Genomic DNA, 72,089 nt, shown 5'->3' on the forward strand with positions numbered 1-72,089 from the left:
CCAGTTCCCTCATCAGGCCATACCACTGCTGGATGGGGAAACCCCACTGCTTAAAGCCCTCACAAAACAGACACAATGTACAAGTGCTGTTCACAAAATAGGACTAAATATAAAAACCTTATCTAAGGACATACACAGGTGACAGCCAATATTTATTTATATTGCACGACTGCCCTCTTAGTCCTTTGTACAGTACAGTTTAATAAAGCTTGATCTGAAACAACTCATTTTGCATGTTAATATTATTGTAATACATGGTTGTAATATGTGGCTCCAAAGGCTCTGAGAACAACAGCTACTGCACTCAGTCAGATGTTCACAGACACACCAGCTCACACAGATGTGGGAATATTAGAAATCATTTTTACTGTAATCACTGCATCTCTGCAACACTGCACTAGTGATTTGCAGATCTGTGCTGCTGATATGAACAGGAATTTAGCTTTTTTTAATCTAAAAATGATCTGCTGCTTTGCTGTCAGAGGGCACAGAGTTGATTTGGTGGTTGTCCAGAGAATTAATTTCCATTAAAATAACACAACTCAGTGGCCGCAGCGCTTTTGAATACTAAGTAAGAAAAAGACAGTGCAGATGCTGCTTTACACACAGATATAATACATTAAGAGATTAATAAAGTCTCTCATCATTTGGCAATAAATAGACAAAATGCTTGTGAACTTACTGCACTTCAGTTTTCCCCTCAAACCGCCTCATTGGACTTCCTCCTCGTTCAGGTACCTGAAGAAGCAGAGAAAGTCCCATGTGTTCACTCATCTGTCCCTTGACAGACATTTCCTAAACAAGCACTCTCCAAAACACTGCTGGTTGCTATGGCAGTGCTACTGGCCTGAGTAAATAAGAGAGAGGGAATAGTGAACTTATAGGAAGAGAGTGTCGAGCGTGGTAGGGGGTTACAGTGTGTGTGTGTGTGTGTCTTTGCCACAGGACGGGCCTCATGGGAGAGTCGCCTGGCAGAATCATTACAGTCTGTGTAAACACACACTGACATTTTGACTTTGCCACCCACAAACATGCACACACTCACACACAGATATATACTGTATGTAAACACATGCATATGTGTACACAATTTTTCCACCACAAATGGTGGCGTCACTGCTCCGCAGATTCCACACTGGCCACTGTAGGTGAGTCACATGTGCTCTTAATTTTAATTGCATATTTCCTCATGTTTGTTTACATAATGGCTACTTGTACTTCGGAAATAAACCGCATCTACTGCCTCTCACGCCTAATCATGTTTAGTCTGACACCCATCAAACACACAGGTACAGTAAAGCCTGTTTAGTCTGGTTCATTATTTCCCCTTTAATTTCCTCGAAAGCCGACATCGTATAAAATAAAAGTTATGGAAGTTTTTCAGTGTCACAATTCAAATAGACCAAAGATCCATGGCAATATGAAATGCTACTGATTTAAACTTTTACATAAACCATCTAATCAAATAAACTGAGGATTGAACTGACACTTTTTATGTTGAATTTTCAAATGCATTTTTAAATAGTACATTTAATTGCCAAATGCAAAATGAATTTCCATTTGAATAAAGAGACCAAAAGACCCAAGGCAATATAAAATGCAATAAATTTAGCTTTTATTTAAACTTTTAATTAAAGAAATGGAGAATTGAATTGCCTCTATTGGCAATGAATTGCCAGTTACCATGACCAAATCGCATATTGTATTGCCAGTTAACAAATGAATTGCCATTTGAATTATGACACTGAAAATCTTCCATAGTAAGACACACACGGCAGGCACACATGGTTACTCCGAGGGTAAAGCAGTGCAGCAACGTGCACACAGAGACAAACACTTCTATACCTGTGAGGTCCCTCATTGAGATAACTGTACATAAAACTCAAATGGTACTCACAAAGATAGACATTAAAGATCATGCACACACACGCTTTCTCACACACAGAGCACCACTGAAGCGGCTAAACACCAATTAGGCACCGATGAGAGACATGAATGGAAGAATGTAGGACTAAGCGAAAGTTTAGTCCTTACTTGTCCAAAGTCCACTGCAGCTCTCATTTTTCAATCTCAGACTTGGACAACATACTGTAACCTGCAGACCCTCCTGCTACCACTCAACCCCACTGGTTGCATATCGCATAGTCCAGCAGTAAATCTTACTGGGGGTTCATGATGTATCCCTGTTTAAGTTGGCATTGCTATATGTACTTATATTTATGTGTGTAAGTACAGTATTGTGTGTTTGTGTGGCGCACACACTACTTTATGTTCACTCACTGGCTTTGTTACAGAAAATACTGTATATATAACAGGGATTAATGGAACTCAGAACTGTGAAAACAAAAATGTCTCTAGTGTTTTCAGGATTCAGTTAATTTGTGATGTTGCAGTATAAATGAATTTTGCCAGATACTAAGGTTTCAGCAAAAATAATCTTGGGTTGAAAGTGGCCTACTTTTCAAACCTTTCGGCCTGTTAATCTGCTCAGCCTCTCCAGTTCCAGCCATATTTAAACTTGTATGACTATTACATAATTCATAAATGTCAGCTTAATCAAAGTACAGGAAAGGGAGGTTAACTAGTTTCTCGGTCACCACCAGGTAGCTTAAAAACATTCCATAAAGCACAGCTCAGTGCACGTTACAGACACATAAATGTCTGAAACACCTATCGGACCATTTCATTTGCATGGCAGAACTACCCATTGCATCATCAAAAAGCAATGGTACTCAGATCTAAATTACACACATGCACAGTACGCAGTGTGCCCCTGCACTGCCCTCACTTCTGCTCCAGTGGGGTCTCTTGAACAGGCACTTGCCAACTCCCTCCACTACATACCCAATCATCTGGGGTCTAAAGACCACATCTGGAACTAACCAAGACCTTCATGGCTAAAGTGAGCCAGAGTGCAACCCGTTATTGTCAACACATGCTACAGCTAAAGCACCTGGGCTCGTACAGGCACAGCATATGGTACAGAGTGATATTTCAATCTGAGAATGGTAACAATTGAATTGTCTATCTGCAGTTAATACTGTAAATTGATCAAATCTGAGGTATATTAGAACCCTCCCACTCCCTGTCTGTTCATTTAGGATGTGTCACTGTTGTGTAGACAGAAGAATGGCAAGACTGTCTCTCTAAACCTTGGAAAAAAAGAAGGTGTTTCTGTGTGTGTGGTCATATGTCAGTGTGTGAAACGTCTATTTGTACATTTGCATGCAGATGGGAATGCAGTAAAATTGGCCGGTGTATTATCTGTGTGTGTTGGGAGGTTCTTGGATTTAAGTGTTTATGAATATTTTTTATCTCCAAGCCTACATGAGCATTAGCAAAATGAGTAAGGTTTGCGTCAGCACCACATCAATCTCCATCCCTCCCTGTCCCTGGCTGACAACACGTGTCTATGTCCCACTAAACATCCTATTTCATGTTACTTGTTCCAAATGCCACATCTTTAAGAAACACATTTTCATAAGCAGACAAGAACACACACATTCTGTACAACACAGTAGACCCACACAAAGACACAAACAGAACATGATCATGTACTATATATCCACCCAGACATGAATAAACACACATGCACAATACAGTGAACAAAAGAATAATAGGCTCAATGAAGTTGCACCACGGCAAATAAAGAAACTTCACAGCGGACAGACATGTTAGTCCGTCTGCTATGTTATATAAAACAAAGCCTCAGAGGGGCATATGTGAAGCAACAGGGCACACAGCAGCAGCCAAACTCAGAGTGCTCATGTGATGGAGTGGTCAGGAGTCTGCTGCGTGATTTGCAGGTGCGATTAAGCAAACAGCTCCTTATCAGCAGCTGTGATGCATGTGCAGTACAGTATTAGGAAGTCGGGCCTTTCCTCCGGAACTTTAGATCCACAATTATGTGAGAGACTAGGGACACTGAAGCTACACTCACAAAAATTACATTGCTGATTTTTCTATCATCTGATGTTTCCCAGGATGCTTAACCGCATGTCCGCCTGGGAGAAATAAATTAACTGACCCTGGGCCTGTTGAACCAGGGCCAAAGAAATAAACATGCATCAGGGAGAATCGACTTGGCACAGCTGTCGAACGTGTCTTTGCGACGCACACCAGAACCAGAGGAGAAAACTGCAGGAAATTATGGATATTGAATTAGCGGAATAGCAGTCTCTGCACTCACACAAATGGACACATACACATACAGTACTTCACACAAAGTACAGATTTAGTGAGGTTAGCCCTCACAGGTAATTCTGTTTGATAGCTTTACCAAGCCACCACTTCCATTTCTCTTAGACTATCCATTTAAACACTTGGAATATAATATTGAATTTTCTGTCTGATCAGGCCAAATTGACTATTTGGCCAAACTAAAGGAACAAGGTAACAAGGACACACCACAGATCCCTATGACCCAGCAGGGTGGAGTGGTCCTCAGAAGTGATGCATGATGCATGAACTTTTGAGGAGTGATGGGAGTGAAAAGGCTCAGTGTTTGCAAATAAATTTAAAATTCAGACATTTAGATCAACTCTTCTTTTGGCACCTTAAATCCATGTTTTTAAACTGGCACCAACCTCTAACACATACACACATATACATATTCAATTCCCTCAATTTTGCTTGAGGTCATTGGGTCAAGACAAGTTTAAAAGTTATTTTTAAGTGTTGTCAAAGCAAATATTTGCTTCTTGTCCTAAAAACTTTACCTACCTCATCCACACAGGGGGAAAAAAAGCACATAAAAAATTCTTTTATTGTACATATGGCCCATTAACAGATTTTTTAACTTACAGCCAAATAATTTGTCTCTGAAAAAGAAAGAAAACTGGCAGTAAAATTGTTAAATAAATGAAAAATGAGCAATTCCATTGTGATGTTTTGCCTGGTAGTGATCCTTATTGCTGATTTGCAGCCAACATCTCAAACAGACTATTCTAACACGACTGTAATTTTATTAGAATCAAAATGGGCCGAGACGTGTTTTAAAGAGTCAAATCAATCAGTGTGCTTCAGTTCAGACTTTTCTTTTTGAACTTTGATTCAACTTCAACAGGCTATTCTGAAAAGAACCTGATTTAGCTGTGTACTGTTGGAAGACACACAAACAACCCCTATAATAGAAATCAATATTAGTAGTGGGCGATGTAGAATAAAATATGATATTTTACAATCTCACATCAGCCCACAGTCTTTTGAACTGAGCAAACTGGATCAGTGATCACAAACAAAAAGCCTCAAAATTAAGAAATACTAAACTAAACTAATTAAGTAGCTAACAATAGAATATGAGTGGGTTATTTCCTTCACAGTAGTATCTGTAATCTATTTTTTATTATTCGACCAAACCCGTCCTTGTCAACAGTTTGGCTTGGTCCTGTGTCTTTTGGCTCAGCCTTCCACCATACTTATTGTATTTGTGCGCTAATGTGACATGCACAATATGTCATAGACAATGTAATAATATACACTGTCTCACCCCAAACATAAAATGCAATGCAATTATTTAAATGTTCAACACTGAAAGCAACACACTTACCTTTAGTTAAAAAATGTGTGCAATAGTTAAAGCTAATGCGTTGTTTCACTTTTGTCCTAGACTATTAAACTACATTATCTCTGTGTTAACTTGGCTGTGTAACACAGATTTATTGACTTTTTCCAATGCATTTTTCTGATTTATATCACAAACATTTCACACAGGTTTTCCCCCCCAAACACACACAAAGACACAATTCACACATACAGCTCATGTAAATGTTTTTGTTGAGTTCCAACCACAAGACCCCAAGTTCAGTGTCGTTAGCTAGAAAATCGAGCCTCCTTTTGTTTAGAGGAAAGAAAATAATAGCTTGTTGGAAAGGGTTACCCTGCTTTACTTTCATACGGGTGGATTTCTGGGGATTTAGAATAAAGCCACTTGAGGATCATGTCATTGTTCAAAGCAGCATGGACACACAAGGAATGGAAATTCACATAGCTTAGGTAGAGCTTGCAGTTCAACATGTTTGGGAATGAGGACGGAGGGATTAAAGTGCACAGTCTGTAGACGTTCATATGTGCATACTGTATGATGCAAATACATGATTTTCTATGTACTTGTGGGCATATTTGTAATCGGATGCTTGTTGGAAAATGCATAAACTTGAGACAGTATTCCTGGTTAAATATACTGGATCTAGATGATCCTCTGATATGAAGGGAAACTTGAGGGTGATCTACTGAGTGGAAGGCTGGATATGATGAGGTGGAAAGTGGGGTTTAAGGTATTAGCATGACCCCACCTCCCAGTAAGAGCGAAAAAGGTGCTCAGACTGTTCAGAGCAAATTAGTATGCATGACAAAGAATAGTAGTGAATACTAGTGACTTACTGCAAAAGCCAACTGAACAACCAGCTCTAAAAGAAGATCCACCACAGTGTGCACAGTTTGAGTGTAAATGTATGTACATACTGGAACATAATTCCTGTGGGGACGCAGACAGATGCACACAAGTGTTTAAATTACAGAGAGAAATCTGTAATAAGGACTGAGTCATTTGGAGCTAATTATGGGCAACCAAGTGAAAAAGACGGAGTAAATCAACGCTAAGTCATTTTAGTAAAGAAAACTCAATTGCAGTGTGTAAACTCAATTCACCATAAAGGTAATTAATGTTGGTTTAAATGGAAGCACTCGGCTGATTGTGAGTCATAAAACATTGCTGAGGTTTCCACTACACTCTTACTGTCTCTCGTCTTGATGCTCTCTCATAAATCTTGCTTCTTTCCCCCAACATCAAGTATGGAGTGCACTGGTGCCATCTTCAGTCTTCTCAGGCATCCTACACCAAGTGTCCTCCTGTATATTATCTACTTCTACGTAGTAATTCTAAATAACCATCCTAATGTTAACATGTGTAAAATTAACAAAAAGTATGAGTAAATATTAAAAAAATATTATACTTTATTAAATGCACTGCAATTGTGTTCATTTAGAAATGTCCTCAGCTTTGCCGAACATAATAGCAAAAAGGTTTTCTGATGAACAATTAACCTTTTAAATTGATCATGTGTCAAGGGGCTGCATTAAATGTATTTAAGCGAGCTACACAATGCATTGGCTTTGAGCATACTGTTGAAAGCTGCATTGTATTTACTTTTCCTCTAGATGGCCATATCTACCTACCAACCAAAGACCAGGGGGTAAAAGACAGGAGAACATTATTTGCAGTGCAGCAGGATAGAGTAAAAAGGATTGGAGGTCAGCAAAAGTTTACAGGCTCCAAAAACAGCATCCTATATATGGATGTGTCATGTCGCTGTGGGATGCTAAACACTCCCATTAAATGTGAAAAGGCAGAATCATAATAAAGTGTTGATATTAAATCAGTAAGACAGATAATGTTGTTCACTAACCAACCGCATGACAGAATCTCATATATATATATATTCCAGGTCTTCAAGTGTTATTAATGTAAAAATACATCTCCAGACATCTGATGACAAGTATCATGTTTGTACAGTCGCGCTTACATAGATCTGTCTGCCACCTCTCTATAAATCATTTTCACAGTGCTCCAGCTCGAGGTCACTGGCAGGATTTACATACATGAACTGAACAAAGTTAAACAATTACAATATACCATCATTTAGAATGACAGATTCTTCAATGCCAGTTTGGAAACTCAAATGAGCAGGACTTCATGTCTGAGCTGCTTTAATAAAATGTGGATAAGTGAATCTTTGTAGAAGTTCACACTGTGTCATCTGCTCATCTGTCCTCGCTGGTCTTCTTCATGTGGTGTTAAGGGTGGTGACAAGATCACATTAATTTTGACTTAGCTCCTGCACACTCTCAGTGTCAGCTGTCTTCTATATATGGCTGTTTGTAAGTGATCTAAGCTGTGAGTGTGAGAGTTGCTGATGCTCCTGAAATCAAATCTCTATCTCTGGATTAGCTGTCACCTGTTGAAAATAAACACTTTATTGGGGTGAACATGGACCCGTATGATTCTATGTTCCTCTAACTCATTATGTTCACATGGAGCCCACATCGAGACACATGCTGCACCCCGCTGTGTGCCAGCGGTCATTATGATGTTATTTCTGTGTCTCTGACCTGTGGTGGAAAAACAGGCATATCAGTATTGTAAATTCTTCTGAGACCATGATTCTTACTTCTTTTTTTTTTCCCCCCAACTATAATGGGCAACCCACCCCGTTCAGGCTCGCCACCAACTGGCAGTGCCAGCAGGCTGCCCCCAGACCTTGGAGCAATATCAAGCAGACCGGGCCAGTATCTCAGCAGCCAAAAACCCAACAGATGCACCGCACTGAAGCCGACATCACAAAATCAGGGGACAAACGTTTGAAATGTTCTCCCTCACACATAAGCACACACATATTCACAACTAAAAATAAACACTCGCCTTTGCTAGGGAGTTAGCAGATGAGTGGAAATAAAATCGGCCGTATCAATTTAATCTCTGCTGATTTCTCTTTGTCCTTGTAGCATCTGTTTCAGTAGGGATTTACTTTTCCACCAGTTTTGTTTGTAATAGAGAAGACAGTGATTTCACCAGCACTAGTCTCACACACACAATTAGTAAACACTAAAAATTCTAATCTTCCATGTCTTTTCATTGAGAACAACCATAAAAACCTCACAGTGCGAGTGGACAGTGTCTGAACTTCAAAAAAGCGAATTGGAGTCAGGTGAAGTAGAACTAGAGTCACTTCGATTGGAAAAAAAACAAACACTCTAAACACTTTTAAGTTTGCTCTGCACATGAAGAAGAAACTTATGTGAGCCATGCCTGGCCAAGCGGAGCTTTCAGAGGATCTACATAAAGCTGGAAATGGTTACAAAGTGGGCGGCCAGTCAAAATGACCCCAAGAGCAAAAAACAAACCACGAGTGACAGTCAAAGATTTGAAGGCATCATTTGAACTGGCCAACAGTCTGCGTATTAAAAAAAACTTCCGAATTATGTAAGAATGTTTGTACGTCAGGTGAAACTCTGTAGAAGTTGGTTGACTATAGTTTATTTTTTTAGGCATCATATTTGTTATACATTGTTAATAAATTCCACAAGGTCAGCACACTTTTTCTTGCCCCTGTAGATTCTATTTCGCTGTAGATGACTTCTAGGAACAGCCATATTTCAATATAATCAGCTCATGCAGACATTTGTCACTGTCAAGTATAAAATTCTCAATCAAATTAGATGTTTTTTTTTGTTCTCTTTGCGTCTGTCTCCATCTGTCTCGCTCTTTTGAAAGATTCAAGCTATGCAAAATCCAGCGTTATGATCGATCACATGCAGCGACGATGTTTGTACACAGCAGTGTTCTCAGCAAACGCTGTGACATGTACCAAGAAGCCATAAACAGGTGACAAACGCATGGCGGTGATGTCCTTTCTTCAGCTGAACACAGCCTATTTCAGAGCACTGCCCTGTGCCTCCTCTGCAGCTCTCAAACAGTGGATTAGTTTGGGCTTGTAAATGCTGTAAAGCTCGGAGAATGAACATCGATCTCTCCGTTTAATGAGAAATAACATGGGACAGAGCCCAGCACCGTCTCTCCCTCCATCTCTTTCGCTCTGTATTTCTTCAGCAAACTAACACACACACACACCTTGTCTTTCACACCAAAACACCTGATAATCACAAGAACTATTAATTCTCCTTTCTTGCAGCCACGTGCGCCAGCATCAGCATTAAAGGTGATGCATTTTTCTGGAGTAAATTAGCTGAAGGCGAAAGTGCATGTTATGTTAGGAGGAACAACTCGACTGTCTAGACGAAGCAGAAAAGAAAAATCACACGACAAAACACAACACATACTCTCTCGCTCTCTCTCACACACACACACACACACACACGCACAGACACAGGAACATCCTGCCCTCTTTCTCCAGACTAGTGCTGGCACTATACGTCCTGAGGCCTGCCTTGGTTGGTGGTTTGATAAATTGGCCCTTTCATCTCGTCAATGTGCATTGTGTCAGTGGGTTCGTGTGCATTTGAATCTGCGAGTGCGTGCTCATGTGTGTGCACGCACGTGTGTGTGTGTGTGTGTGTGTGTGTGTCTGCCCGGGCACATTGTCTGAGCTGTGAAGTGTTTGGCTTCCTCACTGAGGGCTGCTGTCACAGCCTCTGAAAGCGTGTAATAGGCGCCCATTCTCCCGGAATGAATACACATCCATACACTAGCGAGGAAATGTGGCATTTCAAAAAGACTTGGGATAATCGAACAGAACCAAATTATAAAAAGGGGGCATGGCAATGTCATTCTTTTCAGCTAAGCTATGAATTTGTTGCATATGATTACTTCAGGAAGTGTTTGTGGACCGCAGTGAATTAAGACCATTTTAGTTAGATCATGGGTGGTTATTGTACGCTGTGCAAAGCACCCTGGCACCAAACATGGGGTTTGTCCTGCAAGGTGGATTGATTCAAGCCTGTGTAGTGTTTTCTTGGTGTGACTGGGATTTAAAAGCAACTGTTTATTTATTCCGATTTCCTAAGGGTTCATTTGCAGCAATTTGGGTTTTCTGAGATAATGATACATAGCATCTGCCAGCTTTAACATGAGTGTGGTGGGTTGAGCGTGTCCTACGTTTAGAATTAGACCTACAGTGATACACCGCAGCCACCGCCACACCGTAGCTCGTCTGCAGACTGATCAGCATCTCGCTTTCAGTTCCCACGTATAACGTGAGCTGCTGTGGAAAGCGTCATTTTGTTTGTCCAGGTGCTGTGAAGCAGGTCTGCAACTAATGGTTATTTTCATTATTAACTGATCTGACTTGTTCCAAATGTCACCGTTTCAGTTTTAGACACCCTCCTATCCACGAGCAGCATGAGCTGAGCGAGGAGCCTGTTTCTGCTGGATTAGCAACCACAGTGGTTCCTGGCCTATTTATAAGGGTTTTGACTAACAACCCTTTTAAAAACGCAGCCTAACTTGACAAGCGGTGCCAAAATGAACTAATACTGTGCTCCGTGTCAAGGTGGCTCGTTCATTTTTCAACACCCTGAGAAGCTTGTGCCATCAAACGCAGCCACACTGAGCACCACGGGCTTTGTATGTGCCATAATGAAACCGTGGACGAACAGTGAGCTGATTGTGGCACACTTGAGCAGCACCAACTCACAATAGGCGACCGTATCATCCTCTGGAAAGTGTGTATTAACACTGCAGTGATAACTTAGCAGGGCTTTCTGTTCATATTTATGTGAGGCTGCATGTACATGTGGGTGATCTGTGTGAAAAAACCTACTCACTCGACCAGTGCCCTCACTCACTCACTCACTCACTCACTCTGCAAATCGAGCATTCAGTGCACACTATCCCACACACACACACACACACACAGACACACACACTATGAGCTGAGAGCACTTCATGTCTGTCTTTCATTCATCCCGGTGCAGGCTGTTTACACTTTCTTCTTGCTCTCCTCTCGCCTCCCTCGCACCGGGACAGCTGACTTTGTTGTTGTTTTGCCTCCGTGGCGCTTTTTTTTCGGTCGGAGTAGTTGTGGATGAGATCAACAGAGGCTCTGTTTCCTTCTCACCTCCTCGGTACCACGGAGCAGAGAGGAGCCGCTGGAGGACACACGCATCACGACGGAGAGCAGCGCCGGGGACTTTTCTTTATTCTCATTAGCATTTCTTCTTCTTCTTCTTCTTCTTGTGGAGGGGGGCAGCGCGGATCCAAACGAGACATAAGCACAGATCAGGAGGCAAGACTCCCTTTAAGTTTGGACGGATTTTTACAACACAGGTGTTAAAGAGGATTAAAAAGACCGGCGGTTGGCGGATGGTTGTCGGTTTCGTGGAGAGGAGCCGCTGCCTGCGCGCAAGGTGAGTGATGCACCCCGAGGTGAGGAGGGGGGGGGGGGGGGATACTGACCGTGGATTCAACAACAGATGAGTTATTAACTGGATCGACCTCGATGTCTGACTTCATCTTTTCGTTCCGTTAGATGAGCAACTCTCAGTGTTTATATGGAAACCCTGCAGGGATGGTGCGCGTCGGTTTGTAGTAGCCTCTGCAAACTTTGAGGCATTTCTTTACCTGGAGCATTTCCCCTTTGGCATCTCCTGTGCTGGAAGTTTTCTTATTATATCGTTTTGAGGCAGTTTCTGTAGAACTAATGAGACATGCATTTGTAGATTTGTCTCAGGATGCTGACAACGACACAGTCAGAGTGACAGACATGTGGCTAAAGAGCACAATATAGTTCCGCAGCATCCAAAGTGAGACCCACAGATGTGTGTGTGCTTTTCAACTTGCGATGACACGAAGAGAAGACATGAAGTGAGAGAATGGTTCATAATTTGTCATTCAAGAATTGACTGTAGCAACTATTTTAGATGTGGAGCCGTGCTTTGTGAATTTCGAGAAAGTTGGCAACTCACTGTAGTTGGAATAAAATGCAGAGATTTTCCTCATGAGGTTTTTGTCAGCATTAAAAATCCAAGCTGGAAAATGTAAAGAGACACAAGGCAGATATGCAGTGTTGTAGCTCTGATACTTGCCTGCTTCGGGTTTCAGCTCATCGAGAGCCCTCTCATTACACGTATCTGCCACTTTTGGTCCAGTCAGCCTCATACTGGGCATCTTTGGCCGGATGAAACCAGCTTATGGCCTTTTCACAGCACTCGCCTGCCAGTCGCCACGGCTGACCCAAATATCCCTCTTTCAGACACTTCACTGTAACAAAGTGTCAGGAAGCAAAATAATTAAATTAACGTTGTCACACTCAGCCATCAGAAAATGATTTTTATTAACTCAAAGCTGCCCTCTCAGCAGTCTGTACTCTGCCTTTTTATTTTCACCGAGTTGCACGCGGCCGGTTTTTGAACATGTAGCACAACTGCCAGGACTGAGCTGAGACTTCATCCTCTGTTTACATACAGCTATTGATCAGAAGTCACCGTGAGAGATCATCAGTCGTGGGCTCTGATCGATTCTGCCTGCACAGACTCGTACTGTACTTCAGGTCACTGCAGCAGACGGGGCAGCAGAATGAAGAGGAAAAGACACAGATGCACCTTGTGCACCACATTAGAGCTGCACGAAATGTTGAGTTTCATAGAAAAGTAACGACGAAATGTTTGGTCAACAAACAACAAGTTATTAGTGATTATTTAAACTGACCATCGAAGATTCCCAGAGGTCAAGATGACTTATTTAAAAAGCTCTAACCAAACAACAGCCATGAATAACAGCTGAAAGGATTAGTCAGCAGACAGAAATGTTATTGGGAGGTATTTTGACAACTGATTAATCACAAGCCACTTGACAAGCATACATGCCACATGCACCATTATTCAAGCTGCTCAACCATGAGGATTTGCTTAGTTCTCAGTGAATCTGGATATATTTGGGCTTTGAAGTCTATCTGAGGACGTCACCTTGAGCTTCTTGGAATATCTGACATCAGATGAAACGTGCTATGAGGTCACAGTAAAGGTAACATGATAACTTTAGAGCCGATACTGAAGAATTTAACCAGAGCATCAATGAAAAAATATAGCAAGTTAATTAGCGGCTTCATAATGTGGAACATGTGCAATGTACAGCAGCTCTTGCCAGCTACGAGTTCAGTCTAGATGACTATTTGATTCTCCCTCTTTCTGTGTCTGTCTCTCCTGAGGTGCAGAACCACATCTAGGGGAGAATCTGATTAACCGACTGACATAATTTGCCCAGTCCGGAGAGAATAAACGGAGAAGTTCTTCTTGAAAAGTGCCTGCTCTCTCTTCCTATACAGACAATAAAGCATATCCACGCTTGCATGCACAAAGAAGCACACAAACACCGAGGGCAATAACTGGGGCAGTGTTGCTTTTGAAAAGTGACTTCTGCTTCTTCTGCTTTTATTTCTTTCTTTTTTAAATAGGACGAGGATTGATTGAGTGGGTGCGTATACAGTACAGCGTGTGTGCACATTTCTGTTTCATGAGTGTGCGACTGTGTGTGTGTGTGTGTGTGTGTGTGTGTGTGTGTGTATGTTTTCCTCCTGGAGTGCTCCATAGCAACAGGCAGCATATCTCCTTCAAATATCTTCTTCTCACACATCATATGCTCTGATCTTTCTGTGTGCTTGCGAGTCTTTGCACGGTTGCATCTGTGCTAACATGTGTGTCCGTGTACATCAGCGTGCAGGCCGTGTGACCTTTCTGGTGTACATTCGTTAATAGCTGCATAATAACTCATATGGAACTGCCCGCTGTGCCTGTCTACACGATGAAGATATTGAACCTGTCTGTCTGGAAGCAGCATCAACACAGTGCAAAGAGCTTTTTGTGCATCTTTTCCTCTCAAACAAAGCAGATGTCATCACAATTGTTCAGTATTGATAACGATTTGGCATGCTTTGAACAAGTGGCAGCTTATCATTTTTAGATTATTTCATGTATCTCTCAGAGGGAACAAGACAGACATCTTTAATATACATCTCGACACGGTTGTCGTGTTATGTTAATATCAGTGTTAGACTAATAACTGGTAACACATTTCATATCTGGGCATGGCAGAAAGAGCTCTTTAGAAATCAATTTTCTTTTGCTCCATCATCGGAAACCGGCCTGCTGCCAGATAGGGAGAGAATGAGAGAAAGAGAGAGTGGTATTGTGTGTGCTGTGGGCGCATTAGTGAATGACAAAAGGAAAATATGATCATCAGATGGAGAATTCATTCCGCTGAATCTTTGAATTCATCTAAATAAGTCTTAAGAATTCACAGGAATTCTGGCAAACACACAGGGAGGAACAGATGAAGAAGAGACGCAAGTTAATGCAGCTTCCTATTTATTTAGGCTAGGTGGTGCAAGGTCATGCCCTATTTAGTCCATACTACTGTGTTTGCACGTGTGCGGTGCACTATCGCAGCATGGGGCCTCGGCTCATACATATCAATAGTGTATTCTTTTGTGTGCATGTCTGTTTGGTCATAACTTGCCAGCACCGTATAATGTCTGTATCCCTGCATGCTGTTTTTGTAGCTGGGAGTAGTGTGTGCATGTGTATGTGTATGTGCATGTGTATGTGTATCTTTGCAGTATGTGTAAAGGCGTCTGGCCTCTTTTTGCTTTTCTGGGAAAATAATTCTGGAGGAGAAAATAAACAAACACTACCCTTTTCATCTTCAAATCCCTTATCAAATCCTTCCTGTTACATTATATTCTGTGAATCAAATGGCAAAGGAAGCAGACTTCGCATAACTGAAACAGTAGTTTATAGGGTGGCGTGTGGGTCTGTGGTTTTGCTATGAGTTGTTTAATTTTCATATTTATTCTGCCCATCTGATGTTTTAAAATTTGACTTATTTTAATTTAAAATAATCTCATCCAAAATAGTTCAAAATTGAACAAGTTTTTCTTCGTCTTCATGTTTTCATTTGGATATTGACTTTATTTCCGCTGTTTGTTATTTGACGGTTGAATGCCACGACCAGTGCCATTGATTGTTTTCTTGTTTTTGTAGTTTCAGTCTGTTAGAGGCCCTGTTCTCCAACACGCAGTCAAGGTCCAAGCAAGCTCAAACAGTTGAACCCACAAGCCAAAATCAATTATTTCAATGTAATAACACTCACAGTGTCTTAGGGGCCAGCTCTACTGCCAAACTGAATAAACAATAATCCCCACAGCATAAGAGTTGGGCACAATCAATCATCATAATGGCAATCCAAGCCAGACCAGCCTGAAAATAACCACAATCACTACTAATGTTGTTTTACATTAACACTGACCTTGACCTGAGTAACTATTCCAGCATAGTTACACGGCCGGTTGTGCAGCTGACCATGAAATCAAGCATGTGTTAGTTAGCTTATATGAAAACACTGCGAGAAAATTTTACACTCACACACATGCTCACATCTCATACAAAGGTGTATTAATAAACAGTGTTTTACCCTCTGGCTTTCTGTGGGGATCCCTGCAGGCATGGCAGCTATCATTTACTCAAGCTAACATCCAAACTCACTGACAGACACTTACAGTACAGTATAGAAAACAGGAACACAATGATTGACAGTTGATCCTCCAAGAATATTTGTGTACATGTCCCTTAGGACCAAAATACATCATCAATTTTCAAAGACATTGTACTGACTATTTATAAACCAGCAGATCTGCCATAATTTTACCATATGATATTTGTATTGGTCGAATCATTTGCAGCACAGAACAAGCAGCTATTTTCCTAATTAGTAAGAGGAACTTGTTATATTGCTAATTACCTGCAGTCATAGCAGTTCAATAACGAGACACAGAGAGCGAGAGAATCGAGAGATTTTAGCGAAAGAAGCATTGTTGGGTTTGTCACTTTAGTTGTTCCTCTCTATCTCTTTCTATTTTATGCCTGATTTGTTTTACACTTTTTTTCTTCTTTTCCAATATCTGTTGAATTTCTGATTTGTATGTTTTACAGATACAAGTGTCGTTTACATAATGCATTTCTTTTGTGTATACGTTCATGCTCTCTGGCATATTACATATTGCACTTGGAAATACAGTATAAGTGAGTATTCGCTTGGGCTAAGAAAAATACCTGCCTGCCAAAAAGGGTAGCCAAACAACCAAAGCCCTGAGAATGTGCATGTGCACTTTGTGACTTTGTCATGTGTACAGTCACTTTGATTTGATCACATCACTTCTTAACACTATGCTTTGGGACCGCTGCAGTATCAGGTCTAAAACACTTGGCACTTAGTGTTTAGTCTATAATTGCCTAACAGCTTAAAGGAGAAAATATGAAGATGAAAACATTGCCAGCAAAGTTACCCTAAACAGCAAACTTGGATAAAATGTGCCAGAGTTTAAAGGCGATGCAATTAGTTGTTAATCGAACAGACAGACCCCAGTGGGTTTGTTGCCAACCAGCATAACATTCCCCATATGTTACAGTAACATAACAACCCCCATTTCAAACTTCAGGCTGCCTTTTGTTTCCCCCCATTAACCCAGTATGCCTAAGAGTCTGTTACTGAAAACATGCACGCATTCGGATCGACACAGGGAGGCAGAGATGTGCTCGGTTAAACTGGGAAAACTTAACTTTGCCCAGTATAATAGTCTTTATTCACCCTCTAATGAATCCATATTGTGGCCTAAAGCAGCAGATTTGCTATTAATACCATTAACAACTAATGGCCCAGAGAGACATTTTCAGAGATGCCGCTACCCTCGCGAATAAAAAGGTCGTATAAGGCAGACGAGTTATAAAGTCTAAATAAATGAGAAAAATAGAGGTGACTAATAGATTGTTTGCCTTACAAACTGAGAGAGCTCCAGTGGGGACTTCTTGTTCAATCTCATTTATTGCCTGAAGGACATTTAGTGTCTTTTTGGACTGCAGAATCTCAGCACAGAACTAAAAAGAAATTTAACTTGCTTCAATTTCATCTATAATAAATTTTAAACTGTGCTGTTTTATTTTACAGCGGCATTTCTCATAAATAAGAAGGAACAAAACAGGGTGTATTTAAATAATTTAGATCAAAATCTTTGTTTAACTACGGTGATAAGCTACTCAGACACTAATCATTTAGTCAGTTACTGAACCATAACCATGTTACCAAATCTTTGAGATTGTATTTAGGTAAGGACATCAACATGTTAACATGCTCACAAAGGCATTGCTAAAACGCAGGTAAACAGTATGGTCTTCTTTAATGTGATAGCATGATGCCACTTGCTGATTAGCACAGCTGAAGCTCGTGAGAAAGTTATTAGTTCTGCAGTTACTTTTTTCATGCAGTCTCTCATTTGCTGCTTGTAGTTTTGATGCTCTGTGCAAGAAAAACATATTTCAGAGAGCACTCTGAAATGTGTCCCTGCAATCACTGTCCAGAGACAATATGTGAATGACATATGACATTTTGTAAGGGAGGGCAGAGAATAATACAGTATATACACCCATCTCAAATATTACAACTTCAAAAAGTATCCCCTATATATGAGTGTGTCTAACTTCAAGTAGCATTTTTTTATCCAGTATTAATGTGCATATTCATGTAGCTTATCTGCTCTTCTTCCCCAAGAGCAGATAAGTCTAGTCTACACCATCGCTCATGAGTAATCCCTGCCCTCAAGGCCATATTTCCACCACTGGGAAGAAAAAGTAGGTGGAAGTGAGGGAGAAAGGGAGGCAGAGAAATGAGAAGCAGAGTGTGACTCTGTGCGTCTGTTTTCCCTACATAACTCTGAATGAGAGGTAAAAAGTCCAAAATGAATTTCGGGGCACAACAGCAATAAACAAAGAAAGAGGAAATTTAATAAATACATAGAAACGCACACTGCCCTAAGGGGAGGAGTGTGTGACCTGACCTTAGCACTAAGTATATTTTTCTGTACCCTGAGTCTTTCTCTTCCTGGGTAATTCACTCTCTTACTCTTACTGTGTTGAAATGAACAACAGGGAACGGACATGAACCCTAGCCATATATTTGTTTCACATTTTGGATGTTCAGCTTTCAGCTCTCAGTTTCACATTCTATAGTGAGACTTCTGTGTTTGTACCGTGGCTGTATTTGAGTTTGTCTGTGTATTGGAGCCTGCAGTGTTTAGCAATAACAGTACAAAAGCAAGCAGTGCAAACACAATGAATGTGAATTTGGATTCAGACACTGGCTCTGGCTCCTTTGAAGACTATATTCCCTCAGTCTAGTACCTTTGATTGCTACTGTACAAAGAGAAGGATTGTTAATCTTGGAGCGTATGCGGGGGTGGGGGGCTTCCAAAAGATTACATTACCGGGAGTGAAACTAGAAAAAAAAATTTAATATGAAGCATCAAAGTGCCACAGTAGAGCCCCTTTGTGATTTCTATAGGTTCTATGGGCTCTATATTATTAACCCCGCAACCTTCTCTCTTGTTATTCCCACTAGTGACTCATTAGACAGGTCATTGGCTCACTGATGTCAGTATTTCATTGTCTGTATGAAGAATTTAATAAATCAGAGCAGCACTTTATTCCAAACGAAATAAAATAGAAACAGAGAAAGAGGAAAGGAGGAACAAAAAGTTCATTTTATAGCGCTAACGCCTCCCGATGGAGCAGAAATAGATAGACTGAGGCAAAAGGAATGGAAGGCGGGAACTTAAGAGGCCCTGCCACTCCAACAACCTGCTTTCCCCACTCTCTCCTTATCCTACAGCCTCCCAGTCTCTCTCGTGCCCTCACTTGTTCATTCACATTATACACTTTACCAGTAAAGGTGAGTTTTCAGGCTGTAAAAGAACAGAAAACACATTTGTAATAAAAGTCTCTGAAGCTGCTCACTGAGGTAAAACATAACACTATATACCGTTTCTGCCGCTACAATAGGGCTCTCATTTAGTGCGCTATATCTAGTTCCAAGTAAGATTGCAAAGTAATTAATATTCTAAGGCCAGGCAACAGAAAAGGGTATAAGTGGCTGCATTTATAAGAAAAGAACAAAAAGTCACGTCCAATTCAATGGCAGCATTTTAATGAATGGGGACCAGAGGCTGAGGATGCAGGGGGGGCTCAGAGTTCACCGCTATGTTAAATACTTGATGGAGTCTTAAAAGAGAATCCCCTTAAGGTTCATTCTCTCTTAAGACGCCTCAGGCTTTCATGCCTTTGCTAGGACTCGTTTAGTTTGTGAGATTCTGTGTCAGAGTTTTTCATTTTTACTCTCAGCTATAATATTCGTCTCTGTCCTCACGTTATCTGCTGGATATTTTATGTATTTTACTCTGTATATACTCAGAACATCACCATCATACATGGATGTATTTGTCAGGATGAGCAATAAGCAAATTTCAGAAAAACAAACAATTGTATGTTGTAGAAAAAACATAAATCTGTTTGTTAAGACACCGTAAACATCCTTCCACTGAATCAGCTGCTTACACATATCACCTTTCAGGGTTTTCAGGGACTTTATACGTATGAGCAGGTTGTGCTTTCACCCCCCATTTATATGATACACAGTATAAACTCTCTTTATGATTTACACATTTCCATCATCATTGATTACACTGTTTTTGGTTATTTCTGTGTGCATCCCAACTTCTGTGATAATAATAGAATAAAATACAAACATACATACCTACTACCTTTCTAAAGTAAATGGATTTAATTCTTGTGCAGTACATACAGTAAAAGTCCACTGAACAACTGTTCTGGTGTGATGGTGGAACATAAACCTAATTTTCCCCTCATCATCCTTTATTTTTTCCTCTCTCCCTCCCTCTTTAATCTTTTCCCCGTTATCTGTCGCTGCATCTTTGCGCTCCGTTGGCTATTCCATTAATCTCACCAACAGATTGCCTCTATTAATTAGTCTACATTTCCCATCTTGCATGTAATAATCAGAGGTAATAGAGATATTAGGAAGATAAGGATATTTCTGCCATTACAATCACTTTTAATTAGTCTGAAGATTAAAAGATAGACTGCATGGCTGACGTTCAGGCCACCAGACAGCACAAGGTATTTTTTCTTGCCGCAGAATTCTGGGAGGAAGCAAATTTAATGTTAGTTCAAAATATCATATCTTAAAGAACAGTTTTTATATTGGTGGTAACAATGTGTCTGTGCGATAAATAGGATGTTAAAGTCTGTGGCTCTAAATTGAATGTATTTCCATGGTAATTTAATTTTCATGTGCAAAGGTTGTACGGTACATGTAGGTTCAATGAAATAATGGAGGAGGTAGCTGTATATGAGATGAAACAGTATCATAAGTAAAAACACTGAAACTAGGAGCTGAATTTTTGAAAATGCATGTTGAAAGGGGGAAAACAGGACTTCTGACTCTCTTCTCACAGACACACAGTCAAATGTTTGCAAATCACATTTCAACATATTGAAGATATAGATTCATATTATATATTCAACATTTTCAAATGTTTGAAATATTGAATATTTTTCAGTTTTAAAACCATATTTTAACTCTTTTTTCAGCTCCTAGTTTCAGTGTTTCTACTTATGATACTGTTTTCATCTCATAACTCTGCAGCATGCCTGTTGTTAAGTGGAAGGTCCAGAGTGCACTCAACAGATAAGATGAACGGCCAAAATAGCAGTATTGTGTAAAGGTGCACGTGTGTGTGTGTGTGTGTGCATGTGTGTGTGGGTATGCGTGTAATGTGTTGAGCAAGTGTATTGGACAAAGGTAATTACACACTACACTTTAGATTAAAAAAACGAATTCCTGTCCCTAGTTATCCCCGATGACACATGCAGTAGATTCTGTCTGATCTCCCTACTACCCTTGCGATTCTCGTGATAACATGCTGGATAAAAGGTCCTATTTCTTCAAAGCTACTGGGGCTGACCTCTGCAGCATCCATGCATCTTGGGCAATGAAACACTCTGTCCCTGCAAGCACCCTTCCCTTGGGCAAGTCGCTCATCCAGTTTAATGGTTGATGTTCCTGGACCTCTCCCTACAGACCCCTTACTCACCCCTAGCGCTGTCAGCACAGCGCCTACAGGGCACACATAATGAAGAGAAGAGAAAATTGAACACAAGACCCCAGAGCACGTCATTAAACCATTTTCTATTATGGTACACTGTATAAAACTGAAAGAAAACACTGCTGCCAGGTTGTTAAGAACCCAGAGCCATGGCACCCACTGGGATGCTAAGATCTCTATGGTTTTACTGGTTGAGTAATCCCAGCACTGAGGTTTTAACACACTATTTCTCTCCAGGGAGTTTTGCTGGAGACCTTTTAAGAGTTTACTTCAGAGGCTGTAATCCTCAACACAGTTGCTCTTGGCTATACTGTTTGCTTTACAGCACATTACATTATAAATTGATACCAGTGATAAGAAATCCCTAGTTTATGTAAAGTGTTAAGGGGTTTATCAGCAAGTTAAAATGTATTAATGTAGGCTGGCAAACCTGAAAGTCAAAGTAAATTAAGATTAGGACTTCCTTGACCAGCCACATTAACGTAATTTAGCTTATACCAGTAATGTAACACCTTAAAATGGTCAAGTCTACATGTGTATTACACATTTTATGCTTCTAATAATATTATTTATTTGTAATGGAAATGTATTTACAGTTGCAAGAGTAAGTGAACTATTTTTAATTTCATACTTTTAGGATATGTGGTGTGAATAGCTCCCTTATTGTCATTCCACAGCATCTATATGGGGTTCAGGTCTGGGTTCAGGTTAATCCAAAAGGTGGATTAACCTGTAGGATAGACTTTGATAGAGTTGGGAATTGATTTTCCCCTTCTTGATGTCTAGCAGGCCTGAGACAGCGAAGCAGCCCCAAATCCTGATGGGCCCCCCATCATATTTCACTGTTAGGACAAAGTTTTCATGTTGGTACGCAGTTCCCTTTCTACGCTGTTCTACGGTGTGGTGTTGTGTGTTCTTCCCAGACTGTTCTACTGTCATTTCATCTGTCCACAAGGTGATTTTCCCAATAGTGTTAAGGTGATCTACAATCCTTTTTTGGAGAGCAATGGCTTCCTCTGTGGTGTCCTGCCATAGATATCATGTGTTACATATGACTGACTGATGAACAGAGGCGTTAACCAGCTCCAATGAATCCTCCAAATCTGTAGCTGTTATTCTACGGTTCTTTTTCGCCTGATTGAGCATTCTGTGTTGTGCCCTTGGAGCGGTGTTGGCTGGACGCCCACTTCTGTGAAGAACTTCTGTGTGTTTGCTGATATTTCTGACAACCCATTTCACATCCTCATCAAATGTGACTTCGCATTCCGACCAATTTATGCAAAATCATTGCATCTGTATATTCATTTTAAAATAGCTGCATGTTCTGTCTGTTTGATTCACATGATTATTTTTTAATGTTGAATAGAAGTTTACTGCCAAATAAAATGCATGCACTCAAGTCAGAGCCTCAGGCCATTGTTTCCAAGACTGTAGAAAAAAATCATTCAAGAGAAGATGTACTGACAAAGAGGATCAACATATTTTGGACTGAACTGTCATGATGAATTTGTCATTCTGAAGGAAGCTATTTCTAAATCAAGATGAGACACATGCATGCTCATGCACCTCTAACACCCACTGTAAGGTTCACTGACATTTTATCCCAGTCTGTATTTTAATCATATTCATATTTACGTATGTTTGGGCGGTTATGTGTTTGTGTAGTCTCAGATGAAGATGAAGTCTGCGGGCGTCGTGGATGGAGGCTTGTTTACTGAGAGCTATTGTAACATCTGCAATGCCCAGCTCATCTCCGAGTCCCAACGCACCGCTCACTATGAGGTGAGTACATCTCTGTTCAGTTTGGAAGATTTTCTTCTTTTCTTTTCCTTATCACAATATGAGTAGAAGAACAAAAGAAGAAACTAAATAATAATAATAATACATGATTCCTTTGACATACAGATTTCTGCACTCTGCACTTTGCATCATCCTCATTTGTACGGATTTGTGCTTGTGCCATTCAAAACAGTGTTCATCCATTATACATAGACTTAATGCAGCACGTTAATGTTAATCACTGGCACACAAACACACGCACATTTGTTTTAATGTAGTCTACCTCTCAGCAAATTCCCTAAGAGTAATTTAATGAATGGCCATTAAATAATCAGCACTGTGCATTATTTAACTAGGAAGTCTGTGTGTATGTGTGTGCACAGACACATAGCGCATGTGCACTTGTGTTCATGAACTGCATTGAGGCTGCCCTTGATTACAAGACGCAGTCGGGATTAACAAGCAAACTAATGAGGACAAGGCACTTATCTAGAAGGAATTAAGCAAGGACAACAGCGAGCATGGGTTTGAGCGTTTACCGTACAAACCAAATACACTTGACAGTAACTAGTCTTTCAACCCGAGTCTGATGAAACACACAGAGCTTTTGGAGGCCACAGATACAATTAAATAGACTTTTATTTTAGGTTTACACATTCACAGTAGTCATGGTTTTCCTGAGCGAGAAGCAAATTAGGATAGTTTCCGCTTCAGTCCAAAGTTTTTTTGGTAGTTGTCAAAAATACCAAAATAGCCATTGCAATTTGGCAGATGAGTCAGAAGGTCAGACCAATCAGGAATCAGATAAGCAGCAAAGAAAATTCTCATAGAGAATCAAATCTCAATGTCTTGACATTGTAGTAGTGAAATTATGAAAGATGCATTTTGCATTTGTACATAAACACACACAGATCACGTGGCAGGCATGTTTTAATAGTTATCCTCTGTCCAGTCTGTCTTCTCCAACTTGACCTGACACTCAAAAAACTGGAAAAAAAGGAGACAGGGAAACATGCATTGCCCATTAGAGAGGGGTGAGCACTGAGGGTCAGTGCAAGGTTACCATGGTGATACGAGGTCCCACTTTTAGCCCATATCCCAGAGCCACCACTTACATGACATATACGAGTATAAAGACAAGCATGGAGAGACACACACACACAAGCACTGACAAAATGCATCAAAGTTGTCTGATGAGTGAGGAGGCATGTGAGGTAAGGGGGGGGGGGGCTTTCTTGTCCTGGGGGCAGACGAACCAATCTAAGCAATGGAGCAGCAAGTACAGTGTCTTGTCAGAGTCTCCCACCTCTTTTCTTTGTATGCTCTTCAACTATGAAACAAATGTTCACCTACAAAATGTCATTCAAAAATCATATGTGTTTAAAGTGTAAAGTGATTCCCTCGCTGGAACACTGCACACTCTCATTCTACTTTAATTACGTCTATCTGTAATCAATTAGAGTTTCACATTTCGTGATGACAGTCTCTGTTTTTCAGCAATGTACAGTATTTGAATGCATATCTGGCAGCATAGACACTATCTCTATGATAGTGTCAGCACTCACGACTGAAAAATTGCTCTTGCAGTGGAATTTATAGATAATAATAGATGGTATATAATAGAAAGGTGTGAAGGTCAGCTCTTACCAGTACAATATGTATGGAGCAAGATAGCTGTGTCAACCTAGTACATAAATACACAGACTTGTCTAAACACATACACATGCATTAATCTTTACCCTGCATGAACGTGGCAGTTGACTTCATGAACACTGTCCTTTCATATACGCACTGTATTTCTGCATATTATTCCGTGAAGTCTTTATAGTGTGAAGCTCTCTGATACAGGTGAACGTGCACAGGTGAAAATGCAAAATGCTACTTTTCTTTTTTCTTTTTTTTTTTTTTTTGCAAATGCATTGATATCAATCAAATATTATTTGTGGTTAAAGCCTCCAAATTATTCCCTCACTTCCTATATCAGTTTACTTTGCCAGCACGCAGGTGAAAGAAAGAGTTTTCAATTCTCCCATCACCACCCCCCCCCATACTCAACTACTTACTCAGGGCTCCCAGAAAGCTGAGGCTGGCCCAGGCCATTAGTCACCTAGCCGTGGGCAAAATGTCTGCTAGCATCGTCAGCTGGAACAGAGATAAAAGCTCTGAGGGAGTTGCCAAGGTAGAGTGACGGTCATTGATTTTTTTTCCCACTTGGCTCACTTAATGAAACAAAACTCAGTTCACTGTCTGACACACTCTCTTTCTGTCTCTCTCTCTCTTTCGCAGAGTAAGAAACATGCCAACAAGGTACGTCTGTTCTACATGCTGCACCCTGAAGATGGAGGACCACCTTCCAAGAGACTGAGGCCAGATAACCCAGTATGCTCTCACTCAGTGTGTTTCTGTGTCTGTGTTGAAAGTATGAATTCGATTTTTCATCACTGTTTTGCAGCAAGATTTTCTGCAAACTGTTGCTGAAAATGTTTGTGGAAGGACAATTATCGGTTGCTGAAATGTGTAGAATTTATTCATGCGTGTAGATGATAAAAAAAACCTGAGATCACTTGCTTCAGTCTAATACGTTACTCGGCCTGTTTGCTCTCAGGCTTGGTCATTGCAGCCATGGGAAAATGTGTTTGATCTGTTGTTTGCTATAATTCTCCCAAGAGAGCTTATGCCTTAGCTGTGGTCTTTCTGGTAACATTTAATGGAGGCAGATGCCGCCAAGCAGCTCTGTATCTGACTACTGCAGGCCATGGCTGGGGAGGTCAGTGTATTACTAACGGTTGTGTGTCTGTCTGTGTGTGTGTGTGTGTGTGTGTGTGTGTGTGTGTCTATTTCTAGGGCACTGTTCTACAGTGAATTGTCTTGACATTAAGCATTATCGCTATTTTGCCATAAATTCTGACTGGGTTGATTGGTTTTGTGTATGTGCCTCTGAAAAGCAATATAAGCATGCTATAACAGACTATTGTGAGGAGGGAGGTACACTGTGTGCCCCATTTATCTAGCAGAACTCTGTAAGTCCCATGTGGCTTAATGCACATATAAACACACAAAACACATAGCGTACACACTTTGAGGACACAGCTGGTGTAAAAAATAAAGCCTATCAAAGTAACTGACATACTAGCTGTGCTAGATAGAGAGAAGAGAGGAGAGAAGGAAGCGGTGGAGCATCTCCAAAACCTGTGCAAAGCCACAGGCAAGACCTTGGGCCATAGTACAGGGCCAATCATCCACCAACAACAAATTAAAAAAACTGAATTTAAATGTTGAAAAAAGGTCTCTAATATTAATGATTGCAGGTTGATGAATTAGCAATGCAAAGTGTTAAATCCTGACATTGAGTGCAAACATCTTCAAAGGAAACAGATTCAAGTAATTTTCTAAAATTAAATGCAGCAAGGCTGTAAGTACAGTATAAAGACAAGTCTTAGTTAACAGTTTCAAAATAAGGAGCCATAACAACTCAGTGCGATAGGAGTTACACTCCCCTTCAAAAGTATTGGAAAGGTGGGGCCAGGTCCTTTATTTTTGCTATATCCAAAGCGACTTACAAGTGAGGTACAAAGCAAGCAAATAACTAGGCCAAGGAGACGAACTTTTAAGTAAAAAGTAAAGAACTGTTTCAGTTTCATTGGGTATAAGTACATTACATATATATAAATACACCACAGAGCTAAAATGTTTTCCCTGGGATCTTTTGAGGTAGTGTGAGGGGACCACAAGACATCGTTCACTTGCAGAGTGCAGTGAGCGATAGGGACTGCTGACCAGGATGAGGGAGTTCAGGTCAGGGCTTTGAACCTGATGTGGACAGGTACAAAAAGCCAGTACGGGGATCTGAAAAACTGGTGTAACGTGTGTCCTTTTTGGCTGATTAAAAATGAGATGTGCTGCTGCATTTTGGATCATCTGGAGGGGTTTGATGGTGCATGCTGGTAACCCTGTCAGTTAGACATTGCAGTAGGCAAGTAGTATGCAATGACCGGAGCCTGCAGAAGGAGTTGTGTTGTATTGTCCAAAAGGAAAGGTCTGATCTTTCTGGCACTAAAAAGGGCAAACCTGCATGCACTTGAGACAGAGAAGATGTGCTGATCAGTTAATCATCAACAATCACCCCCAGGTGTTTGGCAAACTTAGTGGGAACAATCACTGTGAACTCTATGTTGATGCTGACGTTGTGTTTTATTGAAGGTCTGACAGGGAAGACAATAATTTCTCTGTCTGTTTTGGAGAGGTTGAGCTGAAGATACCTTTCTCTCATCCAGGCAGCAATGTTGGTGAGGCATGCAGAGATCCGTAGCGAGACAGTGGAGTCATCCGGTGAAAATTACAGGAAGAGCTGTGTGTTGTCATAGCAATGATTTAAAAAAAAAAAAAGCCATGCGACTGGATGATGGAATCTAGGGGATGTAGTATAAATGGAAATGAGTAGAGGACCAAGAACTGAGCTGTGCAGCATGCCAGTGGAGAGGCAGTGAGAGTTAGAAACCTGCCCCTGCCAAGATACCTGGAAGGTTTGTCCAGACAAGTAGGAATTGAGCCATGCTAGAGTGGTCCCAGTGATGCCCAAATCAAAAAGTGCAGAAAGGAGGATCTGGTTGTGTCAAAGGTTGCAGATAGATCAAGGAGAATTAAGACAGAAGATTGAGCCGCAGCTTTTGCAGCCCGCAGGGATTCCACGACCTTCAGGAGTGCAATTTCTGTGGAGTAACTACTCTTAAAGCTGGACTGGTTGACATTAAGGAGGTCGTTCCTAGAAAGGAAGTCAGTCAGTTGGTTGAAGACAGCTCGTTCAAGGATCTTGGCCAGGAATAGAAAAGACAGGTTTGTAATTCTCTAGAAGAGAGAGGTCAAGGATCGGTTTCTTAAGGAGTGGGGTGATCTGGGCCTGCTTAAATGAGGGGGGAAAGGTGCCTGTTGTGAGAGATGTGTTAATGATTTGTGTAACAGCTGGGATTAGTGTGGATGCAGCTGTTTGAAGGAGAGTGGAGGGGATAGGATCAATCAGTTTGGTTGCATCTTTCTTTAAATTAGCTAAAGGTTTCCTTAGACTACCAAGTTTATTTTGCTTCTGCCATCATGTGTTGTATCATCAATGAAAATTATTGAGCCTGTCCCAGAAGAAGCCGTGACTCTACCTTCACTGTGTTTCACAGATGAGCTTGTATGTTTGTTGGTATGTGACAACTTGACAACGACTTTTTATATCATAATTAGGTTTACAAACCCATTTGTTCATTTGACGAGGAGCTCTGATAAAGTATAGCGTCGACTTTAAAACATTACTCTCTGGGATTAATGACAGTATTTGAATCTTTATCTGAATCTTATGTCCAATAAAAATTAGGCAAATGTACATTTTCGGATACACAAAAGTAAATGACAAATACCAACAGCCACAGCGAAAGTATCACTATTTACTTTTATGTTTTTCAAACAGCCAAACTATAATTCCTAAAGCTACAATACGCAACCTTTGGGACTCAAACTAGTCACAGCTTGAGATTTAAAATCAATCTACTTTACTATTAAATGGTCCTCCCTCTCCCTCCCTCCCTCGTTTTTCTTATTAGTTTTATGAAATTACAATAAATAAGAAGTTATAAAACCTGCCAGTCCAACATACAGAAACAGCCTCTGAATGGTTAGACAGGGAAGTCTTGAATAAAGATTTAGAAAGGAACCGCTCTGCACTGCTGCATAACCGCTGTTCACTGAGTCTGAGTAACAGAAGCGTCTGATAGCACCTCTCCATATTAAGATTATATTTCTAATCAAATATTACACACTGTAGCTTTATCAACAACTATGTAATGCAATGTAAAAAGATAATACACATGCACCATGCTGCAGACACTGTCAAGGACACATGGGTTTTATAAACACACTCACACGTACTGTAGACATACACACACCTGCGTCTCCATCTGTCTCCCTGAGCGAATAAGACGTGACTCAGTCCCTTTTGGCTTTTACCTCATTTGGGACACCGAATAGACACGAACAGAAGATGTGAACGCGCACACACACACAGTCTCTCTCACCTTACCTGCCGTACTGTAACACACTGAGAGCGCCTCGGCTATCATTTTGTTCATAACCTTTCACACAGAGATGCAACATGGATTATCTGACAATGCTGGAAAACTGATTTAAGATGAAAGGCTCTCCAGAGAAATGAAATTCTCGCCATTCAGTCTGACAGAAATTCTTCGTCTTTCAGTTCGTACATCTTTTTTTTTTTTTCCTCCCAGGGGAAGTTTTGCGCATCCTTTCGCTGCACATCCTCTTAGTGTTTTTGCCCCTTGTGTTCTTGTACTGATTGACATGGTGCAGTCCAACGGGAGCAGCGGTTGAAATGTGAGTGAAGGGTCCACGTCTACATAGTGTAAGATCCCTTACCTTGAAGATTGTGTATTTGTGTCATTGTCACACAAAAACATGGTGAAAGTAGGTCATGAAGGTGCTCCCAGATGAAAGCAAAGGGATTTGAGCTCTTATCTTCCCTATTCTCCTCCCTGTTGTTTCTTTCCAAATCTCAAGCTGTGCACTTTTCTACCTGTGCAAAGGGCAACATACAACAAAATGTTATTTTCCCTTGTGTTTGGTTCTCCTCTAATGCTATATTTGCACTGTCTCTCCTTTCAATTTACACTTTCAGTGCTTCTTCAAACTCCAAATGAGAGCGTCTGTTTCCCAGCGCTCCTCCGTGTATATATTTAGCAATGTTTCCCACAGCGGCTAGACACAGAGCAGGGGGAGAAGTAAGGAGGAGAAAAGAGAAAGCAAAACAGAAGGAGAAGAAGATAAACACAGCTAATTAGGGATCTATTGTTAGGTGCATGAGCAGGATGAAGCCACCCAAACACAAAATAATTCTGCGATACAGATATCACTGTCAGGCATACGTGCGGCACACACAGGCACAACCAGACGCGACAATTAGGTCGCATACGAAACAGCGAGTGCGACAGGTAGCGAGAAAAGAAAATCTAGAAATCAGAAATGAAGAAACAGAAAGGCTGATGACTTTCAGCGGAGACAGACGATGGGGAAAATCAGTGAGTCAGAGATGCTGTTTGTTGTTTAAAGCGGTTTGGGAGAGTGACAACTGTAATGAGCTGACAATTACTCATGTGTCAGTCACCCACACATACTTGAGACTGTTTAGAACTTTCCCCGTACTGTTACTAAATCCCTAGTGTAACATCTATCATCTCCTTTTAAGCAGATGCCTCGTTGTGTTTAAGTCCCATCTCTGTCGACTTCGTCTTTTGCTTTTCGTGCGCTTCGAAAGGTGACACCACTGCAACTTCTCAACTCCTTTGTCCTCAGTCAAAAGCTTCACACAGTTGTGGGACATTTGCTTGCTGCTGCAGTTGATTTTTCTCCCTCCTAGTACAACAAGATTTGGGCTAAACAAGATATCAGCACCATTGCCCATGGGAGGGAAGAAGTAGACAAAGTAGGCGAAGAGGAAAGTGGAGGGAAAGAACAATGGGATGAATTGTGAAGAAGACGAGAGGAGAAGCAGTAAGTTCACATTAGCTGGAGCTGCAGAACAGGGAGAGATGGTAATGAGGGAGCTGGAAAAGAAAGAGGAACGGAGTGAAAGAGGAGAAAAACTTTTTTACTGAGCAGAGGAGAAGAGAACAGTGTCTTCCAATCATGCATAAAGATCATGGGATAAATATAGATCAGCTGTTTTTACTTTACATGCAGACACACTCGGTCATAAACAAATATGCACACACTTTCTTTCTCCTCCTTTGGCAACAGGAGGCAATGTGTCATGTGCCAATAAAGCACAATAAAATGATTTTGTAGTGACTGAGGCGGAGATGGAAACTAGTGAAGATGAAGGTTGGAGGTCTGGGACAGTTCAGAGCGAGCCTTTAACGTGATCACAGCATGGGCAAACACGGGGGAAGCAGAGGAGACCGCAGAGGAGGAGGAAGGAGAGGGGGTGGCAAGGCACTGCCAATACAGATTCATCTCACAACACACGGAGCCACTGAGACTGGTGCCCAGAGGGGGAAGGAGAAAGCAGGGAGGGAGGGAAAGGTCTGAGAGCGAAGGCAAGGCAAGACGAGAGCGAGGGAGAGAGAAAGAGGGAAGGAGAAAGAGAGGGACATCTGAGAGACAAAGCTAAGCCTGGAAGGTAAAGGTGTCCTTAAGTCTCACATCCGCTGTCGCTGATGCTAACCAGGGCTGACTTGAGACACACACACACACACAGACATGGTGGCATAGACACTTCTCTATTATTGTCGTCTCTCTCACTGAGACTGAGGTTTCTCTCCTCCTTCCCAACTTGACAGGAGGACTAGAGAGAGGAAGGAAGGAAGGAAGGAAATGGAAAGAGTTCAGAAGAGTCAGGGGCAGAGAGAAGAAAAGCTTGAATGAACAGTGAGAAGGTGAAGGTTTAATATGAAGCAGCGATAGAAAGTGAAGAAGAGTTCTGAACCTATATTGTTGTAAAGCGAAATATTGACTAAATGATTCATTTAAAAAAAACGGTGTTTCTGTATCAGCATCATTTGCGTGTGACTGTGTGTGTTTGTACACGTGTGTCAATCAGGCAGTTGGTCTTTTTGTTTGTGTTCCCTCTCTCCCGTGGGGAGCAACTCCCCCTCATCATTAGCAATGAACCAGCAGTGGTGAAAGGGCCAAGCCACAGACTCAGCCCAGGGAGACAGATGAATATTTGAACAGCCCTCTTTGCTTTTGTGTGTGTGTGAATGTGAGAGAGGAAGATATAAAGCCCAGAGGGTGAGAGCAAAGTGTGCATCTTTCCATTTGTCATCGTCCCCTGGCTGGCTTGTCTCCTTTTCTCACCTTCACCTCGCCCTGTCTCTCTTTAAAAGTCATTCCTTTCGTCACCTCCACCAATCACTTTCTCTTTTCACTCGCCCTACTCTCTCCTCCCCTGTGATGCGTTTTTATATCATAACACATCCCCACTACCAGCACTGTTTTTTTTTTTTTTTGTTTTTTTTTTTATCATCTCTCCCTCCTCTCCCCCTGTAGGACTGTGCAGAGACAGAGGTGGACAGGAACAAGTGCTGTACACTGTGTAACATGTTCTTCACCTCCGCTATTGTGGCCCAGTCACACTACCAGGGTAAAACCCACGCTAAGAGAGTCCGCCTGGTGCTGGGGGATTCGCCCAACTTACCCACAACCACAACCAGCCCTACAAACACAGGTACCTCACACTTTGACTTGACTTGTTACCTGTTTTGATTTAGCCTCAGATAAAACTGGTACATCCAAACGTGCACACTTCCCATGCGACTTTGGTGATCAACTCTCGCAGCCCGTGCTGATCAATACCTCTACTGGATTTCAATCTTTGTGTTTGCACACAGCATAATTAACTGGATAAAACACACCTACCTAATCCAGACAACCATTTTTTGACATGTATCACTGAACTGAGAACTATTATAAGTTCAAAGCATATATTTTTATCTGAAGTGGATTTAGTGGAGCTTTAGTCACGCTTCAGCCAAACCGGGTGCAGAAGTGCTAACATGCCAGAGGCCCAAGAAGTAAAACTTTGAAGGTGAAAAGTCTTTAATTTATAAAGGTCTTATGATTAATACAAAAAAAACCTCCTTCACAAATCAAGACAGCCACAAATTGATTTTTTTTCTTCATGCTCATGATTGTTTAGGATTTACTTTTTCTTTTTTTTTTTTTAGTGTCAGTGCTTGTGAGTCTTCTCCAGGGGAGCTTTACATAATGTGATTCAAATTGGATTCAAAGTGAGAATTCGCAGAGCTATAAACGCACAATCGCTACAAAATTAAGTGTTATAATCAAGCCCCTGAGTGACTTTTGCTAAACTTTGGCCTAGTTTGGGAAAGTGTCACTTCTGAACAGGCGTTCTGTACAAGTTTCCATGGTTTTGTGACAGCGGGACCTGGAGGAAAAGACACTAGATAACAAGTGCAAGAGAGATGAAGGGTGACCTAGGAGAGAAGAAGAGGATTTCAGGAGAGATTAAAGTCAAAAGTAGCCTTCATGATCACTCTCAGATGAGCGCTCCACAGCGGAAGCGCAGCCAAGCTGACAGGCTAGCGTGATATACTGGCACAGATACACACACATGAGCACAATCATCAGAAACACACATTGCCACTGTGCAGTAATGTCTCCTTGCATGCAAGGGAATGCACAGCAAGGAGACATTACTGTACATACATACAGAAATAACGTACAGTATGAAGGGTCACGCGTGTTGGAGAATTCCTTGAGAGGTGGAGAGCTGAGACTCTTCCCTCACACTCCAAACCACACAATTTCCTGTGCCCCTCTCAGTGGAAACACTTCCTTCTGCCTCAATGTGCAGAGATGAGAAGAGTAGAAAGGGTGGGAAAACAAGGGACGGAGAAGAAAAAATACAGGATCGGTGCCTGTTGATGCTCTGCTCGCGCTGTTCCACGGAGCTGTCAGAGCTCAGGAGCTTCACTCATGCTCGGGCACACACGGATGTACACCAGGGATTTTAAGACAGCTTTGTTTTTTTGATATTAATAGCAGAAAAGTGAAATGACATTAAAGTAAAAGTAACAGCGTTTAGTGAGATGATAATGTGGCGAAAGCGCACACAAGCACGCACACAAGCGAAGGGACTGTGAGTGGGTGTGTTTGGTGAGATAAGCAGAGACACAGCCATAGATACAGTAACTATGTGAACAGAGCCTGAAGATACATCAAGGTATAAGCAGCCAATCAGCTCACAGGGCTAGAGTCAAGTTGACACAGGCACACACACACAAACTAACACACCTCGCGCTCACGGCCACTGGTCAACAATGTCTGCATGCTTCTCTTTGTTATCAGTGAGCGGATGGTTGTTGTGGAAGAAGTGATGTGACTCATTAGGGCTAAAAACCATGTGTGAGTGGGCTTTTGTACGTGATATAAAGCGTTATTATAGCTGTGCAGTCATAGTGGGTATAACTCTAGAGTCATTGACACATTGTAGACGGCGAAGCGGCACATTTGGACACGCCATCTGGCATTATAATCTTTCTCACACATTTTGGCTGTGGACCTAACACCCCCTCCGTGTGTTCAAATAAACAGTTTGACCAGAGATGATTTCTTCAGTGCACGTACTGTACCTTACACACACACACACACACACACACACACACACACACACACAAGCAGCCTATTCTGCAGCTTCATTCATGCACACAGACACATAGACAGACAAGACATCACACATTTTATCAAGTCTGGATTATACATTCAATCCACAACCCAAACACCCACATGTATATGCAGGCAGACCTCCCCACACACGTGTAAGCGGTCTTCACTGCCACGTCCCGCGGACATGTCAGTGTCTGTTGGCTATTAATGGGCAATCACCATGGTAACCAGTGTCATATCATGACTAGCAGGTCACTTGAAAGTCTGCCATTTATTTATTTTTCCATTCCCTATAGAAGAGTGAGGAGAGAAGAGTGAGGAGGAAGGTTCAGGAGTAGAGTAGCTGGCACTTGCAGACTGGTCCCTAGAGCACTGATGGCCTCCTCTCAACCCTCAGCTATGTTCAACAGATGTGGCCTACAGCGGTCTTTTGCTCTTGTTTAAGTCTTGAGCAGTAAAATCTACACCTATAAATCTCAAATGTACATGTGAGAGTGTGGGCATGTATTTTGGATTTGATCTGTGTCTGGGAGTAAGAATGCAGGACGTTTTCCTGTTACAATATTGTAACTTCATGAACAAATGTATCTTATATATATTTTTCACTTCCTTCGCCAGATTCCTCTCCTTCCACCCCTCTGCCTACAGAACCCGCCGTGTGCCCCCCTCCTCCTCCTGACCTGGGCTGGCCCATGACGGTGGTCGGTGGAAACGGCGGAAGAGAGGCAGGGAAGTATTGCTGCCTGTGTGGAGCCTGGTTCAACAACCCGCTGATGGCCCAGCAGCACTACGAGGGCAAGAAACACCGCAGGAACGCAGCCAGGGCACGACTCCTGGAGCAGCTAGCGGGCAGTCTGGATGCCACTGAGAGCACAGGTCAGCCTCTTGGCCCCGAGCCGAAAACACAAGTGACAAGTGAAGGGCAGGAGTATGGATGAGGAAAGACAATAAGGGAGGCGATCACATACATGATCCTCTGCAGTGAGGGAGGACTAAAATGTTCATAAGCCTTTTAATTTGAGGTACATTTTGCAAATGCAACACTAAGGTAAGCTGCACCAATTATTCACAGATAAAATTAGCAGCATCAACAGCATGTTGGAAAGATCAGCAACAACACAACTACCTTTCCTCTGTGGGATTATATAATACATTCTGCTGTCTCTCTGTTTGTGTACAGTACAGAACTGCTTTGAATACCTTTATAAGTACCTTTTAATTTATATATATTTAAGTCAGGATGCCGCGGACACTGCTGAATCGTCTCAGTCTCCAACTTTATGCAAATGGAGTGAATCACTAGACTGCTCTTTGAAATGTGTTTACTGACTAAAATATTTTAAGAGTTGGATTCAAAGCCAATAAAATGAAATACTTACCTCATCCATCACCCCAAGCAAACATCTGTCTCTGCTTATTAACTTTGATTCGCAATGCAAGCAGAGTTTTGAAACTACTTTATTCTTCATCCTTTTGTAACGGTGAACCTCTTGGATCTCCTCATACTACAGCGTAGCTTTCTCACTTTTTTGTGCTAGCACTGTGATGTGGAAACTGCCATGTAAAAAGTTTTTAGGCCCTCTGCTGGCTTATCTAAGATAAGACATACTCTAGTGTGCAGGAGAAAAACCCCAATACAGTTTAACCTAAATGAGGGTTGAGTTCTGCGCAGAACGTCAAACTAAAAAAACAACTACACTCAACTGGCATAGTGCATTAGTACATTAGTAAGTGATAAAACCAAGATCAAATTTCAGTTACCACAGCAAATCCTGTGCCTAAATTAATATTCTATTTTTCCTTCCCCCTTTATTCCACTCCCCTCCCTCACAAACACTTCCACACACACAAACGTGGCAGTAAGAGGACACTGATTCAACAAGCTCACTTCTGCCAGAACGATACTCTAATGAAATTATTAATAGTATTTGGCACAGATAGAGCTTTTCCTTTTCTGGTTCCTACGAGTGATATCATCTACGCTCAACCTCCCGCAACAAAACAGCCCATAACACACGCACGAATGCCACACAGCAACTCCACTGCTGCTGCACGCACTTCTACTTCGAGTTAGACGGCACGCACAGCGCACACATGTAAATCCTCCCTGAGCCGAAGCCGTGCTGTTCGCTGTGTGCTCCAGGTGCCATGACATAAACCATCATCTCAAGAAGCCAATCATATTAAAAGAATGAGTCATGTTGCCGCCTACACTGGCTCAGAGGCTTTAAGTGGTGTCATGTTGGATATCGTCCTGCATCCACACACTGTGACCCAGATCCCACAACCTCAGCCGTGTTTTTAGGAGAGTTTGACTACAAATCTCAACATGTACCTACAGAAACCACTGAAAATTGGAAATAAATAATAAATACACATACAAGTGACATTTTCCTGTTGTTTAAAGACATTCGTACTCAATGAACGGATGTTCTGCTGCTAAATCTATTATCCACGCTCTTTCCAATGGCAACAAACTGGTTTGGGAAGAAGCAAGAAGAGCGCTCGCTGCTGATTTGATCTATTATATGCGCCATCAGTCAAGTGTTTGTACAACTGACTTGGGTCAGAAACACTTCATCATAGTGCGACTCCATTGTCAGTAGTTGCTTGTTCTTCAGTTTGACACATTTCCATCGGTGCAAGATTCTCACGTCTGATTGGCTTTTATCACCACTTCAGGTGTGAAGTCACAGGTGTGTTGGGTATAATCACTGAGGGAGGCCTGAACGCAAGGCTGCAGCTGAGCTATGAGACAGAGGAGGGGGAGAAATGAGGAATGTGGTCTCAGCCAAGTGCTTCATCTCCGTCATTTTGTCCTCCTTTTCCCTTTGTGAAACTGTTACGTCTCTACATTCTTTTTTCTCTTTCCCACCGCTATCCCGCTGTGTTACTCTGGCTTGTCTCTTTGTTTAATGTTGCTGTGGTTGTTTTTTTATGTAAATGTGTGTGTGTGTGTGTGTGAGTGTGTGTGTATATGTACCACTAGGGACTCCAAACTCTCGTCATGTCTCATCTGTCATCCTCATTAGCTCCCCACAAGGTACAGGTGAATTATTTACACAGCAATATTCTCTCTCTCCCTCAACTATAGCTACCGAGTCTGTCTCGCTGGTTGTGTGTCCTATTGATAATACTGACCTTTACTTTTACCTGCATCTCTCTTTGTCATTCTCCCCATCCCATCCCCTCCCTGTCCTATTCACACTCTCAAGACCATAACAGGTCACAATATCCCTATGACATTTATATGAACATTTATTTATATTTATTACTCTTGGATTTTTTCTGGTGTAATTGTGCAGACAGGACACAAAAGGGAATGCCTATTTTTTATGGCTAGGTGCCAGACAAAACCCTTGGAGATGGATTACGGAGGTGGACAAGGGAGTCGCTGCAGGGGTGGCTACTGACAAGGGATGGAGCCCAGCTGACTCGACTGTGTCTTTACATAAATCACGACAGGGGTAGAGACCCCTCAAGACAAAGTCGGCACATTGTCTCTTCTCTTTGGAGACTCAGTAGAGAATTAGAAGCAGTGAGATAAGCGTCTAGGACTGGAGTGTGTGTCTGTCTCTGTGTGTGTGTGCGAGGACCCGAGAGAGAGTGAACCACCACAGCAGAGAAAATTATGTGTAATTGATGACTGTTGGGAGACAGAGCTGACCTCATCTCCCTTGAGACAGCTCTCGCTGTGACACAGTCACACACGCAAGCATGCACATATACACAAGTCTGGGTCCTGTATATCCACATCCAAAGTACCCACGTGTCAACTAGGTCTGGGTCTCGAAACACTTATTCAGTAAAAACTAAAAATGTACTGAGACATGTTATGAACAGAAAATCCAATTTTTGGCTGATTTATTTATTATATGATCAGATATTTCCTGAATTGAGCCAAAAGAAACTTGTGCATTTTAACATTGGTTCAAATAACTACATCTAATGTGAAAGGTGTGACACACAACTCCGTCTTTCCTCCTACTGTTTTGGTTTAACAGCTTGTAACCTTACCTTTGGTAAGGTGGTGAACAAAGCAGAGCATTTAGTAGTAAAACAATTAAACAGACCATAAATCGACTGACAAAAGAAAGACTAAAACGAATGATAAAAAGAGATGAAACAAAATGTTTCATAGCAGCTCTTAAATGTGTAATTAAGCAATTTGCATGCATGTTTGCCATATACACTTTACAAAGTAATAATAGGTCTATACTGAGTTTGATGATGAAATCAGACAAAGAGTAAAAGCATTTTTACTGTATTTTTGCCAAACTAAGGATAAAAAGAAGTCCTAAAACTCAACACCAACAGTTGGCACCAATTTCAAACACACTCATACGACACCCAGCTTGGACATCAGTGCGTTTCTATGAACTACCTTTACAATAAGTGAGAGAAAGAAACTGAAACAAATTGCACTGTCAACCTAAAAATGTAAATGAATCTGGTCATTTTATTTAAAAGGAATAGTTCAGAAACACAGTTTGTTCCTTGTGCATAACAATTGTCTGAAACAGATGGTCTTTCCAATTACTGTCATATTCACTATAAAACTAATTAGAAGTCTCTGGAAGTCCGCTTAACTTTGTTGCTTGGTGAAGTTCCATTTGGATTCAATCTGACTCTAACCCAACACTCAACCCATCCCTGCCATGGTATTTGCGATATATTTCTGGGAGATGTACTGTCAAGCCTTTGCTGCAGACTGTTGGTTTTGATTGCATCTCAAAGGGCTTCTTTTTGGATCCAGTTTCTTTTTAATCTTGCAGAGCGCATGGTAAACTAATGGTGTGCCACAGCACAAAGGCTCTGGGGATAGTGAGAGCTCTGTAAACTATTATCCTGCCTCCACAGTGAATAAAATTACAGATGAATACCTTACAGAGAGATTCTCTGTTGCAGGCAGTCCTGCAGGACTTGCGTGGAAAATAGAGGAAATTCTATGTAACTTGATGTTCAGCCATGATGGGACAGTGTGCATAAAGCTCATTTCATCAGTTTGTGTCTTATAGCCAGCCCCCTATTCTACTAACAATGTTCACACCCCACTAGTTTTCACAAAGATCAGTGCTGGCCACTACCAGAAAACCCACAAGAGAGTCAATATTATATTATAAGAAGCTGAAGTAGAGTTTGACAGAGTCCAAATGGAACGAGCCATGAACAAAATGCTAAGTTAGAATATATCAGAAACTGCAGGAAGACATTGCTTATATTGCTTTTTTTTTCTTTTGACAAGCATTTAGGCGTCTATATGCCAGAGGTACCAGCAATGCCAGAAGGCTCTGTACATTAAATGACAGCCACAAACAGCTCCACACCCACTGCTTTAGCTCATCTCACCCCCTCCTTTCGATTTCCCTGGCATATCTTCTTGACTAATTAACAAGGCTTAGAACACCCTCACAAATACTGCTCAACACACACACACAAAAAAAAAAAGAAACCACACTCACAACCCTGCACTGCATGCTGTCATTCACGCTGCACACGAGCACATTCCCTGCATGTAATTAACATGGATTAGGGAGCAGCATGGTTTTACGCTAGAACTGCATTATTAACCAAAACACAGCGTCTGCGCATGTGGCCGTGCATGTACATGTCTATGTTGGCGTGTGTATTCAAAATACTGGCACATATTCTTGCACACGCACAAATTGCAGCATATTGCACATCAGTGCTACTCGACCAGGCAGTGGGGAGGTGACATCAATCAGGCTAAAAGCAGGGACGCTGCCTGCGCGCACACACACACACACACACACGTACATAAACCACTCGTAACTGGTACACAAGAATAGACCTCTTTGTGTAATCCTTGTGGCAGTAAAGAATTACGGGAAAGAGAAAGGGAAGGACAATGGGAAAGAGACTTATCATTCCTTTATTTTCCAAATTATCTCCTCTCCGATTAATAGCCTTTTCATTAAGACAGAACAGAAGTAATGACATTTTGGCAGAAGAGGATGTACTATCTCTCTTTTTTTCTCCTTCACACATGCAGATTTAGTTAGCTCCTAATAGATGCAAAATATCATTTAATATAGCATTTAAGCCAAGACAGCGCTAACTCCAGGCAACTAATTCAGTCATGGCTTTCTTGTAAATGACTGCTTGTCCTTAATCACCCCTGAAACGCACAGAGCAACTCTGACACAACAGGGAGTAGCTATGCCACATTATGCAGCCCAAACCCAGTCTAAATGACCTCCCACCACTCTTAACTGTATTACAACTTCATCTTCCAACATACTTCGCCAATTACCCCCACAGAAGGTCAAAAGGTGATGGAATATACAGACCACTCATAAATCTCAAGGACAGTAATGACAGTAGAGAAAAGGGCACCCACACACAGGCAAGCAAACAAGATTTCAGTTGCAACACACACCCAGAATTACACGTTCATCACCAAAAGAAAAACAAAAATAAAGCACAGTTAAGGTGGCGGGGTGGGTGGGGGGGGAAACATCAAGCAATTAATTTCTTGACTCCTCTGTCTTACAACCCAAAGTGTCAAGGTTGTTTATCTGTGATCACCAGTTCTGCAGTGACGGCTCTACGGTGTGAAAAATGTGAGAAGAAGAAAAATAGCACTTCATTGCATCGCTGACATACACAGCCAATTATGTCATGTTGCTGATTGCCCCGCCCACACCGACAGAGCTTTCTCTGACCTTGTGGAAAACATTTTAAAATCAGTGCTGCCATGACGTGGTCAAAACGTGAAGGATGTTTTTTGACAGGGATAACCGCCATGTTCTCTCCTGTGGTCATGAAGCCCTAGCACGCATTTTGCGTCACTGCTGCAGTGTGACAACTCATTATCCATCTTTTTATATACTTTATATTTTTCTCTCCAGAAATTTCCTGTTTTCACTTGCTCCCTCTACCTAACGCTCCGCCCTGCCTCCCAGTCTCTCTTCACTCGACTCCGTCGGCATCTCCATCCTCTCCCATCTATTTTTGGGTGTTCATCTCGACCACCTGCAAACCCTCTAATTAGTTCACATCTGTGTCTAAGCCACACCATGTCAAGCACACATTCACAAATACAATACAAGTGTGCATGTGCACACAGCTCTACACTGTACAGCACAATGTTGCACAACCCACTGCACTCTTCTTGCCATACCCCTAGTGTCCTAATTCTTTTCACCCTATTGAAGTTCAAGTTTCAAAAGGCACCTTCACACACATATACCCATGGGCACTAGAAGAAGGCAGTGATCTAAGGATCTAAAAATGTAATTGGCTTTCTGCTAATGATTCGTCTAATCAAATCTTTTTCCAGATGCACCCTAATTAGCAAAATTATTCTGCACTGCAGAGTGTAAAAATAAGATAGTTATCTAGTGTCAGTTCAATTTTTTTTTTTTGTTGCTCGTGCTGGCTTCAGTGCTACTGCTGCTGATGATCCAGATGATGACAGCATTTAGGGATTTTAATGAACCAACACTTTTATTTTATTGGAAGTGCCCTCAAAGTAACCACTGTACTTGTGCGGTTGTGTCTTTCCAGGGCTGCGCAGTAGTTACTCCTGCAGTGTCTGCAGTGTGGTCCTCAATTCCATCGAGCAGTACCATGCACACGTTCAGGGCTCCAAGCACCAGAACAAGTGAGTACAGCAATTTAGCATTTTTGGTTTGGTGACTGACAGACAATCAAATCACTGTATGTGGCAATTGGCCAGTTGAGAAAGTATAGGAAGAGTTTGAAATTCTCTCTTGCAGCCTCCTCTTTCATTTTTTTGCACTAATAGTTTAAGAATTTGCCGTGAGCACAGAATGTTATACTGTGATTACCTTTGAAGGCAGACAGACTGATTGTAAAGTATGTGCCTTTGTTTTTACAATTCATTCCATCAAGATTTTAGACACACAAAAGGCATTATGTGAGGGAACTAAAGCAGGCTGAGTGATTAAGGCAAGATGCATGTGCAGCCATTTCATTCAAAGCAGTCATTTTTCCTGTCTGCCCTATATCTAGCAGTGTGCTTTCACACGGGAAATACATGGAAACAAAGCTACAATGGTAAGCATCTGTACTGTGATAACAATTCAACCTGGAGTGAAACGGCACAAGGTATGATAGTCATGCCTTGTTAACACGGTGGTTTTGAGACCAGAGGATCATAGCCCTGGTAGAGAAAGACACAAGGAGACTGATGGTCCCACTAGATATAAGCAAAATGGCTCATCCTCCTTTCACTCGCTGAAATTCATGTATAAAAGCACATTCAGTACAGTGAGCCATGTAAAGAGATGTGGAGCAGACTGGAGTAGCATAATGGAAAAATTGCAATTTGTCACAAAGCATGACAATCAGACAATGAAGTTTGGTCATTTTTATTACTGACTTCAGAAAATGTAATCACAGCCAATTTAAGGGAAATTATATCAAACAGCAGGACGACAGTGTCGTATGGAACAGTTGGATTTCATGCATTTACCATGAGATTGCTGTGAGCATGGTTACAGGCAGTGTACTGGTGGGTGGGTGGGTGGGTGTGTGTGTGTGTGTGTGCATCTCTTTGTATGTGAAACAATGTAATGGAAATTAAGTGCATTAGGAATAGAGTATTTATGAGATAAAAGGGTCCTTGAGGATATAATTTTGTTGTTGCGACCACTTCTTGTTTTCCTTTTGTCTTTTGCAGAGTTTTTTGGAGAATTGAGGCATTTCAGCTGATGTATCTGTGTTTACCCACCCTGCTGCATAACTTGTCTGGGCTGCACACACACCAAACTTCTGCCAGCTAACTCTTACACAGAGAGTGGTGGGTGTAGTGAGAAAAACAACACTGATAACAAGGATGAGAAAGTGAAAGAAGACAAAAAGTAAATAATAAATCTTCTTTTATTTACTTCTTTTTAGAAGTAAGATAAATTCCAAATGATTATGTCCACTGGTCACTGTACAAATTATATTTATATTAGCATATTAATTGTTAGCAATATATTTACATGATCTGCATCGACATGACAGAAGCTGTGAGACATACTAACAATGTAGCTGATTTGCTTAACACAAAAACAGGAAGCAAACTTTCCTACCACAGATTGAGTTTTTGTTGTAATATGGCAGAGCATTTTGACAAGGGTGAAGAATTACCATAAGTAACTGCATAGACATTATTTTAGAAAGATGATAGTGAGTAGAAGGAATTCCTCTTTTTGTGTGTTCTGGGTGAAACTAAAGGCCACAGAAGTGAAGATTGTAGAAGGCAACATCCATTTACAGCAATATGCCACTAAGCAAGATACTGCTAAGTGATGCTCACTCCAAGTCAGCCTGAACAAGAGCATCAACTAAACTCCTAAAACGCGTGATTGTTGAGATGTGTAATATCTCTGCAGAGAAGCATGGAAAAAAATGACAGCTCATAATTCACTTCTGCCAGTAAAGTAGAAAGGAGGAGAAGACACACTGCAAGCGTCATGTTCATAAGAGAGTTAAAGAGTAACGAGACAGACAGGCACGAGCGTGATGATGCACTAAACAAACAGGGAGACGGACACATGGGAGGAGAGAAGCAGAAAGACAGGAAGACACAGAGGTCATAGAATAAAAAAAAGACAAGAGACAGCACAAGACTAAGATAAAATAGTTAAGAGGAGGCAGATGGAAAACAGAAAGTCGCAGCACTGCAGCTGAAGGAATATCCCTTTAAATTCTATTTAAAAGTGGAGCCTGAGAAATAAAGTGCATCTGGAGTAGACACTGAGGGGAACCCAGTGTTGCTGATAGCTGTGGGGCTTTAGTGCTTAGGATGGTGGGGATGGATTGACAGGGCATTGACGGATAGAGGGCAGTGAGAGACAGTCTGAGAGAGGTACAGATTTACAGTCATAGGACTGATAGGTCACTGGGCCTGGAGGAAAAGGCCTCTCATTGACCTGATCACACAAGCTTTCAGGAATGACAGTGGATGAAGTCTGGTGTGTGCAGAGCTGGGCTTCATTCTTATTACAGAGCAGTGGAATTTACTCAATATTATTCCCAGGAAACATAATCCTGGCATTATGTAGCACAGGGAGCGGTTGGTGATGTCGAGGGATACAGAAGGCTGCAGGTTTGCATCTGCCCCCTGTGACAAGAGGAGAGTCCAAACCTAAGCTCAAAACACTTTTACACTTACTATTACTGGGACCTCCTTTATTCAGGTTGTGACTACACATTTACTTGCCCACACATTCCCTGCTTAACATGACAATTGTCTCCAGCAAGTTTCCAGCTTTACTCCCATCCAACAGCAGCAAGACATCAATGACAACATGCTTGTCAAATAGCAGTTTACCCCCAGTTTCCCCAATAGATCTGAGAGGAGGAGACACATAAAAAGAACCAAAAGAAAATATGGTTACAATGCACGGAGTTACTGAACATATGCACTAAACAGCTGTAGTATAAATGCCTTAAATGTGGTTCTTCAGCAGTGCACGTTCCTCAGGAAAATCCACAGTTCGCAATTTGTACATTTCATTTGTTTTCCCTCCTTTAGGGTGCCATCGACTGCACCAATGACATAGGGGAAGGCTGAGACACAAACTAAATCACAGAGTTACACACACCATCTTTGGGACAGTGAGAGCGTGGCTTCGCGGTGTCTGGTGTTTTATACATGGATGACAAAGCCGAGAGAAATAATGAGAATCTGTATCTGTCGATTAGGTACTGGTCTTCAACTGGCAAAGGATCAGACCTGTCCCGAAAAACTTTTAAAAGTAGCCTGAGAGTAATTAAGCCACATGAATAGTTCTAAAAATAGAAATAGTAAAAAAAACAAACCATTGTAGGCATAATTCAAACATTATGTGTGGTATTTTAAAGCAGAATATATGAAATGAGGCAATATATAGCAGAAAACATTAATTTCTACTAGCTAAACATAAAGTTCAACCAGGATAACCCAGCTTAGACTCTTCTTGGTTATGTGCAACACCCCTCTGGGGGTGAGCAAAAGATCCAAACACCAGTAGGCAGGTAAACACAGCCCTTCATTCAGGAGAAAAAGCAAGGTCCAAGGCAGAAGGCAGGTTGCAAAACACAGAATACAAGTCAGAGCAAGGTGGCATGGCTGAAAAGATAACATGGTTTTACAATCCGGCAGGTGAGTACTGGATGAGGGAAAGTTTAAAAAGGGAAGAGGACGGCAGGGAGACAGAGGTGAGACTAATCAAGGTGACTGTGAAAAGTGGGAGACTGAGGGCAAGGAGGAGGGCTGGAAGGATGCCAAAATAAAAGCACGGAGCAGGGAGTGAAAAAGCCTGTGGAAGTGAAAAGGCATCTCTGTTTTATTTTATTTAACAGTAATATGAATTGTGTGTAATTCCCTTAAGCAGCATCTATAGGAATGCAGACCTCCAGTGTGCATTAAGTGTGAACAGGTTCATGAGAGATAGCCCTCAGACTGGTTTTACAGTGCAACAGCCCTGAGCACTCAGAGACTTATTAGGCAATGCACACTGTAAACAGAGTAGACACTGGTACTGAAAATAAGTCTTGCCAGCTGCATTGCACGTCTCTATCAATCCTCTGGGAACCACAGTACAACAACAGAGGTTCCACCTCATTGATCTCACTTCCTCTGCCTTCATCCAGCCAGTCAGGTAAAACACAATACAGATAAATAAATTATAAAGTAAAATAAAGTGTAGTACAGACTAAGACTCATTCACATACAGTGCACTTAACCCAACCCCTTTCTCTACATCAGCGTTCATTTGCCATCGCAACGTATGGGAGCCTGATCTGATACCAAATAATACCTCTGTCACACTGGATTGCGCAGCACATTTTGCAAAGTGTCACTTTTCTGCTTGCATAGAGGTGCAAACACACTGATACACAAACACACACACACACAGGCTGTAGCACAAATATGAGCCAACCTCTAAGGCATTGCAAGTTCAGAAATAAAAGGACACGAACGAGAGTTGAGTTGCATTAAAGTTGGTTTATTTTTACATCACATGGCATGAGTACAAGCATTTTTTTTTTTTTTTACCAAGTCTACTATCTTTAAGAACAAGCTGCCTGATGTGCTGCACAAATGTAATCTAGGTCTGTCTATATTTGCGTGCATGTGTGTGAATGTAGAAATGGCTGCAGGCACTTATGCAAAAGAGGCTATTGAAATTGTTTTGTTCTTATCTCTGGGTTGTTGACAGGGTGGACGCAGCTTTGCCAAAGTGACGTGAGATCCCCCACCCTTACTTTCAGCGTATGTGTGTGTGTGTGTGTGTCTACATGCATTTTTGTGGGTTGTGTATGTGTCCTTTCACACTCAGGATGAGCTTTGGCTTGGGTAAGGAGCTTTCTGGAGGAGACGAAAGCACGGCTGACAGCGGCAGGGATTAGTGCTCACTGAAGAAACATCCATGAAAACTGTGTGTGTGTGTGTGTGTGTGTGTGTGTGTGTGTGTGTGTGTGTGTGTGTGTGTGTGTGTGTGTGTGTGTCTATTTATTTGTGTGTGATGTTTGGCATCAGGAATGTGTTGTCAAAACAACAACAAATATCTGTATTCTTCAAACAGCTGGATGAATCTGCCAGCTCCTCTTATCTGTGCTATGCATCTGCTTCATACACAGTCAGCTGCAGGTCATTTGAAACACTGCAGACTGTGTCGAGATACTCCAGACCGGCTGCTGTAATTGGACCTGTGCTGGATGATAACAAGAGAGATATAACTAGATAAACTTGGCAGAGCATTTTCACAGTTTACAGGGTGTTGCAATTAAGCCAATGCACTTAGCTGGCCAGCAGACAGAACCGAACCAGATAGATGAAAATTCCCCACATTTGGCTCCCGACTCTTTAAAAAAACGAATGGCTAATGTGGAAAAAGGTAAAATTAAAGTATGAATATATAGCAGCAATACAGGAGCCGAGTTAGATTTTAACACCCTAAAGCTGTGTAAAAATCAGGGCTCAGTGTTCGGATGGTAGCACGCTGTTCCAAGTGGTTACAGCATCCCTGCTTTAATGGATGGTGGTATGAAGTTATGCACGAGTGGTAAAAGGCCATCACCAAATAATAATACACTGTAGAAGCAGAGGCTAGGAAACTTTGGTCTTTTACATATATGATACATATGGCAGATGCTGCATGAAAAGTATGTTTTGTTTTCCATGGAAGTCAGCATGGATATTACAGTACACCAGCAACACCGTGATGTGCTTACATTACGTGCATAATTATTTTATACTAGTCTATGTGTGTAAACAATATACTGTATTGTTTATTTTGCAGCTGTTATGTAAACAATATAAATTAGATAGAAATCACACTAATGTGGTTACAACAGAACTGAATGATAAGAACATGAGTGGTTCAACAAATTATGTCCAATCAGAAAAAGACAGTAGCAGCAACTGTTTAGATGGACTATAATGTTTTTTTGTTGTTGTTGTTTTTACTGCACTTATTCGGCCTATAAAACAGTTACTTAGTGCAGCAGCTTTTGAGTATCCGCCAACGTTAATGCCAATCGTACTCGCTTCTTTGCATGCTGAATCAAATCCATTACAGGAATCCTTTTCTGCCTGCTTCATTTTGGTCTGAATCAGAAAAGGTGCAGTTAAAGAGTTTATAGCGACAGTACAGAATATCCCCAAGGTAATATCAGCAAATTACACATCCTGAAAAGTTTTATACAGTACATGTATAAAAATAGGGGAGAAAAAAAAACAGAATAAAACAAGACTGGCACTAATTAGCTCCTAGGAGCCCACAAGAACAAGCAAAGAAAGCAGTAAAGCAGTTTACTTGATGGGAACTGTCAGCATGGTGGTATTTCTGACCACTGACACTATGTGCCTTTAACTACCCGTATAATATTATCCATGCTCACAGTGCTCACTTAGACCGAATGGCCTTTGCTTCCTGGTTGTTGTTTTTTTCATTATACAAGTCTGACCTATGGCCTGGCTTTATGTGTGTTTATGTGCATAGCGTGTGTGCTTGTGTATTAGTGTGTGTGATGTTGATGCTGATGTTAATGCAAGCCCCCCGGCTATGGTGGTGAGGTCGGGGACAATCCATTTAGCCTACTCACCCTGGTAATTATTCAGCATCAGTATCACAGAGGACACATACACAGCAGCTACTAAACAAGCTAAGGCACATTTAAGAGGGAATGGCAGAGAGGGAAAGATGGGGACTATGCACGTTTACAATGCTTAGTGTAAAGTCTCTGAATGCAAATGGTTCAGTTGGGGACTTATTATTGCCGCATGTATGTGTGTGCACGTATCCTCTCCCCGCTTAAGGCAAAGGAAGAGGTTAATTCCAAGCTGTCGCTGGTTAACGTTCCTCTCACATGCCTCCTCTACCGCGCACACGTAGGCTCATGCATTAGGCTCTTCTCATCTCCCTCAGGGGGCACCGGGTCCTGTCTCCTCTCACACCCTCTACCCGAAAATCACACACACAGTTTTTGTATACACACACAGAGCCCTTAGCGTCTCTGTCTGTCATGTTAATAAGATGAGGGTGGTGGGGTGGGGAGGGTCATGACTCATAGCTTTGCTACCTTAGCAACTGCCACTGCAGAGCTATGTTTACCTGGCATACACACACGCACAGGATGTGCCAGGGTGACCTTCACATCCTCACAGATGCCTCCTATGGACACAGAGGCACATGTGCGCTCTGTGCTCTCACTTGCACACACTCATCTTCAAACAGTATATGCCACATCCCACATGTGGCCCTCAGACAGATTATTAGATTAGTCTATTAACTGCCTTCACTTATTGACCATGACCTTTTTTACCGCACAACTTTCATCGGCTTCTACTTTCGTGTCTTTCATCATTCTGTCATAACCAAGATTCCCCACTTGTTAGCATTGTCTTTTGTATTGTATATGTTCTGTGGAGTTGGGTTTGGGTGTTGAGAATATCCGTCCGTGTAGTATCAGTGTAAAATCTCAGCTTAACACTATTTGAAGACGACTGTGATGACAGACTAATGATGAAAATAGTCATTAGCTTGCAGCCCTGACACTCATACTGTAATTTATACCGACCCTAATTATGAATCATTTTATTTAATAAAACTCTGAACCTATAAATAATTATAGCAAGGTGCATTGGATCGCTGCGTTCTGCACAGACAGTACTACGCTGCCCTATTTTACACTCTTGCCCCTCAGAATGGACTTAGGTCGCACCTTTGCCCCCTCATTCTGCCCTTTTCACTTTCGCATTCACCTCTTGCTGTTCCCTCCCTCCTTACCTTGCCTTACTGTCCCCTCCCAGAGAACAATACAGGTTACCAGAGTCTTGTCCCCCCAGCTCCACAGAGAGCCCAAAATGCTAGATGAGTCCTGACAGAGCAGACAGGGCGTAGAGGCTACTGTTTTAACAACCATTACCGGGATAGGTGCTGACAGCTAGGGTGCCCGAGTATTCCTCCTCCTTTCTCTCGCGTCATTAGTGTGTGTGTGAGTTTTTGTGTGGGCAGGGGCGATGGTGATGCTCCAATTAGGACACAGTGGAAAAGTGCATTTTAACAAGGGTTGTGATGAAAATGGTGGAATTAAGTTTTACTGTTTATTTGAAATGTTTTCATTTCAGGCTCACACTGATCATCACAAATGGAAACCATATTTTATTCTTACTAAGCGTGTGTCTAATTTGGTTTGTCTCTCCTAACTGCAGCAAAAAGCTCATATTGAGGTGAAAACATTTCAAAACTGCAATATTCAAGTGAAAAAGCACAGCAAACTGACAACAGGAATAGTGAAAGAGGCATTGTATCATCTGTCCATTATTGTTTAAATTTCTGTTGTGACATTCAGGCTTCAGGCAGTTGAATAATTGAGACCAACTATAAATGCAAATTTGATATTTTCATTTCAATTACACTTTGCAAAGATCACCAGCTGTCCTTTAAACTCCTCTGTAGTAGGAACGAAGGGGGTCAAGATAAATTTGACTAAAACTGCTTACTCAATACAGTAGATGTTGCCTAGCATGAGCTCCACTCCAACTTATCTCTCCGTTTTAATTAAATGTGGTGTGTTTGCCTCTGGAATTGCACCTGTCATCATGAAAAACAATCAGCAGCTCAAGATAAAGGCCAAAAAAGTAATTATTGGACCCTAAACATGAGAGTTTATGCTCCTGTCTTTCTCCTTTGTTTTAATTTCGGGAACAACCAGATAGAAGACATAATAGATGGGTGTAATTAGGAGAAGATTGTGATACAGGACCACTGGGTAGTACAGTACTTCACATACAATAGAGCTGTCATTCCTGGTAAAAAGAAATTCTTTTCAGTGCAGCAGAGGAATAAAAGCAATGAAGGGTTACAACGTTACATCTCTGCACATTTGTTTTGATACATTGCCAACAGAGACCGTGTTTATTTCGCTATCTACGCTATATTAAGAATGGCATGAGACATGGATTTACAGGTAAACGAGATTACTTCCCAGAGACCGAGCACGGCACAAACCGAATATCCTTCTCCCCAGTGGGCTTGATGTTCCCTGTGGTTAAAGAGCCATGTCTTGTCGGATCTGCCCGTGTCAGAGGCAAAACAAGACTAACAAATTCTTTCCTGTGTTTTGTTTTTAGCCTGAAGCAACACCAGCAGTGAGCCGCAGAGACAGACCACGATGGAAAGAAGAGTTGAAGACAGAGATTATTGGAATAAACAACTTCAGGAAAAAGGACTTGCGTCACAAAATGAATTACACGAGAAAGTAGTGCAGCGTAATTTCAGCGTGTGCGTCTATTTGTGTGTGCACGTGTGTGTATATGGGTGTCACGGGCATTCATGTACACACCTGCCGTACCCATGTGTGGGTCGTTGTGAGTGTGTTTATTTCTATCTTTAATCTAAAAAATATATCTGAGATTTATTCAGCACCTAAGTGTTTGATATGAGTTCTCAACACAAGAACTGCATATTGCCATACAACTCCTGTGTGAACCACAATCCTAAAATTGAATTGATGTCAGTGCGTTGCCCAGAGTGCTAATAACCATTACAATGATCGTCATAGAGCAGCAGTAATAATAACTCTATAACTAGCTGTCCCCCAAGTGCTCTGACGGTTCCACATTCATTCCACATACAGTGATGCTGATGGTGGCGCATGCATGGCTCACTGTCAGACCACTCGAGACCAACTCAGGCCCAGACTATCAGATCCGAGGGGTAAGAACACTCCCGACGACCTCATTTTTGGTTTTGATTCTCATTTGGTCTGCAGATGTGGATTTGTGTCACGTTATTTCAAACGCTGGATGCGTCAGTTCGTGTCCCATCTTTTTATATATGCCATCAGAACCTGGAGATGAGGCTCTGTGACAGAACATAGAGCAGCGGAGAAAAGACTTGTAAACTCTGCAGCGAGGGTCAGAGCAAACTTGTAAACCATCTGCTGTTGAAAAAACATTCCCACAGCACTGAATATTCATGTTAGATGCAGTCCAGAGGTGGCAAAAATGACTCTTCTCTGTTGAGATGGGTGACATGCAGATTTTTTTTTTTTTTCTGTTGCTATGACCAGAGGGGAAAAAAAAACAAACTTCAATCCTAATCCATGTAGCAGCCGTAGATTACAACAGGGATATAGCTCAATGCATGCAAAATGTAAAACATTGCATTCACTTGCCTTTTTAAAACCTATTGCTTGCACATTTTTGGCAATAGTGATGCTTTAGTGATAGCTTTGTAATGCATTACTGCATATGCTTGCACCTGAGAGGTCACCTTTTATTCATTAAACACCACAAACATTTAATTTTGATACAGTACCTAGAAATTAGGCTTGTCATAACATCACTCATTTGTAGTGTCTTCAGAGTGGATAAGTGTCAAGAATGGTTTGTAGCACCAGAAGATGAGCAAAGAGAGCACACGTTCCTGTCCTGGCGTTGAGATTGGGCCTGAGCATTTCACTATATGAGCTGTGGAAAGGACTGACACAGCTCCTTCTGCTCAACCAGCCTCTCCTAGTACTTGTTCAAGCTCCGTTTCTTCCTCTGTTAAAAATGATTTGTTTTGTGCTTGGTTCAGTTCACAGGGAAGAAAGCGACTTACAAATAAGCTGATTTAAAACTCTGCGGACGTATGGATGAGTAATAGTTTTTTATGCAATCACACTGTAGTATTAACAACCCATAACGACGTGGTGTTGAAATTAAATAGTTTAACGAAGCAAAAAGAGTGGTTTGTGTAAATAAGCAGTAGCTGCAGGTGAAGTCAGTGTTTTAAGAAGTACAAAGGTTTTGTAGTGATAGAGTTTATCTGCACTGAGCTACAGGCTAAGAGAAACGTGTTTATTATGGAATTTGTTATTGGAAAATACAAATCTGCTGGCACTGAAATAAACTGCTTTTTGGTGGGTCGTGCTTTGAATGAGACAAGCATCAGTGGGGGAAAAGTGGACCAAAATACAATGTATGGACGATGGTGAGTGACAGCACTCACTAACAACGGCTGTTTCCACGAGGACAACCACAATCACCACAGAGACTGTCTCCTCAGAGAAACCTCGCACATGTGACTGGCCACGATGCAGGACTCCAGACTGTTGGATTTTACCATGATGTCTAAAATTAACAATCCCTCTGTTGTCGGTAATGCCATAGGAAAAACACACAAACCGTTTGGCATTTCTAATGTGCAATATGACTGTTTTGATGACTATTTACACTGACTCTTCTCTCTACAGCAGTGGTGTATTCACAATAGGAGCGGCGGCTGTGTGTGTCGATATATCACACTGCTGAGGATGACTGTGCCATGAGTCACATATTTTAGCAGATGTTACATAATATATGACAGAGATGTATCTATGGGTAGGAATTCTGTGATATGATGCTTGCGGGTGGGTGTCAGTGTATGTGAAGCTGTCAACTGCAGTGGGGGTGAGAGACTCGCTGTGAGCTGTGTACTGTAAGCACATTTGTAAACACACCTGATGATGAATACAATGAAGATGACAACTACATCTATTTTCTCTTGCAAAATCTGGAGCTGTGTTTTTCTTTTTTCTGTTTGTTTGTGCCGCTACATAGATGTGTGAAATGTACTTCGCCTGGCAGTGATCATTTGTTGCCACACATGCACAACCTTCTGGATGTGACGTGTGTTGAATTTGTAAAAGAGCTGATGAATACGTTGGAAGATTAAAAAAAAAAAAAAAAAAAAGTAAATGCACAGTTTGTTCTGATGAAGCAGTTAACGTCAGAGCTTAGTTCTCCCAACAAAGTCTCCATAGTAACATTCCTGTTTCTGTCAGATGAGCAAAAGAGGGAGGCAGGAAGTTTGGGTTAAGCAAACAGCGACTAACGCCACTTTCAAGAGGAGCGCATTAGGCTCATCAGTAAGACCACAACGAAGCAAAATGTTTGTCATCTTCTTGTCATTTCCGTAAATGGAAAACAAGCTTGTTATTTACAAAGAACAGTACTGCAAATGCATGAGAAAACAAGTGTAAGAGAGAGGAGAACGCGGCAGGAGGGAGAGGAAATCAGTACAAACAGGAGATGCTGTGCGCCTTTAATGACCCACTGTAGTCGACAGGAGACGAGCTAAATAAAACACTGAAGTCTACACTGTGTCATTTGCACTGCTCCATCCAACCTCTGTGTACTGTTAAGTCAGTGGGTGTGAGAATACTAGGCCACCATTCCACTTAGCCCACAGTAGGGCGTTATCTCGGCTCTTCCATATTCATGACCCCGTCACTGTCACCCCACGTTCTGCTGGGATGTCTTTCTGCAAAAATAATCTCTTTACCGAAGGTGCATCTCACAGCTCGGCTTCTTGAACTCAGCGGCAACATTAGCGTGGCTCAGGCGCGCTGCAGAGTGTACACTAAATTAACTGTGGTAATTGATTGTGTAACCATTCCAACAAAGTTGGAGGAGAATCACTGAGTCGCAGTAATAGTACCCAGAGAATCAGTAGATTGGATGTTGCAGTTTCCTGTGTGTGACCTCATCCAACTGCATCATTATGAGGAGCATTTGCTGGAAATGTCAAGATGGAGCTATGTCCTGAGATACGTGGCACAGGTCACACAAAGGAAAAGGTCAAAAGAAAAGAGACAATTTTAACACTGTATGGTTCTGTCTCCCCATTAGTGCGAAGCAATTATAAACAATGAGTCACACTTCATGACAAATGAGTATTAATGGATTTCAGAGGAGCACCCATCACAAGGAAAGAGAAATAATCATAGAATAAAGACAGACAACAAGCACATCAGATTTTTTTTTTTTTTTGTCTCATTACTTAAACCTGCACATCTGAACACACCTTTCTACAAGTCAAAGACAGACTTAAAGGATTCTGTCACTTCCCCTGTTCCACGCTGTGGCTGCTGTCATCGACAGTGGTGATGTGACCCCCAGACAGCTTAGTAGCAACAGATTTCCACTCCAATGCTCGGCTTCATGCAGCAGACTGTTCATTGTCAGAGCTTTCCTGTCAACAATTATTGTCACCATCGCAGTATTCAGCCCCACAGCCAATGCTGGCATTTGAGGCAGTGGATCACGAACAGCTAGACACACGTGCAGCACTGAATAGAACTGCATCAACACCAAAGAAAAAGCGGTGTGTTGATTCCTGAAGTCAAAAATGTAACATCTCTGCAGAGATGTGTGTCGTGTCAAGACTGATTTAGTCTTGCGGGGCTACAAGCTGACCTTAGACCCGGGACACATTAGCTGTAACCTTTTAAAGGTCAAGCCAGCATCACCATGTGAGAGGGAAACACAAGACAGAGAGAATAAAATGTACCATGTTGTCCCCAGATTACACTTTATTAAACTGCATATTTGGTATTTGGTAATGTCACTGTTCATCTCTGTTTCTGATCCTACTTTCCATCCTTGCAAAACTCTAGTTTAGAAATAAAAAAGTAAAAAAAAAACTGCACCCCAGCTTTACTAAAACTCAGTGGGACTATGACTTTTAATACTTACAATAAGACGCTAAAAGCTGTGAAATTTATTTAAAACATTTAAATCACAGCTTAGCATAATACGAATATTAATGCTAAATACTATGTGCATCTGTATCCCCCTGTTGTAAAGTTCTTTAATCTGCTTTTGTGACCAAGACTGAACCCTTCATTACTTCAGTGTTTTTAACCTTATTTTTATCTAAAACCAAACAGGCTGCAGCTCCAGTCCAGCACACACATTGTTTTGGCTTCTGCTATAATCCATATCTGTCTCTTGATGTTTTCAAATGAGGAAGCTTTGCCAAACTCTCCTTCAGTAAAAAGCTTTTTGCTGTTGTGCTGCACAGCTGGCCAGAAAAGCTTTAATTAAAACTCTGATCTGACACTCTCACTGTCTCAGCCCTGGCATTCACTTAGAGGCGTGTGTGTGTGTGTGTGTGCCTTTATTTCATTACGTGGACAAATTTTCAAATACTAAGCGTTTTTTACTATTTCAAATAGCATTTCTGGGCTTATTACTAGTTTTACGGTCAGAATTATGTTTTGTGTAGGATTATGATATAGGGAGCAGGGAATGCATCATGTCAATGAGTGTCCTCAGAAGGATTGTATAGCAAAACAAACGTGTGTGGATGTATTATTGCAGCAGATATGTGTGTGTGTACACATACAGTTCTTAATTTTATATTCATATATCAAAATCTGTGCCTGTGTGTGTGTGTGTGAGAGATTTATGTAAGTGTTTTGGTATACAGCATTTGCAGTGGGCCTGGGCCCTAAAAGATTCATTACAAGACGCACACGCTCCATCTAAAATCTATTTCACCATCTGGAGACTCTCATGACAAATCAATCTTGTTGGTTCAGAGGAAAAGTTATTCAGTTTAAATAAAAAGGGACCATTTCGCATAACCACAGGCAGACACACAGACAATTAAATTTACCGTGTTCTGAAACCATTTCATCTGATATTGTTGCTCCTCTGCTCTGTTTTATAGCTGCCATCTTTCCTACGTTAAATAACAGGAACTGAGTGTAAGAATGTCACAGGGATGCCCCACAATACCTACACTCCAAACTAGGCTATGTATAAACTGGGCCAGTGAGGCAGCATTTGGCTTAATACTGTATGTATCTGGGCCTCGACTCAGGAGGGGCACAGACAGTGTAATAAGTCTGTCTGTCAGCTGATGGCTACATCTGATGGTTCCCCCCCTGTGACTGCTGTCATCTCAACATGCTACTCCCAGCCCGAGGAGAGCACCACAATCCACAGATCTAAATCAGTAACCAGTGTGACGGCAAACACACAGAGACATGCACAGACTGCCTGTCTGCAGCTGAAATTAGGCTGTCAAAGTTAACAAGAAGCTAGCCGAGTGCTTTGTTTCCCCGTCAACCAACAACTATAAATGAATAATCAATAATCACAAGTGCTGCAGCCAACGTGGCCCAAATGTATCTGTGAATGGAAAAGGGAATTGTAACTTGTCATCAAACACAAAGTCGACATTTTCCTCTGTAATGTTTAAAACATTAAGAGAGTTATGTTTGGGGGCATTTTTTATTTGACTGACAGTTATTTCTTTGTTCATCACTCTTCACCATCTAGCTTACACATCTACGGCTAAATTTAGATTTCTGTCCTCAAATTTCTGACAGGGTGGCACAAAGACCATGTATCAAATCCAGAAGTCTACCATTGGTACATGTTTCATGCTCATCGTCATAGCATATTTCTTATGCCTCTAAATTAGATTTAAAGTCTAAGGAAACATTTTTAAAGTTGCATCATGTTTGAGATATTTGCGGAGCTGCCTAACGACTGTGTGCAATCTGTCTTAATCTTTTAGCTGGAAGCAGCTGCTCCATTTCCAGTCTTAATCACATTGTGAGAGAGAAGTGTCGATCAACACCACACTCAAGAGTCAGTCAAAAACTAAGTGCACACGCTGACATCTTTAAGTGCACATGCTTTTGTTATTGCCTAATTAATACGCTTAATACCACAATACACAGCTAGAATTAGGCTGTGACACAGCTCCAACTCTAAAACATCCTTTTTGGATGTCATAGATGCTTTGTCCATGGTTCTCTGTATTTCATGCAAATGACACATCTCTAATGTACCTAATTCCAATGATATCACACTTATGCTAACCTCTCTGGATATGATCATTTTATTGCTAACTCTGCTAAATGACAGAAAAACACAGAAATCCACAAAAGTATTAAAATTATAATTATAATTATTTAAAGCGTTAGCGTTATGTGAGGATTCAAGGAGGAGACGAGAGGAAAGAGAGACCAGGCATCTTAACAGTAGATATGTTAAGAATAACATGTAAAATACTTTTTAATACTAACAAACCCAGTGCAGCACTCAGCAGCAGGACAGTGAAAGATACATATTCTAGGATTAAATTTAAAATGAAAGAAAAACAAGTGCTCACGTTGCTTTAACTGTGTTTTTGGGTGATGAAAAAAACATATGCCATAATATTTTGACCTATTGACCATCCCTCCCCCCTACACTTTGGTTCGTGTGTTTAAAGCTTTAAAAGTTGCATGAAATGAATAATTAAACACTGAAAGGGATGAACTCAACTCATCCTATAATAATACACAACCATTTTCTTCTTTAAAATAATATCAGTGGGTCTTGGCCTTAATCAGGCACTGTTGTGTAAGTGAAGCAGATGAGATAGAGAATAATTCAGAGCCATTAGAACACTAAAATGCACTTAGCCTTTATTAGAAAAGGAGAAAGTGGAAAGTGACTGCATGGCAAACAGACTCATCTTTTGTGCTGGTAAATGTAAAAGGCCAGGGAGTTAACTGGGCTGACTCCTCCATGAGGAGCTGTATATAATCTTTTAGGTCACAAACCAGAGGGCGGCTGTCATCACAATCACTATGAGATGAAAAACACGGCAAGGGTCTGAATGGGCTGCAAAGTTATGCGAGATCCTTAGGCTGGATGATGTCATTCGTCCTAAAATCGGCGCCTGTGTGTGGACGTCGACGTGCGAGGGCAGTTGACAGTTCACACATGTGACTCACAAGCGTCACTTTGATTCTGTTTGGCTGCTAATTCAGAAGAAAAAGACATTATTCAGTAAAACCACCTTCAATCGTTTGCAAAACATTTCCTACTTTGAAAACTGCTACTACAGTGCACTGGCATTAACTCTCCCATCAACATACAGTGCACACATACACGCTGCATGACAGGTGTCATCTTTCTGAGTAAATATCCACAAAGACAAAATCTCGGCTCTCGGCTTAGAGGAATTATTGCCACCTCACTGTGCAAGACTGTAACAAGGTCACTCTGACCTTGAACAACAGCTGCAGTAACATCCAACTTGAAGGGAGTCTGCATGGCTGATTTTAAACTCTCTTGTGAGGCGAAAGAGTATTAATGCAAGACCTTATTGTCATTTGTATCATAACAATAGTAATACAGCTCATCAGTGACAGCATGTTTACAGTAAGTGATTACATCCTCTTTCCAGCACACAAAGGACTAATTGCAAGCATCTTTTGCCAATCAGGCCTTTCATTTAAAGACAGCTATTTGCCAAGGCGCAGTCAACAGACTAATTCATCTGAAAACGAAGTAAGAGGCTCGTTAGCCTTGCTTCGCAAATGCAACTCAGTCTTAAAATCTGCATTTAAACAACTCCATCGTAAACACTGCCTGCAATCAATGCGTCGGTCGCAGCCTACTTAAGATTCTGATCACAGAGTTGTGGGAAATTGCATCACAACTGAATATATGACAGGTGACAGAGCAGCAGAGACACACCGGGGCATGAGGATGAACAGGGACAGCAGAGGAATGGTTACTGATTGGACCAGGTACCCTGTGGGGACAGCAGCAGTCATCGAGCGCGAGAAGGAAAAGGAAAGTATGCTTTCATATTTCAGTTGCGGCCACACACAGGTTTTCTATTAGATGACAGATGACACGCTTCACACCCTGCACACTGCAGATATCACTCAGCACAGCTTTTGCCTCCACCTCCCTCACTTCTCCCTCCTCTGACTTACCTCTCCATATGGCTACTGTCTCATCCCAATTTTACCCCCAGCCACAACTACATGTACCACCACCCCACATATCCTTACAGCCATACATTGTGCATTTCTCTGTCAGCGTGTATGATGCTCCAGCCAGGTATGTTAATGAAGGTAATCGGATTGTCGCCTGTGGGGAAGCAGCACAAGGCACAAGTTTGACAAAGTTGCCAGTTAATTTTACCTTAATTCACTCCGCAGATGCCTGTCTTCCTGCAGTGTGTACGTGTGTGTGTATAAGGACAGAGGGTGGGTGAATGTTTGTGTGTTTGGATGAATTTTTTCCCTCCCTGAGCCATATTACTAGCAGTTTGGCAGAAATTAGCCATAATCATATTAGCCGCTCTCCCTCCTCATCTGCCGCAAGCATAAATATGGGACAGAATTAGCAGCAAGTTTCCTTCCCAGTGATCTCATGCCTGTGATCGGCTCTTCTGACAAAGACAGCAACTTAAGTGTTGACAAGGACCATTCTCACAGGCTCTGTAAGTGCTCACGAAGACAGTCTGAATATGACACTGAAATTTAAAGCCACTGAATTGCCACTCAAGACATTAGAAATCTCAAATGTGATGACCTTGTCTCGGCTTGTCACTGTGGTTGCTAAATAACACACATACATGGCAAGACAACAGCATTAACTTGTGCTTTGCTAAGAGCGACCCCTGCATCTCTGAGGATCATGTGGCACAGAGAGAGGGGGGTTTTACATATTTCACTCTTTCAAGAGTCACCAATACATGCACACTGCATACCAATGTCTCACTATGGTTACATCTTGTGCCCTTGGTAACACTTTGTGAGTGTGTGTGGACATGACTGAGGCAGTTCACTATGTGCCACAGATTTTACAAGCTGGCGCGACCATCTAAATTTACTCTCTTCCAACAGTCACCTTGCTGCACTGTCTCATCACCATCTTTGCCCCCCCACTGGAAGTCTGAATGTCAGTACGGCCAATCGAACAGCTACCTCATCTACCCTCCATGTTGGCATTACAGGACAAAGGGCTGCCTGCGAGACTGCTTTGTGCATCATTACAATAATAACAGAGACAGTGATAGCAACCTCAGCAGACAATCAAAACAAGATTTATTTTCCTGCAGTAGATTGTTTTCCCAATAATTCCCTTATTTTGAGAAATATGAACATGTTCTTCAAACAACTTTTGATCTGACAAAACGTACCCTCAAGTTTTCAAATGCTAAATGTTGTCTAAATGCAAATTCCAAAAGATACTTTACAAAATTGGCAATACTTATTTATAAATATAAATCAAAAAATGTTCGATTAAAGCAAAACAAGTAAACAAACTTGCAAATGTGACCAAATACTTGATTTTGCCAGATTGTCATTTCTCAGTAGCTGATACCTTTCCATAGACAATTCTACAGAGCATTTCAATCAGGACCAAAAAGTAGGCTACTAAGGTTCATTATCCTGCCCTGAACACCACAGATAAACATTTCCCTCATCCATGAATTTTTAATTTTGCAGAGTTTAATTGGTTGCCACTTTGTCTCCTTTAAGACTCAGTTTCTGCTGCCAAAAATTGTTCAGGGAGACTTGGCATCAGTGTGTGTGTTTTTTTGGATCTGCAGCAAGAAATGGTGAGACAGCAGTGCCAGCTGTTTGCAGTCCAGGCATACAGAAGAACAGGCTTCCCCAGGAATTAGTGGTCACACTGGAATTAAACACACACACACACAAATACACACCTTTCCCTCACAGCACAGTCAAAGTGACACAGTCAAAGAGGATTTACTGTTGCAGTGTGAAAATCTGTTTCTCATTTTACTCTTTTCTGATCTGTTTTTGGACACTGTTTTTTTGTTGTGTTCACGTCCCTCTGCTCTACAACCTGTCATGTTAATGATTTGTCATTAACATTCAGTTTTAATCATTCTCTAGTTCTCCCTTTCACAGCATACTTGTTGTTACGCCTTATTATTGTCTTGACAAATGGCTTCAACATTTTAAAAAAAGTTTTTAAATAAGAACAAACAACAAAATTAGCATTAGCACTAATGAACTTCAAATGTATGTTCACACACACACACACACACACACACACACACACACACACACACTGCAAACTGCATCTTAAAGGTGGTCGATCAAACATTTAATTTTCCTCCAGTGCTGACAAAGGCCTCTCACAGTGAACGGAGACAAGTTGTTTTTATTGACTTGTGTCCAGAGGCCCCCAGCAGCTATTATAGCAGCAATGAGTGACTTGCCCAGTCAATAGACTTTCTATTAGTGCACTGCTCCCTCAGCCCCACACCAGCACACACAGAGCGAGAGAGAGCAGAGGGAAGAGAGACTTGGGAACTGTGTGAAGGTCAGGAAGGAGCAGCAAAACCTCTGAGGGAAATGTTTTGTGTGAGAGAAAGAGGAGTGGAGTAGATCAATAAGCAGGATAAACAGACTGTGACCCGGACTTGGGTATCAGAGACATGGATGACAGCAGGTGCTAAATACATGGACAAGTCCCTGCTCATCACACATACACACAAAAACACTGAGAGTACTTGTTAATGACATATTAATAAGGGATCATTTTCTTCCACCCACAAAGTCATGTTTATACACCCTAACCCAATAATATATGACCTTAGTTCTTGTATATAGTACACAGCATGTGGATGTGATTGCAAGGCTTCAGTGACCTTGGTCCTGCCTGCCTGAGGCGAATTTAGACTGATCTAGATGAGCTACGAGTTGCTCTTGCTGCTCCGCTCTAACAGAGGGAATAATAGCCGAGGCAAACACCCTCATTCATCTCTGAACATCTCAGATAATACCACCTATCATTAATGATGCTACCCTGCTTAAAGAGACAAAGATTAATCTGACAGCTCAAGAGACACAGAGAGAGAGTGAGTCAAATGGAAAAACAGCAAGAAACAGCAGCATGTCAGACTCTGACTTCAGCTGGATGTGAAGATAAGCTGGCTAATGCAAAATGTAAATAAATGTTGGTCTTCAGAGGTGGGTTGCTGAACAGCAGTTCAAAGTATCCGGTGTTCTAGGTTTCTCTAGTTGGGGTCCTGGAAAAGGGGTGGCCCTGGTTTCTTTTTGTTACTGAAGATAAGTTATATATAGGACAACTTTCCAGGTCTGTAAATTTCGCTACATGTAGCGTCTCTTGGGCAAAAAAGAAGTATAACAGGTTTAATACTCATGTACTGTATGCTGCACTTTTTAACAACGATGAAAGAGAAATACTCCAACAAAAGCACAACTACAAACAAGGAGGTATAGAAGTGAAACCCAAATACATCTGAATCACACACTGTAACATGCAGTCTGAACTAACAGTCAAATGAAATAAGTAAACAAAGACAGAAGCTCATGACTAAACTGACAAAAGCTTGTGAAACAAAATAGATGTAAGCATTTGGAGAAACAGAGATAGGCTGAGTCGCTGTGAAATTGTCTTCTCTCTACAGCCTCTTGATCTTGCAATGTTCGAGACAGATGACCAAAGTCTGACCAATGCTCACAGTCAGTAGATATAAAAATGTCAAGAGGATTAAAATACAAAGAAACAGACTGTTGCATTTCACCCTCAATCTTTGCTCCTCTCTTCTTCTCTGATGTAACAATTCTCTGTGCAAAGATCAACGAGCACACTGAAATTTGTCACTAAAAACAATATGTTTTTATATTAAATGTCTACTCACAATGCAGCATATGCAGTGTTGACTGTAGCAATAAAAACGAGCGCCATCTGACTTCGCTGTTTTGATGTGATTAGAGCGAATATGCATTTAGTTTCAGATGCCTTGTATATTTGCTTTTCACATACTCAGGAGGGGCAGCTGCGTGGCAGAGCACAAGGACATACTAATAACGAGAAAATTTAGAAAAGATGTGGAGGCGAAGGTTTCACTTTGATTTCAATTCTTTGTGGCACTTACCAAGAGTTTAGATGTTGTGTACATTCATCTGCCCAAAGGAATCAAACAAAAAAGAATGTCATCTTCAAACTTTAATGAAGAAACATATTAAATAAACATTGTATAATGTTTGTTTTTCTTATGCAGGTTTTATTAAGTACTTGGAATTTGGAAAAAGTAGAAAACACTGCGAACCTGTTACAGACATTAACGTCTCTCCTGCAAAAGCAAAACACCTGCAGATTAATTCCCTTGAAATCTCTGGGAATTCAGTTGACATTGAGTTCCCTTTGTGCATGGGCTCTACGTTAAAAATGAAAAATGTGAGGTATTCGTTGATTTGGAAAACCATTACAACCCCATTCAACATTGATTTCTAAAGGGGTCTTTTGAAGAAAACCAAGGGATTTGATATGTGCTTGTCAATCTCTTTGTTGAATAGTGAAGCCAGGAAGTCCACAACTGTGAAGTTCCTAAGGGGAGCGGAGGTGGGACAAATGTTACATAAAGGCTTAATGTGACAGTCACAACTCAAACGTCCTTTTTTTTAAGAGGAGAACACATTCATTAGATGCTAGTTGAGATGGTTTGGGCACCTGATAAGATGGCAAAGCCAAGGAAACATCGGAGAAATTAAATATCTGATATCTATCTGATCTATACTTAAATACTGACGACATATATGTAGTTGTTAGTTATATGTATTAATAAGTAGTTCATCACACCCAACATCTGACCACCACAATTTCTATTCTTTACAATGTTACCCTCTTGAATCATGGATCCCAGTATGCAATGAGAGCAATTTACATCAAACACACAGATTTTACCTTGTAGCCGGTCAGAGCTGGTCAGGTTCCCACCACTACCAAACCACTTCTGGATCAGTTTGTTAAGTACAAGTGCTGCGTCCAATTATTTCATCTATTACTGTATTTGATTCGTCGTCATCGCTTTTAGGCTCTTACCCTATCCCTTTGAATATATGAATAAACTCTGGTCACAGAGGTATTAAAAACAGCATTGTTCATCTACTGGAGGAGTTTCGAGGAGTATGGTGTGTATTCAGCTAATCGCAGTGCATAAGAAATGAGAACACAGCTGGATATCATACCACCTAACACTGGAGAAGAGTTTCTGTGAGAGAGGAAGGATGGAGATGACTGACAATGGCAACTTTGTCCTCAAGGCTTTGTTAATCCACTTTGCATTACTCAAACAGTGACTTGTATAAAGGCAGACACTGCTGCAAGTACAGAATAAAACAACACAGTATTTTCTGGAGAAGTGAATAATTGTTTCATCATTACATTTACCAACATGCTACAGTTACAGTAAGTCCTGCTAAAATCTCATCTGAAGTGTCAACAGTCTGTTACTTACTCACAGCATTTGTTTGTGCACATATTCCTGCAGGCAAAATTAGCAACAACCTCCTGACAGTTCAATCACGTGTGAAACAATGTGACAGACTCAAATTAAAGAGACAAGCCAACAACACTGACTTCACATGACTTTTACACATGTCCGTTCCTTAAGATTTATTAACACGATGCTTTACCACACACACGGGGATCAGACGCAACAGCTGGTTCCAAGTTTGTAAAATACCAAGCTTGATGACCTATGTAGTCAATCGCATCCCCTGCTGAATCTTTCATTCAGGTTCTCTATTTAGCTTGCCCCTCTGACACCACTGACAAGGAAAAAAATGACTAGAGAGGGGCAATATAGCCTCTGAATATTTTGCAATAATGATATTTATAAAAATAAAGAAAACATTATTGGTGACTTCAGCTTTTAGGATGCAGCATTTATTAGTGCAAACAAAATGAAGAGCTTTTTCCATCCTTCTTTTCCAGCGAGCTACTGTCCTTGACTGCATTTATATGCACTTAAGCACTGTAACCAGGTTTTTCAGAGAAAGCAGCTCTCGAGTAGTCAGGGAACAGCGTTTACATGCACTTAAGAAACCTGGTTACTGGAAATCTGTGTATACATTCATGTACGCATCTGATTTCTCCTCCATCTCTGACTTCTTTTGGAAGCACAGTTCACAGATTTAGGAAGTTAAGAGTGATAGAAAGTCCTCCATTCTGACTTTCTATCTCACTCTTTTTTGTTTTGTTTTTTTTCCTCTGTGTTCTTGTATCTGCAGAGTAACTGTGCAGGAGAAAGGTGATAAGAGGGTGACGAGAGACTCAGCTGATGTCTACCTAACTCATAGTTAGTTTTATTTTCAGTCAGACTTTAGGCCAGACTTGGACTTTTTAAAAACACTCCATAATGAGCTGCCCCTCATTCAGCCATCTGCACTGTTTTCTTGTGCACATGCTCTCTCCCTCAGGAGAACTCTCTACTGTAAAGTCATCGGAGGCTGACACGCTGATCTCGCTCACAGACATTTGGTCTGTGTCACTGTTGTCTGTGCTTGGGGGACATAGATGTGTCATATGTCATTGCATTGCTGTATCATTAATATCACGAAATGACACTTTATCATGTAAAAATTTATACTTTGTTGTTTTTGACACCTATTAGATTTCAGTAAACATGACAATCATTCGATAATCATAATCTAGTGAGGTAACAACAAATGGGGAAGGTCAAGTTTGGGTACCTTATATTGACAGTCAATGAGTAACAAAGTAGAACTCTTTTTTTTTATATTTGTGTATTCTGGAATAAAAAATTATTATTTGATGTGGTTACAAAATAGTAAAACCTTAGAAACCTAAATAATAAAAACACTTAGTTATGGTAAAGAAAAAGTCTGCATCATGTTTGCAGGAAACCAGCATTTAGTGTTTTTGCAAGTGGACACAAACACAACCTCTGTTGTGTTGTTTGAACAAATGCTTAGTGCAGTTGTTTTCTCTTTTCTCAACTTTTCAAAAGAGACTTGACATAGAAAGCATCTATTCTTTAAAGTGATTCTCATATGTGGGGGACTGGCCTCTCCCAGTATGAAGCAACAGTAATAGGCAGTAACAGAGTACAGATAATGCAGCTCACTGCCTGTGAGGTGATGCTACTGCTGGCTAATGACAAACTCAGACGAGGAGACCATAAGACATCAAATACTGTAAAGTCTTTGACGTGGATTCAGTGTTGTTTTCATTGTTTCGTCAGATTTGATGTACAACCAGACTTGCAGCTAATTGGCTTTTCACTATTTGTCTTTCTTCTGATTAATTAATTTGCTCCATTTTCCACATCGTATTGTGGAAAATGCTGCAAATTTATACAATTCGCAGCACTGGTTTGAAACTACAGTAAGTGAAATTGGGTTTTCCTTACAATTACCTAGTATTAATTGTAATACAGGTTGTTTCCCTTCTGGATTTGGTTCTACTTTGGAAACAAGTTTCAGTTCCCATCTTTACTTGTTCCAAAATTCCTGTCGTTCTTTCAACTCATTGTTGTCTATTACAAATACTACAATAATCGATAGCTGCAGCCCTAGCATGGAGGTGCTTTAGGCACTTTTGAGCCAATTTTCAGAACCCCAAACAGTTTGTCAAAGACAGAGACACTGTGAGCAGCAGGGAAGGTGAGAAGGAGAGGCCAGGGAGGCAGAAAAACCGAGGGATGGAAGAAGGATGAAGCATGGGCTCCAGAAGAGAGAGTATCTTAGAGAGGCGGAATAATGCAAGACTCAAGCATCAGCCAGATGGAAGGAAGACAGAAAAAAGGGAGATGAACAGGAAGTGGGAGCATGTGCCGCACATGCACATGCCAGTGCATGTGAGGTGTGTAGGTCCGTGCTTGCTCTCGTGCTCCAGTGTATGTGTGAACCAGACTGCGTAAGCCTCCCATTATTTGCTTTAAGGATTAAGAGGACAGCTCCAACACATGCACATTTTCGGGCTTAACGCAGTGCCAGACACTGACGCACATTCACAAGTGAGGGAGTGTGAAAAACGATGCAGAAATGATGAGCACATTCAACAACTCTTGTTGAAGGCTCCAGCACAAGATCAGACGTGAAGACAAAGACAGTTTAATACACTGCATCGGACACTTTGAAGGCCAAGACATAGTGTTAACACTTCAAGTGGGCTATGATGTGATTAGTATTGGTGTCTAGCAGAAATTTCAAATCTTTAACTCTGAAATTGGAGCCTATTGAACAAAGTTTCTTCCATCATCTCTGATCATTTACATGTTTTCCTGAGGCAAAGCTGTGTGCTGCTGCATGAGGAAGTTAAACCCAGTATGGGCTCACAGGTCCAACACTATCATACCAATTCCAGGGGTTTGACTGACTGCTAATCTCAACTGGCTCGGGACTGGATTATCCAATTAAAAAATCCTGACCCCTGAAATGACCCACGCACCACCAACAGGCACATTCAGTGGCCGCTATATGAGATAAAAGGACAAGGATTTACTTTTCGATAACAGGTAGACATTGGTAGGTTTTTCAGTAATTACTTTCTGTGTCGTGGCGGAGATAAGGTGGGTAAAGTTGCATGTAAATGTTCTTTGAAAAGATTTTTATTTCATTTCTTTCTATAGATTTCACTTCACTCAGATGCCACGTACCTGAATCCCCTAATCTCTACATTTCCATCTAAGTCAGTGTTGTTTTACAACATCAGAGAGCTCTGTGACACTAATGGGATTTTTTCACAATTTTGTATACCTGTATGCCTATAATATGTAATCAAAATAATAATTTAATTTAGCTATTTTGATCATTGTTACTATTTTACCATGAACAAAAAAAACTGTTAAAGTCAAATTCCTCAGAAAAACTATCTAGTAGACTGCTGAAAAATACTCTGCTGATCATTTGTGATAAACTCTTGGATAAACTACTATTTCCAATCCTGAAAATCATATACTGCAAATGAAACCACCACCATCTATTTACCACATGAAATTTTTCCACCATTTTGTGTTATCTGCGAAAGTTAGTTCAACTTATGCATTTGTATAATTTCAAATTCCATCTCTTCAAGGTTTTTCTTTGCCTAAGTAGACAGCATCAGTCATCTGTGGCCTTGCTGATTTGATCAGAGGAAATTGTTTTCCTTTTAATAATCAAAAACCAATTTCAGAGGCTTCCAACAGATTCACTGCTATGCAGCTGCATGCCTTCACTGTGCACTGATGTTTGTTTACTGCATTCACTTCACAGCAGAGGAGAATCACCACATAAAACTCTGTCAGTCAGATACACACATAGGGAAAGAGGCACACACACACACACACACACACACACACACACACACACACACACACACACACACACACACACACACACACACACACACCATCTTCACATAAACACAAATTCATGCCCCTGACCTAAATATGAGTAATTTGGCAATGCAGCTTCTCACTTAAGATTCCAAACAGACTGAGCCTTATTTCTGTCTCCTGAAGCAATAACATGGCTGTATCTAAAACCCTTTCTCATATTACCATTCATTCAGGAATTGACAAGAAAAGGAGGAAAGTTGCATTTCATTCAGTGACTCTTCTTGTGTTAGACAACAGAATAAAAAATAAAAAGATCAGTAAATTACTGTGGGTATTTCCGAGAATTAAAGTAGCCAGGTTACTACGGTGACACCCGTTCCCTGGGAGGAGCAGCAAATTAATTAAACAATTAAAGAATCCCTAAACCCTAAACCAAAAAATGTATGTACTATATTTATTTGTATATTTAAGATTTATTTATTAAAATGTAATTCTAACATTGATTTTATATAAAATATGTGCAAAATATTGATATAGCAGTGTACATTGCACCCTCCTTCCAATGTACTGCTCACACATGCAAATATCACTGCCCACATATCGTGCAATTAGGCCACATATTCAAATACAAATTAGAGGGCACAAGGTAGAACACAAACCTCCACCAACACAGAGCAGTCCTCCACCACAGCTTCCCATAACAATCCATCTGTGTCCATTGTTTGTGTGAGAGGTTTGACTTTGTGAGAAAGCATTACTTGACTGAAAAAAAACCTCTTGGCTGTGTCCACTGTGTGCGATTCAACGAGTTAGTTGTGTGTATGTGATGTAGGCAGTATGTAACTAGGGTTGAGAAGTTTCCTTTAACTCAAAGCACCATGTGCTGGCTTCTAGTCCCACACCTTCCTGCTTCAAAGACGAGCCAAGCAGAACAAACACATGAGAAAATAGGGATGAGGGCAAAGCTTCAAAAAAAAAAAAAAAAGAAAAGAGGAAAAAGAACAAGGAAGAAAGAAAACAGGACTTTTTCCATGATAAATAGCTTAACCTCCTCCTGTCACTTCTGCCAATTTTAGAAACAGGCAGTACAAATACAGTTTGCTTCATCCTCAAGGTCAAAGCAGCTTGATAATAGATTTCAAAATAAAGATTCTCCTTGACAGTTTTTGAACAACAGCTCAAGTACAATTAAACAATAAAAGGTGAGAAAATCTTTTGATATATGAAAAACAAACAGAATCTTTAATTAGAGAGCAGGACCAAAGCATGTAGACTTAATTTCTTAAGGTCCCAATGTTGCACCTTTACAATTGTCACACTGTTCTGAGCAAAGCTTGCTAATTGTTTTCCAGCCCTGGTGATAAGTGGAGGATTCCATCAAACAATGCTTTCGCCGTGACTTTGACCGAAGGTCACATCACTCAAAATGACTTTCAGCCAACCCGCAAAGCCTCCAAATAAACCACACAAGTTATGGTTTCTCTTTTTTCTGGGTCGGTGCTTTTATGAGCACAGTTTTTTGGCCTGGAGAGAAAAGGAGGCAGTTGGTGGACAGGGAACAAAGGAAGAGGGGAACAAATGAATAGAGGAGCTGAATAATTTAATTTGGAGAGGAGAAAAGTAATCTCAATTAGACCGTGAGATGAACTTAGCACCTTGCATACACACACACATGCTGAATAGTATGTTGCAGAATTGCAGACTTGCACCAAGAGAGAAGCACCTGAAGAATGAATCACTCTCAACTTAGCCCACACTGAAAAAGGCACACACACTTGTGCATGGACACAGGCACTTACACACTAGAAGACTGGTAAAATCACGTCCAATCATCCAGTAATACTCCTCTATTTGACAGCTCAGAAGCCACATTTACACCATCACCATTCTTTACTCCACCTCTCTCCAACCCTCCCGGCTTGCGGAGATCGGTGAAGTATATTTAGTAAGAGGGATGAGAGAAGCAGCAGCGGATGGATCCTCTGATTAATGCAACTCTCATCCCCACTCTAATCCCTGACTCGAGCACCTGTCAAAACAGGAGCTTTCTCATGCACTTGCTAGAACCTCCACTTGAATCATACACAGGAAATGCATAAAGGCCGTAGCGCACTTACTCAACCAAGATACCGAGTAGCACACCAAAAGACGTGGGCCTGAGATTAAAGGCTTTGTAGTACAGAGAAGGAAATAACAGATTCATGTCCTGCGGGTACCAATCAAGATGTCCAATCAAGCAGATTCTCCTCTGACCTCTCCAACGTGTGGCAACGCTTTTAACTTCTCTATAACAATGTGGTGCAGTCTTACTTCATGAATAAGTATTGTCACCTTTATTTCCAGTAATCCACGTATGATTCACTGGACCCAGAAGGTTGCATATGAAGCACCCCTGTTTTAGTGTGGGGTAAATCCCAGGCTCCAAGGCAGATTAGTAGCAGGTTACACTGGAACTTCAACAGAAAGGCACAGTAAATCTCAGGCATTCACAACACAGCTGGCACATGCCATATCAAACTCGGCCTAGTGCGAGATTTGGTCTGTCAGCCATGAGTGAATCATGGCTTGGCATCACAACAAACAGTAATGGGGACTACAATGCCATGTTGCCTTCCCCCATGAACCCTTAAATTCAGCAGAGCTCAGTGGGAGGAGAGTAAGAGGATTCGAAGAACAGAAATTATACAGTACCTTTAAATACCTGATTTGTTAAATGTTGTCTAAGCAAACAATCCAGCTTTATTTTACCAGGTTAATAGATCTCGAGAAACCCAAATAACATGGTAATATGTTTGCTGGAGAACCATGTTCCAAAATGTTATATAAAACCCAGAGTCCCAGTGCTTCAGGAAGATGAACTGAGTGAAGCACTTATTGTTAAGGATGGCTGCAGTAATACAATAAAAGTCAACAGACAAGCGTAAATAGCGCTGTAATTCATGTTAGTCAGCTCAGCAGAGATATAATATGAAAACTCATTCATTATTTGTAAAAAAAAAAAAAAAAAAAAAGCCCTGAAGTGATATTTATTTTGCATGCTACGGGTAATAAACAGAATGGTCTTGTTACACAAAGGACTGAAATCAAGGCCGTGAGTCTGTCAAACTCGAGTGTTATACAAAACATAAAAGAAACAAATTGCAGACTTTCTAAAACTTCTGTTCTGAGCTGCAAAGTTTCCAATGTGGATGCTGTGAGGTGTTTCCCAGGGAGGTGGAGAAAAAAGGGGGGAGTCATCACTAAAATAAGCCCCCAGGCTTCTCCAGATGCCGCACCTAAATAAATGAGCTATTTTAATCATTAAATCATCTACCCTCTGTGAAGAGCACTTAGGCTGCACAATCATTCAATATAAATACAGAAATCATATATATTCCTGCATATAAACACATTCATACTTAAAAGACAGAAAGAAGACGATCCAAAAAGTCACAAACAACTGTTACAACGTCCCACTTTAACCAGATTAACCTTTAAAAAGGTTCTTCAGATGACTTTAATTCTAACTAAACTTTGTTCG

At 41.2% G+C, this 72,089-nt stretch overlaps 1 protein-coding gene across 1 annotated transcript; it reads left to right on the plus strand.

Moving 5' to 3' along the window:
- The first annotated feature begins 11,447 nt into the window (after positions 1 to 11,447).
- Positions 11,448 to 53,528, plus strand: zgc:171482 (zinc finger protein). The gene is made up of 7 exons (XM_026355867.1): positions 11,448 to 11,862; positions 23,127 to 23,243; positions 25,527 to 25,619; positions 32,280 to 32,457; positions 35,037 to 35,294; positions 41,949 to 42,045; positions 51,019 to 53,528. Exons 2-7 carry the CDS (start codon positions 23,133 to 23,135, stop codon positions 51,038 to 51,040), a joined length of 759 nt encoding a protein of 252 aa, XP_026211652.1. The 5' UTR covers positions 11,448 to 11,862; positions 23,127 to 23,132; the 3' UTR covers positions 51,041 to 53,528.
- Positions 53,529 to 72,089: the final 18,561 nt, after the last annotated feature.

Source organism: Anabas testudineus, chromosome 15 (genome assembly GCF_900324465.2).
Source record: "Anabas testudineus chromosome 15, fAnaTes1.2, whole genome shotgun sequence".
In the NCBI taxonomy this organism is placed as follows: Eukaryota; Metazoa; Chordata; class Actinopteri; order Anabantiformes; family Anabantidae; genus Anabas; species Anabas testudineus.

Coding starts and splice junctions, on each gene's coding strand:
- zgc:171482 (XM_026355867.1), top strand. CDS start 23,133: ATGAAGATGAAGTCTGCGGGCGTCGTGGATGGAGGCTTGTTTACTGAG. Junction 23,244..25,526: donor AACGCACCGCTCACTATGAG/GTGAGTACATCT, acceptor TCTCTTTCGCAG/AGTAAGAAACATGCCAACAA. Junction 32,458..35,036: donor AACCAGCCCTACAAACACAG/GTACCTCACACT, acceptor TTCCTTCGCCAG/ATTCCTCTCCTTCCACCCCT.